We start from the raw sequence: 72,089 nt of genomic DNA on the forward strand, positions 1-72,089 counted from the left end.
AAAAAAAAAGACATCTATACAATAAAATGATTGTACACTTGTGATCTCTATATAAAGTACTTGAAGATTTGACTCGGGATCTTTGTCAAATCCTTAGTTGGATGAGACTTGGACCTCAGCTATCCGAATAAACTCTCTTTTGTGCTTTGCATTATTGAAGGTGGTCTTTGATTCAGGTGTTAACTCCAACCCTTAAATCCCAGTAAATCAAGCAGCTCATTTTCCTACAGCTTGCTAGAGCCTCTGAGATGTTTTATATTCCACTAGGCACCTACCCTGCACTGTCATGCTTTGCCAAGTTTGCAGAGTGGGCAGAGAACAAACATTTAGGGGAAAGAAATCAGGCTCCTTCCCAGGCCCGAAACAAAGAGTGAATACAAGAGCCTCAGTGTCACTGCCCCACCAGACCCTGTTGATATCCAGTGAAACAAAGCTTTGGGCTGGTAGCCTGGGCCCTTTTGCCACATTTCCCAGCACTGCTGCCAACAGGGTGCTTTATTGTCCCGAGAAACACAGTGAGTGGCTGTCATCCTGAGAATTCACCCAGCCTGCTTGCAGAGTGACCTCATGACAGGACACATTGAGGGTTTTTTTTTTTTTTTCAAGATCCCTCCATGTTGGGAGCTTATGTACTTGGTGTTTCCTTTCTGAATTTGGCCTCTAATGCACAGAGCTTATCCCAAAGGGCCGATCCTTTCCATTCAGTCCAAGGAGATAGCACAGCTATGCTTTGCAGAGAAAACCTGGGTCTCCCCAATTGAGAAACAAGTCTTCTAAAAGTTTTTGTGAAGGATTGATGAGAAGAACGTCATAATTCATCCGTTCTAATGCAACAAAATGTATTTTCTGACCCCCCTCCCCGCTCCACTTGGCAACATGTATCACAACTTTTGACTTAAAAAGCTCTCAGCTGTGGGTTTTTTCTTAGAGAAAACATCAGGAAATGCAAATAAGGAACCCAGAGAGGTTAAGTCTCTTTCTAGCACGCAGCTGATCCAGGTTCAATACCAAGATCCACATATGGTTCCTTGGGTATTGCCTAGATGATCCCTTGGTACAAAGCTAAACGGGTGTAATTGGAAAAAATGTTTAGGGAATAGAGCGATAGCTCAGTAGGTAGGTATTTGTCTTGCAGCCAACCCAAATTTGATTCCCAGCATCTGATAGGGTCCCCCCTTGCCAGCAGTAATTTCTGAGCACAGAGCCAGGAGTAACACCTGAGTACTGCCAAGTATGGTCAAAAAAATTTTATGTAAATAAGGAACATGGGTCAGGGGCATATGCCTCATATGCTTTAGGCTCTAAGTTTGAAACCCAGTACTGAATGTCCTCAACACTTCTGGAAGCAGCCCTGGTGGTTAACTGCATCATCAGACCTGAGTATAGAACTCTCTGAGCAATTTGTCTGAGTTTCACTGGGAGTGGCCTCAGGCCCCCTGAGCACTGTTTAAGGGGCCCCCAAAGGGTAGAAGTGATAGTAAGACATTTGCCTTGCAAATGGTCAACCTAGATTCAATCCCCAAAATCCCATATTGTCCCAAGTACTACCAGAAATGATTCCTGAGCAAAGAACCAGGAGTAATCCCTGTAGCCCCGAAAAGGAGCCCCCCCAAATACAAATAAGGAGATATATATATATATATATATATATATATATATATATATATATATGATTATTCTTTGTCTTTAAATCAAGTTTTATTGCTTTGCAATTGGCTTACATCCCTGTAGGATTAGGGGGTACAGCCTCACACCTCTCTGTGGACGGATCTCTTCATACCACCATCAAAAGGATCCCCACTGTTCATTCCTCCGACCCACACCCCTTTCCCTCTAGTAACAGATAACTTTCTTTTGTTGGGTTTTGCCAATTCCTTTTCACTTTTGCTTAGTCATAACTTCCTGACCTAGTTTGCTTCACCTAATCAATTCAGCTTCTATCTATATTACCAATGTTACCAAAGGCAACATTTCATGCCACATGGAATGGCAGAGAAGTCATTCTGCTCGGTCATTCTGCTCTGCACAGCTTCTTTATCTCAAAAACTATCCATGAGCCTTAAATGCCCAACCTGATTCTACAAAACATTATATTTTATTAGGACAATAAAACCATGGTGGAAACCATTCAGTGTAAGAAAATGCTCATAAATAATGCTACCTGCCTAAGAAAAAAAGGTCAAAAATGAAACCACTGGGGCCAAAGACATAGTACAAGGATTAATGCACTTGCTCTGCATATAGTCATCCTTGGTTCATATACCAGATAAGGTCCCCAGAGCACTACCACAAGTGATCCCTAAGTACAGAGCCCAAAGTAAACTCTGAGCAATATCCAGTGTGGCCCCCCAAAATGGAATGAAGCAAAGGTAAAATGTTCCAAAAATTTAACTGTGTGTCTCTGAGGGACATTATTACAGCCATTTTCATTTTGTTCTTTTTTTTTTTTTTTTTTTTTTTTTTTTTTTTGGCCACACCCAGCAGTGCTCAGGGGTTACTCCTGGCTGTGCGCTCAGAAATAGCTCCTGGCAGGCACCGGGGGACCATATGGGACACCGGGATTCGAACCGACCACCTTTGGTCCAGGATTGGCTGCTTGCAAGGCAAACGCCGCTGTGCTATATCTCCGGGCCTCATTTTGTTCTTTATACTTGGTCATGCTGTATCTATATACACTATGTCTAGTATAACCCTTAACTGAAAATGTGTTTTTTTTTAATTTGAGGAACTACTAGTACCTTTAAATACATAGAATTCCTAGGATTTATTATTCTATTATTATAAATCCATTCTTTTATCCAGGTATAAAGGTATTAATTGTAATTGCATCAATTGAGCTGCTATTATATTTAAATATATGTAATTCCTAGGATCTACCCATTTAGAAAAGAATTTTGCCTTATACAAGTAAAAATAAGTCGACTCTCTTATCCAGATATAAAAATATAAATTATAATTGCATTCAATTAGGCTGCTGTTATCCTTAAATATATAGAATTCTAGGATCTATAGATCTAGAGAAGAATCTTGTCTTATATAAGTAAATAAACCCATTCTCTTGGGGCAGAGTGATAGCACAGTGGTAGGGCGTTTGTCTTGCACACAGCTGACCCAGGATGGACCTGGGTTCTATCCCCAGCATCCAATATGGTCCCCCAAGCCAGGAGCAATTTCTGAGCACAGAGCCAGGAGTAACCATCTAGCTTCCCCGGATGTGGCCCAAAAACCAAAAAATAAATAAATAAAAATAAACCCATTCGCTTATCCAGATGAAAAGATATTATGGTGCTGGAGTGATAGCACAAAGGGTAGGGTATTTGCCTTGCATACAGCGCACCAGAGTTCAATCTCTGGCATCCCATATGATCCCTCAGGCCTGCCAGGAGGAATTTCTGACCGTAGAGCAAGGAAGAAACACTGAGAACTGCTGGGTTTGGCCCCAAAACAAAACAAAAATAATGATATGAATTACAAACACAGTAAAATAGATTCTATAGTGCCCCAAACCTCAGACGACTTAAGTGCTGAATTCCCACATAGAATCACCCCATTGGTTATTTGATGGATGGTTTGAGTCAGCACAGGGTGCCAGGCTATGAGCCGCCCAGATGGCATTTTCATGGGATTGTCACTATTTCTCTAGTCACAGCCTCATAATGAACACAAAGAGGTCTCCTCTAGGTCAAGGAGTTCTGGCATCTCTCTCAGAGACCCAGTGTTTATTGACTCCCTTGGCAACAGGCCCTGTTCCCTGTAAGGCTCACAATTGTCCAATTTCATTCCTCCCAAGAGCTACTGACCAGAGCAGGCTGGGAACTTGCTATTCTGTGCTTCTGGAGCGCTTGTTCTTCATCCAACAAATGCTGATGAAAACCTGCTGTGAATCAGACCCTGCTCTGCCTCCTGTTACACAAACATTGTCAGTCCTGTACCTATAAGATACGGGATCCATTATCATCTGTGGTCCAAACTATAAAAAAATATCTTTTTGCAGACCTTCCTCCTCTTTGGAAGCTGCAGTAGGTTGAACTGGAGTTTCCTGGTCAAGGAGATGCTGCGGCACTTTTTTTCTTCTTTTTATTATAACATCATGATTTACCACATTGCTGATAAATGTGTTTGAGGCATTAATGTTCCAATACCAAACCCACCACTAGTGTGACTTTCCCCTCACCAGTCACTCACTCATCGCTTTAGCCTGTCCCCTTACAGGCCTAAAGAAATTTACTTCATAGAAGTTGGTTCAACACAAAGACAAATGGAGTTATCCAACCTTACATCAACACAGGTCAGTTTGAAATCATTCTTCTGTCTCTCCATGGTGTTACTAACTTCAGTAGTTGAGAATTTATTGGGCTGTGGCTAGTGCTAGTTGAATTTTCTGGGTTTCTCTTTAGGCTCCCTGAGCTTGGAAGATATCTATGGAATTTTCCAATCAATTTTGTTGTGATACTACTGAATTGAAACTTCTAGAAAATATGAAGGTGCCCTGCGGCCATAGGCAGCCATAAGGTCTGGGATTTATAGATCTAAAACAAAGTTGATGACTTGGAAGTCACAGAGGTGGGCCATTTCTGTTGGAGGGTGGAGAGTGTGGCATTTGGGCTGTTGTAGAGACTCTGAACCCTTTCTAGAAATCTAGGGCACATTTTTGCCAAAAGTGGGTTTATTTTCATAAGCTTGCCTTGCCTGCTATTGAGTTTTTCTGTGATCTGTGTTCTGCCTGTCAAACTGAATTCACCAGTGGTTCCTTCAGAGGTGGAGGAAATATAGGCTTGGATCCAAAATGACTACAGATAAGTCACCATGTTAGTGCAACACACAAATCCAAGAGGTGGGAAGATGTTTCAAAATTAAAATTTCATGGTTTACTATTTCACATAAACAGGCAAGTACAGAAAGGCCCTCCAGAGTTGAGTAAGGGAGATTTTGTGAGTTACAATTGGCAAGTGTGAAGCTATGTCAGAATAATCAGAAAGTAAATGAAATCTCTGTAGTCCTATGTGATACCTTCTGGCCCCCATCTCCATGGCCTCTGAGGAGGAAAGGGTACTTAAGAAAGAACTTGGGCTGAGGCAGAAGCGATAGTACAGCAGATAGGGCGCTTGCCTTGCATGTAACCGACCTGGGTTCAATCCCCAGCATCCCATATAATTCCCCAGAGCCCACCTCAGTGCAGAGATAGGAGGAACCCCTAAACACCGACAAGTGTGTCCCCCAGCCAAAACAAAAGAAAAGAAAAAATCAAGATACTTGAAGTTAAACGATTTTTAAGTTGGGATCTTGCATTTTAAAAGGATGCATAAAGGAATTCAGACTTGTCAACCCAGTGACACACAATCAGACGATGACATTTTTACAGTTTAATTTATGTTCTTTGCCAGCTAAAAACAAGAGCCATCTGAAGGTAAATGAATAACTAGAAAATTCGTGAAACATGAAACATTTCTAGGCTTGCAACTGGCCTTGCAGTTGGCACCTCGCTTCCCAACCATCACCCAGCTCCCAAAGTCCCAAAGTGAACAAAATAAGAGAAATGAATTTCCCGTCTTCTCCACTGCAAAGTTTCTTTTTTTTGGGGGGGGGGGGGGGAACAGAGAGATAGCACAGCAGTGGGACATTTGCCTTGCATACAGACTACTCAGGAGGGGCCTGTTTCGATTCCTGGTATCCCATATGATTCCCCCGCAGGATCATCATTGCCTGCCAGGGGCAATTTCTGAGTGCAGAAGCCAGGAGGGACCTCTGAGTGGCCACTGGGTGTGGCTCAAAACCCAATAAGTAAATAAATCCCCCAGAAACCTGGATACGCATTCTTCTCCAAGGTACCTGGGTCATTCTCCAAGATAAACCATATGCTGGCACATAAAACATACCTCCATAAAATCAAGAAGATAGAAAGTTTGCAGGCTGACCACAAGACTCTGATATTAGATGTGAACTCCAAAGGGACGCAGAAGAAAAACTTTAACAACTGGAAATAAATAAAATTCCAATAAATTAATTGGTGTGTTAATAAATTAATTGATTAATAAAATGTTAAATTATTGATTGATTTGTTTAATGATTGATTGGTGTTCTATTTATTAATCGATTGATATAATAATTTAATTTCGTGGTTTATTATGTATTGATAAATTAATTTGATGATTGATGTATTGATTGATGAATTAATTCATTTACTAATAAATTGATTGATTGATTGATTGACTGATTAATGAGTTGATTAATAAAGTTTTAAAAAACTAAAAAAGTTTCTTAGCTGGACCATCCCTCAAGACTTGCGAGCGGGGTCTGAGGGGGGACCCCACCCCACCCCACCCCAGGCAGAGATGGGAGAATTGATGTATTGATTGATGAATTAATTCATTTACTAATAAATTGATTGATTAATGAGTTGATTAATAAAGTTTTAAAAAACTAAAAAAGTTTCTTAGCTGGACCATCCCTCAAGACTTGCAAGCGGGGTCTGAGAGGGGACCCCACCCCACCCCACCCCAGGCAGAGATGGGAGAATTGTGCGGGCGCCGCTCATCGGTGCTTTACGGTCCGACCCTCCGGCCCGCGGTCCCCTCTAGAGCGCAGGCGCAGAGCCGTTGACAGCCGCGTTCTCCATCCAGCCCAGCGGTTTGCAGAGCCGCGTCGCCGCCGACGGGCTGCATCGAGCAGGGCTGGGGTGCCCCCCACCCCGCCTGACGCCCCGGCGCCCACCTCCCGCGGCGTGCCCCGTAAGTCGAGGGCCCCGCGGGAGGCAGAACCCCAGCAGCCCCGCAGGGTGATCGCGATGGGAGGGCGCTGATGACAGGCACCCCGGTTTGGGTCTCTTGACAAGTTGGGGTGTCTCCGGGGAAACTGAGGCCCGACGGCGGGAAGGCGGGTCTGGGGTCCGGGTCCTTCTCGAACCCTGCTGCAGGACCGTTGTCCCAGGCTCTGGGCGCTGGAGATCGCGGGGTTGCGGGGGGGCTGTGTGGACCCGTAAAGCTCTGCGCCCCAACGGGTCCCCGATCCCAGGACCTTTGCTTAGCTGGTCTGCTCAGCGACCCTGCAAGATCGGGGCGTCGCTGACCTCGCCCCCACCCCGTCCCCGCGCCGCAGCCCGGAGCCCCCCCTGCCATGGCGCACCGGCCCTCCTGCGCCCAGCCCGCCGGGGCCCCGCTGGTGGTGGTGGTGCACGGCGGCGGGGCCAGCAACATCTCCCGGGACCGGCGGGAGCGCGTGTGCCAGGGCGTGGTGCGGGCCGCCACCGCCGGCTACTGCATCCTCAAGAACGGCGGCAGCGCCGTGGACGCCGTGGAAGGGGCCGTCGTGGTCCTGGAGAACGACCCCGAGTTCAACGCAGGTGGGCGCGGCGAGGATGCGGGGGCGCGGGCGGGAGTTGGGGGAGCATATCCCCCCTGTCTCTCTCCTGTCTCTCTCTCTCTCTCTCTCTCTCCTCTCTCTCTCTCTCTCTCTCTCTCTCTCTCTCTCTCTCTCTCTCTCTCGCTCTCTCTCTCTCTCTCTCTCTCGCTCGCTCTCTCTCTCTCTCTCGCTCTCTCTCTCTCTCCCCTGTCTCTCTCTCCGGTCTCTCTCTTGCTCTCGCTCTCTCTCCTCTCTCTCCCCTCTTTTTCTCCCCTTTCTTCTCTCTCCCTCTTCCTTCTTTCTCACTCTCTCCTCTCTCACTTTTTTCTCTCCCTCTCTTCTTTCTCACTCACTCTCCTCTATGTCACTTTTTCTCTCTTCTCTCTCACTCTCTCCCCTCTCCTCTGTCTCACACTCTCTCTCTCTCCTCTCTCTCTCTCCCCTGTCTCTCTCTCCTGTCTCTCTCTTGCTCTCCTCTCTCTCCCCTCTTTTTCCCCTCTCTTCTCTCTCTTCCTTCTCTTCTTTCTCTCTCACTCTCTCCTCTATCTCACTTTTTTCTCTTCTCTCCCTCTCTTCTTTCTCACTCACTCTCTCCTCTATGTCACTTTTTCTCTCTTCTCTCTCATTCTCTCCCCTCCCTCTCCTCTATCTCACTCTCACTCGCTCTCTCTCTCTCCCTCCCTCTCTCTGTCTCCAAAATAAAAACCACCTTTCTCAGTGTCCCCACCAAGCCCTGCTCATCTCTCTCTCTCTCCTCTCTCTCTCCCTCTCTCTCCCTCTCTCTCACTGTCTCCAAAATAAAAACCACCTTTCTCAGTGTCCCCACCGAGCCCGGCTCATATCTCTCTCTCTCTCTCTCTCTCTCTCTCTCTCTCTCTCTCTCTCTCTCTCTCTCTCTCTCTCTCTCTCTCTCTCTCCTCTCTCTCTCTCTCCTCTCTCTCTCTCCCCCTCCCTCCCTCCCTCCCTCTCTCCCTCTCCCTTCCTCCCTTCCTCCTTTCCTCCCTCCATCCCCCAAAATAAATGCCCCCTTTCTCAGTGTCCATGGCACCCATCAGCTTTGAGGGTATATCTAAGCCACCAGAGAGAAGACTTAATAGGCTGGAGTTTTGCTTCCCACTTTCTTCCCCACCACCACCCTATTCTATTCCCCAGCACTTCCCCTGGATACACTGCTAGGAGTGACCCCAGAGCACTGAGTTAGGAGTAGCCACAGAGCTTTAATGAAATAAAAAGCAGGGGGCTGGATAGATAGCATGGAGGTATGGCATTTGTCTTGCATGCAGAAGGATGGTGGTTCGAATCCCAGCATTCCATATGGTCCCCCCAAGCCTTCCAGGAGCAATTTCTGAGCATAGAGCCAAGAAGTAATTCCTGAGCACTGCTGGATGTGACCCATAAAAAAAAAAAGAAAAGAAAAGAAACTAATAAAAAAGTAAAGATGAAATTGGGGGCCTGGAGAGAGCCAAAGGACTGAAGCAAAGCCTTTATACAATGGTGCCCCAAGTTGATTCCTAAGTACTTAATGGTTCCAGGAGCTCTAAGCTAAGAGTAATTATGCCAGGTGTGACCCATATTTATAAATATACATATATTTCATATACATAATAATTATTTTTACTAGAGTATATACTTGGCATGTAGGAACCTGGCTTCAATCCCTGGCACTCCCTAATCCCCCAAATGCCACTTGGTGCCTGGCATTGTTTGGCATTGTTGATGCCAAAAACAAAAGGAAAAATTTGCCAAACCCCAAGTCACAAACATTTTTGCTTGTGCTGTCTATAAAGTTTCTAATTTTGTTTTTTAGGTCGACCATATATTTAATGTTTTTAAAATGTGGTCTGAGATTATGTGTTCCATTTTGCATAATTGTTCAAGCCTTCGTGATTGCAAAAATCCTTTCTCTTTGGAATTGTCTTTCATCGTTGTCTGAGGGGCCAGAGAGATAGTATGGCAGCTAAGGTGTTTGTCTTGCGTGCAGGCAACCCACTTCAATCCTTGGCACCCCTTAAGGTCCCCAAACACTGTCAGGAGTGAACCCTGAGTGCAGAGCATGAAGTAAGCCCTGAACATGACCCTAAAAAAATGAATTTATATTACTAGGTTTACTTTGTTTTGCTTGAGGTGACACTCAGGGTAACTTCTGGCTTTAGACTCAGGAATTATTCCTGGTGGTTTTCAGGGGACCATATGGGATGTTGGGGATCAAAACTGGGTCAACCATGTGCAAGGCAAGTGCCTACCCAGTATGCAACCTCTGGGCTTATTCCTGTACTCTTGTGTTTCTCTGGACCTTTCACACTGGTGTTCTACTATTTTGATTACTGCTATTTTATATTGTCTTAAAATCTTATAGAAGATGGAGAGATAGTACAGTGGCTAGAGCCACTTGCCTTGTGTGCATTCGACACGGGTTGACTCCCAACATAGTAACACTGAGTCCTACTAAGGGTGATCCCCCTGAGCACAGCCAAGTATGACCCAAAAACAAACCCAAACAAAAATCAGGCAGTCAGAACTTCTAACTATTCTTTGTATTATTTTGGCTATTCCAGTCTCTTTCTTTGTTTTGTTTTGTTTTGTTTTTGTCATCAATATATTGCTAGATTTTGTCTTTGCCATCAATATATTGCTAGATTTTTTTTTACCTATTTCAATACTTTCATGCTACTATAAATGCTTTTTTTTTTTTTTCATTTTTCAGTTGCCACTGTTCATTGCTAGTTTGTGAAAACACAGTTGTTTTGTGGGATGTTTTTATCCACTTATTCAGGGTGTTTCTCTTCTCTGGTGAAGTATCAGAGTCTTTGATACAAGTTTTTTTTCTTATAGTTGATTAATCTTCAGAGTTCTTTGTGCCTTTGGATAACAGCCCATTATTATAACGTTTACAGATCCTTTTCTCCCAGCTTGTGGGTTTATCTGTTTTGTCTCATAAAAATGTCTTTCACAGACAAGGTTTTGGTTTGGCTTGATATGGTTTGGTGTGTGTGTTTAATGAAATCTAGTATAACCATTATTTTTCTTGCTGGCTTTATGTCTGTAGTATTATAGCTAAGAAGCCAAGCCCAAAGTCATCTACATTTTCTTCAGGATTCTCTTTTAAGAGATTAATATTTTGCAAATAGGTCTGAGATCCAGTTTGAGTTATTTTGAGGTATTTTTTGGGGGAGGGGTTCTTTTTGGTTTGGGGGCCAAACCTTGTGACACTAAGGGGTTACTCCTGGCTATGCACTCAGAAATCCCTCCTGGCTTGGGGGACCTATATGGGACACCAGGGGATCAAACCAAAGTCTACCCTGGTGTTGCAAGTCAGCCCTTGAAGAGGTTGACTGATGGAGGGATGGAGGATGAGGCCTTTCTCTTCCAGCTCGGAGCACGTGTCTGCCACCCTGTCTAGCTGATGGTTCTAAGGTGAAACGGTGGGTAAACAGCTCGCAGACAGTCAGGCTTGTGGAAATATTAGCTTTATTCGGAGGACAAGACTGAAGTCCAAAGTCTCAGCCTCAGTTCCAGCCAAAAGCCCCTCGCCTTCCACAGACCCTTGTTTTTATCCCCCAGAATCAGGTACCACCCAATGGGGGACCAGATACCACCCAATGGTGGAAGTAGAATTAGGTACCACCCTAGGGGGGGGCAGAATGCCAGGTCACACCCTAGGGTAGGGCACAATCACCGATCAGGTTAGGGTCAGTAACATAATTATCCCCTAAAATATTTACATATACAACACCCTGGGTCAGCCGCATGCAAGGCAAACTCCCTACCACTGTGCTATCACTCTGGCCCTTGAATTCACTTTTATAGAGGATATAAACCACTCATTTCACCCAGATGGCTCCCACACCGTTTCTGAGGTTGAAGGCAAAATCCCAAGTTGTCAGACAAAGACACCCACCTCTGCTCTTATAGTTTAGGAAATGTCAAGAGTTCTAAACGTAGGGTCGTAGCGATAGCACAGCGGTAGAGCATTTGCCTTGCATGCAGCCTACCCAGGATGGGCCCAGGTCCAATCCCCGGCATTCCATATGGACCCCTGAGCCTGCCAGAAGTGATCTCTAAGCTCAGAGCCACGAGTTACCCCTGAGTGGCATTGGGTATGGCCAAAATAGGAAAAAGAAAAAAGAAATTAAAATCTCAGTACCCTGAATCCTTTGTCAATGATCAGTTAACTAATTTCTATGTGTTTCTGGGCTCTCAGATCCGTTGCATTAATCTATTCATGTATCATTATCTGTCCTCTTGTCCATGACAGAAAAACAGAATGGAATAGAGAGTAGCAAGTGATACTAAAGTCTTATATCATAGCAGCAATCACCAGGCTGAGAATTGGCCTATAGTGGCCTCTAGGACCTTAGGCAGTGATGAGGAGGCCAGAATAAGTAAAACTGAATAAAATATGTTTCATGTTTCTCCTTTGAGTGGCTCAATTCCTTGGGCTATATGTAGCTGAACAATGCTTACATTACCATGACTGTGGATTTTCGAATAGCTCTTACTGTTTTTTAAATATCACCATAAGAGCATATATTTTGTGGGATTTCCATGCTTTTCATCTTTATGAAATTTGTTTGGTTTGGCATGGGTATTGTTTTTTAGGGCCATACCATTGCACTCAGGTTACTCCTGGCTCTACATTCAGAAATCACTCCTGAAGGCTGGAGAGATAACACAGTGGTAGGCCTTTTTCGCCTTGCAAATGGCCAACCCATGGCCAATGGTGGTTTGAATCCCAGCATCCCATATGCTCCTCCATGCCTGCCAGGAGCAATTTCTGAGCAGAGAGCCAGAAATCCCTGAGTGCCGCCAGGTGTGGCCTTCCCCCCCCCAAAAAAAAAGAAGAAAAGAAATCACTCCTGGCAGGCTCGGGGGACCATATGGGATGCCGGGGATAGAACCCAGGTTGGCGGCATGGAAGGCAAACACCCTACCCACTGTGCTATCACTCCAGCCCCTTGTGAAATTTGTGTGTGGCCCAAAATGTGGTTTTTCTTGGCCACTTAAAAAATGAGTATTCTTTAAAAAAAAATGTGAGTGTTCTCTATTAAAAGACAGAAAAATCTTGGGGCTGAAAAGATAGCACAGCAGTAAGGCGTTTGCCTTGCATGCAGAAGGACAGTGGTTCGAATCTCAGCATCCTATGTGGTCCCCCGTGCCTGCCAGGGGCGATTTCTGAGCGTAGAGCAGGAGTAACCCCTGAGCGCTGCCGGGTGTGACCCAAAAACAAAAAGACAGAAAAATCCTATACAGCTCTGAGTTGGTTGGTGATGTTTAGATCTTCATGCTGTTTCTACTAATAACAGAATCAAGAGCCTTTTATGGTAATTGTAATTTGTCTACTCTAATTTCTACTAGTTTTCTTGTTTGGTTTTTATTGAGGTATTGCAGTTTAGCCATAGTTTGGAATCATTATTTTAAGTACCCAGGACACTGCACCAATCCCTCCTGCAGTGTTTGAAGTTCCCTCTGCCCTGTCACCTCTGCCACCTCTCCTTTCCCACCCACCTCTTCCACCACCACTTCCACTAGTCCACCAGCCCCGAACCAGCCTCCAGTTCCCAGTCCTGCTAATCACTTCTCAATGTTCATTTCCATTGGGGTTGCCTAAACCCTTCCTTCATACAGCTGCCTCTGAATGAGATCTCTGGCTTTTTGCTTTTTTCTTCTTTGCTCACTTCACTTAGCATGGCTTCCTCCAGTTCACTAATTTTTTCTGCTTCGTTGTCTAATCCTGGTGTTAATTCTAAGTGTGTGTGTCTTTTTGTTTCAGGCTTTATTTTCTTTTTCATTAAAGTACTCTTTGCTGGGGCCGGCGAGGTGGCGCTAGAGGTAAGGTGTCTGCCTTGCAAGCGCTAGCCAAGGAAAGATCGCAACCACGGTTCCATCCCCCGGCATCCCATATGGTCCCCCCAAGCCAGGGGCAATTTCTGAGCACTTAGCCAGGAGTAACCCCTGAGCATCAAACGGGTGTGGCCCGAAAAAAAAAAAAGTACTCTTTGGTGTTAGGTTACATCTTATTTTACCTGAAACAAAGATCATCCCTGATTCCTTTGTATGTTTCTTTACAACTTGGATTTATGCCCCCCTCCAAAAAAAAAGATTGTCTTACTTGTAAACCTGGGTGGGACTGGCTCAGGATAACCTGAGCTATATTTCCTTACTTTGTTTTTACAGTCCCACCTATGGATGGTTTCTGTACTCAATAAAAACAGTTCTGGGGAGCCAGAGAGATAGCATGGAGGTAGGGTGTTTGCCTTGCATGCTGAAGGACAGTGGTTTGAATCCCAGCATCCCATATAGTCCCCCGAGGCTGCCAGGAGCCATTTCTGAGCATAGAGCCAGGAGTAACCCCTAAACACTGCTGGGTGTGACCCAAAAACAAACAAACAAAAACAAAAACAGCAGCTTGTGGGAGATACAAAGTTGAAGACTGCCAGACTATATGTGTTTCACCTTCAGCCTGATTTGGATCACTTCATGTGGGACCCTGATTCAGATCCATTCACCTGGGGTTGGAAATATGGCACGTGGGGTGATTTTACACTTTGGGTTCTTGTATTTTTTCCTCCAAAATGGAATATACTTATGAGAACTATTTTAACATTTTCCTCTACAAATCTTGTCATGTCATTTCTGAATCTAGTAACTGTATGTTCATTTCTTTTTCTCATTGTGAGCCCTATTTTTCTGTTTTCTGGTAGTGGTTTGGGGTTTTGTTATGTTGTTGTTATAAATAGGGACAAACCAAGCAGAGTTTGGGGCTAAGACAGTTCTAGAAACTCTCAACCCCAAGGTGTAGACTTGATGACTCAATTCTTAAATCTAGTGAGTCTTAATGTGGTGTGATCAGGGATCAAACTCGGCCTCGAGGATGTCAAGGATGGGCTCCCTCCATCCCTGGTGATTTCTTATTAAATATCAGATATTTCTTTTTTGTTTCGTTGTTGTTGTTGTTTTGGCTTTTTTAGGTCACACCTAGTGGCGTGCTCAGGGGTTACTCCTGGCTCTGTGCTCAGAAATCACTCCTGACAGGCTCAGGGACCATATGGGATGCTGGGATTCGAACCAGTGTCCATCCTGTGTTGGCTAAATGCAAGGCAAATGCCTTACCACTGTGCTATCACTCTGGCCCAGCTATCAGATATTTCTTGAATTTACATTGTCAGACACTGGATAAGTGTATAGTCCTTTTACTATTCTTGAACTTTGATCCTTTCTCTCTCTTCCCGCCATATTGGGGGACTTGGACCCAGCAATGCTCAGGGGCTCTGCACTCAGCAATGACCTTTGGCTGTATCAAGGAACCATATGGAGAACCAGGCATCAAACCTGGGTCAGCAGCATGCAAGGCAAATGCCCTACCTGCTGCTATACTATTGTTTGAGCCCTTCCTCTCTCATTTTACACAGAAGCAAAGAGAGATTCATTAAGTTAGAATAATGACACAGTAGACAAAGAGTTAGAGAAAGATGAAGCATATCAAAGCACAAGTTAATGAGGGTATCTAGTGCTCATATTCATGGAAACCTAAAGTTTTTCTCAGTGTTGCCAAGAAGACCTGAAGCTGGAAAAGTAAGTCTTGTGTCAGATCAGAAAGGTCTTATATAAAATAATAATAAATTTTGAAAAATTAAAAAAAAAACATTTAAAGGAGCCAGAGAGAAAGTACAGGATTTAAGGTACTTGTGTTGCATATGGCTGATCCAGCAACACACAATCTCCAGAGCACCATTAGGGCTCACTCCTGAGTAAAGAGCCAGAAATAACCAGATAGACACTGCTGGGCGTGAGTCCAAATTCCCAAATCCTCAAAAATCCCATTTTGTTCAATCCAATTTGTGTTTCTAAAAATGTTCTGAGATCAGAAAGATAACACTGCCAGTAGGGCATTTGCCTTGCATATGGCCAGCCTGGATCTGATCTCCAGCATCCCATAAGGTCCCCCAAACCTGCCAAGAGTAATTTCTGAGCTTTGAGCAAGGAGTAACCCCTGAGCACTGCCAAGTGTGGCCCAAAAATAAAAACAAAAAAATGTTCTTAAAAAAAAAAATAGGGGAGAGCATAAAAACCGGCTAACCTTTGCAAAAGCTGGCTCCCTGTGTGTGACACCAGGTGGGGAAAATCCGCGAAAGTACACCGGCCCAGTGGGGCTCAGCTGTGAAAGACTGTGAGTGTGACCTGTCTATGTCTGTCTACTGTCCTCTTGCGTGAAACTCTTGCGAGTGGGGCAAAAAGAGCCTCCAGAAACCTCGCTCGCCCAGACGCCATTTTCAGGGAGGGACTTCAGAGCATAAAAACCGGCTAACCTTTGCAAAAGCTGGCTCCCTGTGTGTGACACCAGGCGGGGAAAATCCGCGAAAGTACACCGGCCCAGTGGGGCTCAGCTGTGAAAGACTGTGAGTGTGACCTGTCTATGTCTGTCTACTGTCCTCTTGCGTGAAACTCTTGCGAGTGGGGCAAAAAGAGCCTCCAGAAACCTCGCTCGCCCAGACGCCATTTTCAGGGAGGGACTTCAGAGCATAAAAACCGGCTAACCTTTGCAAAAGCTGGCTCCCTGTGTGTGACACCAGGCGGGGAAAATCCGCGAAAGTACACTGGCCCAGTGGGGCTCAGCTGTGAAAGACTGTGAGTGTGACCTGTCTATGTCTGTCTACTGTCCTCTTGCGTGAAACTCTTGCGAGTGGGGCAAAAAGAGGCTCAGAGGAGCACGGCAGCTCCGCTTCGCTACGCGGCCGTGCACTCTTTCTAAGGAAAGAACTCCATTGCAACAAGAAGGAAAAATCACACTAAGAACGGCGCTATATCACAGAAGCAAACATTTCTCTCTGGACTGTCTTCTCTGTTGCATGCTCGGGCCTAAGATTTGACCCAGTGTGAGGCTTCATCCACGGAGGACTCCCCTCCCTTAGAGGCAAGTCAGCCCATCCAGAAAGGGAGGAGCCAGAGGAGTGTGCTGCCTACATCATATAGACAATGAATACCACCACAACACGTAGAAAAACCCACAATACAAGTGTGACAATGGGGAAACAACGCAGGCCAGCATCAGACATAGAGAATGAAGATGACAATTCTGAGGACCAGATAATGACTGAACAACTAATCAACCTCTCAGATAAGGACTTTAGACTAGCAATATGGAAGGTGCTCAACAGACTCCAAGAAACCATGCATCGAGTTGAACAGAACACTAATAAGAACCAAGAAAATATGAAGGCAGAAATGACAAAACTCCAAACTGAAATAACATGTCAACTAACAGGACTGAAAAAGTCAGTAAACGAAGTGAATGACAAAATGGATAAGCTCTGGGACAGGGTATCAGAAGTTGAGAATAGACTTGGTGCTGTGGAAGATGAGATACATAACAATTCCATACAGCAGGAGAGATTGGACAAAAAACTTAAAGCAAATGAGCAGACAATGGAAAAATTAGTCAAAGAATGGGAACAGACGAAAATAGAAGTCTATGATAAGATCAACAGAAACAACTTAAGAATCATTGGAGTCCCAGAGACCCAGGAAGAAAATTTCCAGGAAGAATCAATGGTCAAGAACATCATTAAAGAGAAACTTCCAGAGCTAAAGAATATATGTGATCAAATCCTGCATGCCCGAAGAGTACCAACCAAAAGAGACCCCAGAAAAACCACCCAAAGACACATCCTAGTCACAATGACAAATCCCACAGATAGAGACAGAATTCTGAAAACAGCAATATCAAAAGGGGAAATCATGTTCAAGCAAGCTTCCCTGAGATTTACAGCAGACCTGTCACCAGAAACGCTCAATGCCAGAAAGCAGTGGTGGGATATTGTGACAAGACTGAATGAAATGAATGCTTCACCCAGAATTCTATACCCAGCAAAACTCACTTTCCGGTTTGATGGAAGAATACATGGTTTCACAGACAAAAAAACAGCTCAGAAACTTCACAGACACAAAACCAGTCTTAAGAGAAAAACTGAAAGACCTAATCTAAGACAAGACTACCCAAATGACACACCAAATTTTGAAATAAAGATGGCGTTAAATCCCAGGACAATTCTTTCTCTCAACGTCAATGGACTAAATGCACCAGTTAAGAGACACAGAGTGGCTAAATGGATCAAAAAAAACTCAATCCAACCTTCTGCTGCCTACAAGAAACGCACCTGAATAGTCAGAACAAACATAGACTCAAAATAAAAGGCTGGAGAAAAGTTATCCAAGCAAACAACACCCATAAAAAAGCTGGAGTGGCCATACTAATATCAGATAATGCAAACTTTATACTCAGGAAGGTTGTAAGGGACAAAGACGGACATTTTATATTAATCAAGGGGTACGTAGAGCAGGAAGAATTCACTCTCCTAAACATATATGCACCGAATGAGGGGCCAGCAAAATATTTAATACAACTGTTGACAAATCTGAAAAATAATATCAACAACAACACAATAATTGCTCATGGATTGGCAGGATTAACATCATCAAAATGTCAATACTCCCCAAGGCATTATACAGATTTAATGCCATCCCTCTAAAGATACCCATGACATTCTTCAAAGAAGTGGATCAGACACTCTTGAAATTCATTTGGAACAATAAACACCCTCGAATAGCTAAAGCAATCATTGGGAAAAAGAATATGGGAGGAATTACTTTTCCCAACTTTTAAACTGTACTACAAAGCAACAGTTATCAAAACAGCATGGTATTGGAATAAGGATAGGTCCTCAGATCAGTGGAATAGGCTTGAATACTCAGAAAATGTTCCCCAGACATACAACCATCTAATTTTTGATAAAGGTGCAGGAAATCCTAAATGGAGCAGGGAAAGCCTCTTCTACAAGTGGTGTTGGCACAATTGGATAGCCACTTGCAAAAAATTAAACTTAGACCCCCAGCTAACATCATGTACAAAGGTAAAATCCAAATGGATTAAAGACCTCGATATCAGCCCCAAAACCATAAGATATATAGAACAGCACATAGGCAAAACACTACAGGACATTACAGGCATCTTCAAGGAGGAAACTGCACTCTCCAAGCAAGTGAAAGCAGAGATTAACAGATGGGAATATATTAAGCTGAGAAGCTTCTGCACCTCAAAGGAAATAGTGCCCAGGATACAAGAGCCACCCACTGAGTGGGAGAAACTATTCACCCAATACCCATCAGATAAGGGGCTAATCTCCAAAATATACAAGGCACTGACAGAACTTTACAAGAAAAAAACATCTAACCCCATCAAAAAATGGGGAGAAGAAATGAACAGACACTTTGACAAAGAAGAAATACGCATGGCCAAAAGACACATGAAAAAATGTTCCACATCACTAATCATCAGGGAGATGCAAATCAAAACAACGATGAGATACCACCTCACACCCCAGAGAATGGCACACATCACAAAGAATGAGAATAAACAGTGTTGGCGGGGATGTGGAGAGAAAGGAACTCTTATCCACTGCTGGTGGGAATGCTGTCTAGTTCAACCTTTATGGAAAGCGATATGGAGATTCCTCCAAAAACTGGAAATCGAGCTCCCATATGATCCAGCTATACCACTCCTAGGAATATACCCTAGGAACACAAAAATACAATACAAAAACCCCTTCCTTACACCTATATTCATTGCAGCTCTATTTACCATAGCAAGACTCTGGAAACAACCAAGATGCCCTTCAACAGACGAATGGCTAAAGAAACTGTGGTACATATACACAATGGAATATTATGCAGCTGTCAGGAGAGATGAAGTCATGAAATTTTCCTATACATGGATGTACATGGAATCTATTATGCTGAGTGAAATAAGTCAGAGAGAGAGAGAAAAACGCAGAATGGTCTCACTCATCTATGGGTTTTAAGAAAAATGAAAGACACCCTTGTAATAATAATTTTCAGACACAAAAGAGAAAAGAGCTGGAAGTTCCAGCTCACCTCAGGAAGCTCACCACAAAGAGTGATGAGTTTAGTTAGAGAAATAACTACATTTTGAACTGTCCTAATATTGAGAATGTATGAGGGAAATGTAGAGCCTGTTTAGGGTACAGGTGGGGGTTGGGTGGGGAGGAGGGAGATTTGGGACTTGGGTGATGGGAATGTTGCACTGGTGATGGGTGGTGTTCCTTTTATGACTGAAACCCAAACACAATCATGTATGTAATCAAGGTGTTTAAATAAAAAAAAATTATGCATTAAAAAAAAAAGAATTTATTTCCTTACCATTACTTCTCTCATTTAGAAGAAAAAATTCCTGTGGTGTGAAGTGTGATTATCATCAAGGAGGGAAGAAAAATCTTATCTAATTGAAAACTCTTTGGATTTTAGGGATAAACAGCTTTTATGGTAGTAAAATACCAAAATAAAAAATACCTCTTGGTATTAAATATTGACATCTAGCACCCTGAGAAATAATCACTATGATGTCAAGCTGCTGGATAATAGCTTCTCAGATCCTAGACAGTTTAAAAAAGACATGCTGACAAACAGATGGACACAGGACACTTGTAGAAAAACTTTAAGCTAGATATTTTAGAGGTCTTACCGTAAGATTCATTGTAGTAACTTTCATGTATAATCACAAATAGACATATAATCTATAATTATCATAATGCCTAAACATATAATTATAACAATTGTATGATTTAAATAAATATATTTGTATAATGCTACAGACTATGTTATAAAAATAAACTTATCTTTTGCAGCTATAAAAAAAAAATAGGGGCTGGTGAGGTGGCGCTAGAGGTAAGGTGTCTGCCTTGCAAGCGCTAGCCAAGGAAGGACCACGGTTCTATCCCCCAGTGTCCCATATGGTCCCCCCCAAGCCAGGGGCAATTTCTGAGGACTTAGCCAGGAGTAATCCCTAAGCATCAAGCGAGTGTGGCCGAAAAATCAAAAACAAAAAACAAAAAAACAAAAACAATAATAGGGCTGGAGAGATAGCACAATGGTAGGGTGTTTGCCTTTCACAAAGCTGATCCAGGATGGACAATGGTTCAATCCTGGCATCCCATATGGTCCCCCTGCATGACAAGGCCTGGTCCCCCTGGCTTACTACCCTTTTATCTGCATTGGCAGGATCATTAATTTTTTTAATTATTATTACTTTTGAACTTTGCATTTTAAATCATCTGGTGGCCATGATTAAGAGCCATTTTCAAAAAAAAAAAAAAAAAAAGAAAAGAGAGGCCGGGCGGTGGCGCTGGAGGTAAGGTGCCTGCCTTACCTGCGCTAGCCTAGGAGACGGACCGCGGTTCGATCCCCCGGCGTCCCATATGGTCCCCCAAGCCAGGAGCAACTTCTGAGCGCATAGCCAGGAGTAACCCCTGAGCGTTACCGGGTGTGGCCCAAAAACCAAAAAAAAAAAAAAAAAAGAGCCATTTTCACACAGTTGCAATGCTTGCTAATGTAGTAAATGAGTTAACAGTACAAACTGGAAACAGAGAGGCTGCAGCGTATGTTATGTTAGCAGAAACCCATGACCTATAGGCTGGTTTGGTAGTCAATGACAGGTAAGATTTGGGGACATCTTTTAGGTGTCACCAGGACAACCTAAGACAGACACAAACCCCATAGGCTCCCAGCTCTTCCTGCATAACTCACTCGGTTCTTAAAAACTGGGGAGAGAGGCCTGGAAATAAGAAGATTTCTGTAAGCTGGCCTTGAATATAAAATAAAGTCTCTGTTTAGAGAGACTTGTATCCCTGCTGTGTTGAGTGCAGGAAAAAGTCATCCAGGTCAAACAACCTGTCTAGGTTAATAGTGCCACAAGGGGCCGGGCGGTGGCGCTGGAGGTAAGGTGCCTGCCTTGCCTGCGCTAGCCTAGGACGGACCGCGGTTCGATCCCCCGGCGTCCCATATGGTCCCACAAGAAGCCAGGAGCAACTTCTGAGCGCATAGCCAGGAGTAACCCCTGAGCGTCACAGGGTGTGGCCCAAAAACCAAAAAAAAAAAAATAGTGCCACAAGCATTGCAACCGCTATCTTTGCATACTTCCTGATTTAATGATGCCCTGGGCATTGCTACACTATCTTTACATGCTTCCTGATTTAATGATGCCATGGCATTCCTATGCTATCTTTACATGCTTCCTGATTGAATGATGCATAGGCATTGTAACTGCTATCTTTGCATACATCCAAATCAATGATGTCATGTACCTTATGACTGTTGTCTCTGCATACCATCAAGTTGCTGTAATGTCTAAACTGTATTACTCATATTCTGCTTCCCACCTAAAGTTTACTCTTAAAATCCTTGTCCCTATCTTCAATAAACAAAGTCTATTGCTCTGACAATGCTTCCCTGTGAGTGGTCTGTGGCTCACAGTCTTTCCTCTCTCCCGAGTCTGGCTTGGAGGCCACAAGCTGGAAGAGACCCTTACCTACCCTTGCATCGGCCTCTTTGGGGGACCTGGAGCCAGAACCCTACATGCCAGAAGTGATTTCTGAGTGCAGAGCCAAAAATAACCCCTGAGCTCCACCAGGTGTGACCCAAAAACAAAAAACAAGCAAATAATAATAATAATAATAATAAATTAAAATGTTTCTAGAGAGGGGCTAGAGAGATATTATAGTGGGTAAGGTGCTTGCCTTGCATATGTTCAATCCATGGCACCCCAAACCTACTTGAAGGGATCCAAGAGCACTGAGCCAAGAGTAAGCCCTGAGCACTACCTGGTGCTTCCCCCCCCCCACTTCCACCAAAATGTTTTTAGGCAAAATAATAGCAGATGAACTAATTTGTTAGAGGAAATAAGCCATTTCTTTATTCTTCTTTCTTGGGACTGGAGAGGTAACTGTAGGTAGGGCAGTTGCTTTGCATGTGGCTGATCCAGGTTCAATCTCAGGCATCCTCAATGGGTCCCCTGAGCCCCACCAGGGGTGCAGAACCAGGGTAACCTTTCTGAGAACTTCAAATGTGGCCTAAAAATATAAAATAAAATAAATGCTTCCTTCTTGATTTTCAACTCTGGTATGGGTTGTAGGTTGTGGCTCTGTGTTGAACACGTATGGCGATGTTGAAATGGATGCTAGTATCATGGATGGGAAAGACCTGTCGGCCGGAGCTGTGTCTGCCGTACGCTGCATCGCAAATCCCATCAAACTTGCCAGGCTCGTGATGGAAAAGGTACAAGTGGCTAAAGGTCGTCTTTTCTGCTTTGCTCTGGGGTCTGAACAGGAGGAAACTCAACTTGAGATAACTCTTGTAAAACTATGCAACAGAAGAGAAAGTGTTGTTTTTTTTCTTTTTCCAAAATAAACCAGGATTTTTACTCGGTTAATGGTATAAGATGGTATAATATGACTAATTAGGGACAGTACAGGGTCGTTAGGGTTCGAGTTGATACTCGAAACAGCGCTGAGAGTCAGAGACCGCCTCTGATCATGCAAGATGCAAAAGGGAAGTTTAATCAGCTAGCCAAGGTCCCACCTCATCCAACTAAGGGATTGTTGGCCAGGACCCCGAGCAGGACCTTCAAGCAGTTTATATAGAATTCACAAGCAGTGACAGTACAATTATTTCATTGTATAGATGTCACTTATTTTTCTGGCTCAACTTTGGTTGTCCAGAGATACTCCAATTCAAACCTTGGTTGTCAAGGGATCTTCTGACTCGAACCCTGGCTGTCAAGGGATACTCTGATTCAAACTTTGGTTGTCAAGGGAGCCTTTGTTTGTCAAGGGAGTTTTTATCAGATAGAACATTCCAAGCTCACTCAACTCCCTAGTTCCTTATTCCTGGAGGGCACCAGCTCTGGTTTAATTCTGAATTAACTCTCTATGTCTCAGGAAGAACTACTTGACTGGGGTAAGTGATTGAACCTAGGGGGCCTTGGTCCTTACAGGGTTAAGGCACTTGCCTTGCATGTAGCAAACCCCAGTTTAGTCCCCAGCACCACGTGTATTCTCCCTACGTTCCACCAGGAATGATCCCTGGGCATAATCAGGAGGAAGCCCTGAGTATAAATAAGCCTGGCCTGGCTTCATTCTCTGGCACTACATGTGGTCCCCCAAGTCCCCACCAAGAGTGACTCATAACCACAGAACTATAGGTAATATCTGAACATTGCTGGGTCTGGCCCATGTTGTATTGTTTATTAATGAGTACTAGTGATGAGGATGGATGGGTAGTAAGGCCATTTGCGGCCCAGCCTGGTGCCTGCAGCCCCTATGACCTCTGGTAGTTCTGTAGGTATCAGGGTGATGGCGAAGAAAGGCAGTCAGAGTTAGTTTCAGGAGAAATCCAACTTTATTACAAGGCCCTAACCACCATGTGCATATTCCTCACACGGTCTCTAAGCTAAACAGCCTCTCTGCATCCATCTCCCCTCTGATCTTCTGCATCTCCATCTCCTCCCCTGAGGTAACCCCTTTGTTACCAACCAAGACCCCTCCCAGCTGTGGTAGGGTCTCGCCTTCCAGGTGATAGAGACAGGAAGTTGAGGAGGGGTAACATCTCCACCTTCCTTGTTTTCAATAACCATAACCAAAGAAAATAAGGTGGGGGGGGGGTAATTCTTTTAGGCCAGAGAGATAGAACAGTAGGAAAAGGTACTTGCTTTCTATAAGGCCGACTCAGGTTCGATCCTCACCATAAATGGTCCCCTAAGCACTACCAGGAATGAACAGTAGCACAGAGCCAGAGGTAGGCCATGACCATAGCAAGTTACCCCCAAAAAGCAACAGGAACAACAAAAAAATATTTTCAATTAAGGGGCCGGAGAGATAGCACAGCAGCAGAGTGTGTTTGCCTTGATTGCAGCCAATCCAGGACGGACAGTAGTACAAATCCCAGTATCCCAGATGGTCTCCAATGCTTGCCAGAAGTGATTTCCAAGTGCAGAGCTAGGAGTAACTCCTGAGCACCACTTTTTGAGTGTAACCCAAAACCCAAATTAAAAAAAAAAAAGGATTTTTAATTAAAAAATAAAATCTGGGGCTGAAGCGGTAGCACAACGACAGGGTGTTTGCCTTGCAAGCAACCAACCGGAGATGGACCCGGATTCTATTCCTGGCATCCTATATGGTCCCCCGAGCCTGCCAGGATTGACTTCTGAACATAGAGCCAGGAGTAACCCCTGAGCACTGCTGGGTGTTGCAAAAAAAATAATAATAATTAAAAAATAAAAAATAAAATATAACTGGGGCTGACCTGGGTTTGCTCCCTGGCATCCTATATGGTTCTCCCAAGCACCACCAGGAGTAATTCCTGAGACAGAGCAAGGAGTCATCCCTGAGCACCACCTGATATGACCCAAAAATTTAAAAAAAATAAATAAAATAAAATCTAACCAAGTTTGGGGCAGGAGAGAAAGGACACAAGGCACTTACTAAGTACATTGCTGTCCCAGGTTCAATCCCTGGAACCCCATACTGTTCACTGAACATCGCCAGAAGTGATCTTTGTGCACAGAGCCAAAAGTAAGCACTGAGCACTGATAGGGGTGACCTAAAATATAAAAATAAATTTTTAAACGACAAACACACTAATCATGTTCCTTCCATTTTTTTTTCCTGGCTCCAGACGCCTCATTGCTTCCTAACTGACCAAGGTGCTGCACAATTTGCGGCATCCATGGGGATTCCACGGATTTCGAAAGAACACCTGGTGACAGAGAGAAACTTAAGACACCTGGAAAAAGAGAAAAGGAATCAGAAAGAAGACTGCGAGACGTAAGTCAGCTGTAGCCCACGTTGCTGGAAGTCACCCAAGTATGAAGAAAGTTTGACAGATTTAGATTGTGTAGATTTCTCAAATAAGCCTGCTGTTTGGTTTGTTTTTTATACAAAGTCATTTCACACAGTTTAAATAAGGGAAAAACAGACACCAGAGCTATATGACAGCTGGGAAGGCATTTGTTTTGCATGCAGCCAACCCAGGTTCAATCCCCAGTGGCCAGAGCGATAGCGCGAGCATTTGCCTTTCATGCAGGATCCAGAATGGGCCTCGGTTCGATACCCAGAGTCCCATATGGTCCCCTGAGCCAGGAACAATTTCTGAGCACACAGCCAGGAGTAATCCCTGAGCATCACCGGGTGTGGCCCAAAAACCAGGTTCGATCCCCAGCATCCCATATGGTTCCCAAGTCCCACCAGGAGTGATTCTTTTTGTTTGTTTTTTTTTTGGGGGGGGGGCACACCCGTTGATGCTCAGGGGCTACTCCTGGCTATGCACTCAGAAATCACTCCTGGCTTGGGGGGACCATATGGGACACCACAGAATCAAACCGAGGTCCATACTAGGCTAGCACTTGCAAGGCAGATTCCTTACCTCTAGCACCACCGCTCTGGCCCCCGGAGTGATTCTTGAATGCAAAACCAGGCGTAAGGCCTGAGCACCTCTGGGTGTAGTCAAAAGAAAAAAGAAAAATTTCTCTTTATAATTCTTAAAAATCTTACAAAATTCTTATAAGTCTTTATTTCCCCCATGAATAATATAACACACATCAGGCTAACAGAGTTTCTACTCCAACATAATTTAATAGAATAATGCTTGGTGCAGATGTAAGGTCCAATTGCTGCTTTTCTGTCTGCTTTGATTTGGGGGGGTGGTAAGGGGGCCATATATGGTGATATTCAGGGCTTCTGGCGGTACATGGGGGGGGGGGGGAACCATAGATGATGCCAGGAATCGAACCCAGATTGGTCCTGTACAAGGATAGTGCCCTCCTCACATTCAGGCCCCTTATCTGACTGTTTCTGGATCAGTTTGTTACCTTGATCTAAACAAGTTCTGGCATTTCCCCAAAGAGTCTCTTTAAGCATTCTGAAATCAAGCACAGAAATCAGTTCCAACTTTTAAGAGACTGAATTAATCCTAATAAGTAATTGATTCTAGCATTAATATTAATATTAATCCTAATAATTTGGGGGCTAAAGCAATTACACAGAAGGTAAGGCACTTGCCTTGCATGACCTGGGTTCGATCCCCAGCATCCCAGATGGTCTCCTGATCAATTAATTAAATGAATAATAGTCCTTGGTGGTGGTGGATGATGGTGGATGGATGGTTGGTTGAGGCCTTTCTCAGCCTGCCCGGCACCTGCAGCTTCTTTGGCCTGGCAGGTCTGAGGGGTTCAGGATAACAGGATAACAGTAGATTTTAGGAGACAAGCAGCTTTATTATAAGGCCCTAACCACCATATGCATATCTCACATGGCTTCTTAGCTAACCTTTTAAGCAGCCTCCTTCAGCTGCCCTGCATCTATCCTGTCACCCCTTTCTCTGTGCTGTCTCCTGTTGACACTTTGCTGAATCTCCTCCTAAATCTCTCTTTATCCCTCCCCCAGGCCCCTCTAATCAACCTCCACAGACCCTCCCAATAGTGGGTGGGCCTGACCATCAGGTAAGATTAGCATTTGGCCTGGGGAGGGGTAACATCTGCCCCTTCCTTAAAAAGCAAAAGCAAAATTATCCTTTGTTTTTCCTGACTTCCACCAGCCAAGGGCGGGAACCCTAATATTCCCAAAAGCCAAAAGTCTAAAGTGTAATTAAAATATCAGCCTTTTCCATAAACAGAACTTTTCTGCAAAATACACCTGTAGTTTAAAATTCTTTTTTTTTTGTTTTTGTTTTTGTTTTTGGGCCACACCTGTTTGACGCTCAGGGGTTACTCCTGGCTATGCGCTCAGAAATCGCCCCTGGCTTGGGGGGACCATATGGGATGAACTGCTGTCTGTCCTCCGTGCTAGCGCTTGCAAGGCAGACACCTTACCTCTAGCGCCACCTTCCCGGCCCCTAGTTTAAAATTCTTTTTTTTTTTTTTTTTTTTTTTAGTTTTTGGGTTACACCCAGCTCAGGGGTTACTCAGGGTGCTCAGGGGTTACTCCTGGCTGTCTGCTCAGAAATAGCTCCTGGCAGGCACGGGGGACCATATGGGACACCGGGATTCGAACCAACCACCTTAGGTCCTGGATCGACTGCTTGCAAGGCAAACACCGCTGTGCTATCTCTCCAGCCCCTAGTTTAAAATTCTTAATGCTGGGCCCGGAGAGATAGCACGGCGGCGTTTGCCTTGCAAGCAGCCTATCTAGGACCAAAGGTGGTTGGTTCGAATCCCGGTGTCCCATATGGTCCCCTCTGCCTGCCAGGAGCTGTTTCTGAGCAGACAGCCAGGAGTAGCCCCTGAGCACTGCCGGGAGTGACCCAAAAAAAAAAAAAACAAAAACAAAATAAAATTCTTAATGCTATTTAACCAAGCACTTTTATGCTGAAACATCCTAGTTCCTTTCATTAAACTTCCCTAAACAAAATTACAGGAATGTTTATACAGAAATACAGAAGGGGAAATATTAACCCTCCCAGGGCAAAATGCTAATCTAACCTGATGGTCAGATCAGTCCACTTCTGGGAGGGGTTTATGGAAGGTAACAAAGGGGTTACCTGAGGGGTGAAAGAGCCTCAGCAGAGAGAGATTCTGCAAGAAGCCTCAGAAGAAAGAGGCAAGATGGAGAGATGAGAGACGGTTGCATGTGGAGAGAGGCTGGTTAGCTTAGAAGCCACACATGGTGGCTAGGGCCTTGTAATAAAACCTTGTCCCCTAAAACTTCATGACTGCTGTGGGTAATTTTCTCGCCGTTATCTTGAACCTTCAGACCCGCCAGGCCAAAGAAGCTGCAGGTGCGCTGGGCAGGCCAAGAAAGGCTCCCCTATCCACTCCATAACCATCAAGGACTCTATAATTAATATTTAATTCAACAGTCTCCCAAGCCTTCCAGGAGTAATTTCTCAGTGCAGAGCCATAAGTAACCCCTGAGCACTTGCCCAGTGTGCCCCAAAAAAAATTAAAAAAAAAAATAAGAGCTTGAATTAATCCTATATATTGTGAGTTAATGATTTTCTTGTTGCATATTTCCAAATCCCAAATAAAAATCCCCTTACCTAAAGCCATATTTGAAAAAAATCCAATTTGAATGTGGTCTGGGAGTTTAGAAACCAATAGAATCTGTTAGCTCAAGGTAGGCCTTTTTAGGTTTGAACTGTTTTTCTGGAAGGTGGATTAGGATATTACTTAGGGAGCTTTTTCCAAATAAACATATCCTAGATCTCTTTCCTCAAAACTACTAGAGAAGCCAGGCAGATGAATTGAAGGGAATCTCTGGGAATTCTGATGTTCCCACTGCTAAGAATCTATTTTTGCTCTATTGATCACACATCTGTAGCTGCTTGTCATCTTACTGACTGTACCGTGGTGTCTGTAAGTGAGAGTTCCTAAAATAGGATTGGGAGCTCTTTCAGATGGTCTGTGTATGTTTGTGTGTTTGTTCCTAAATGTGTTTTACAAAATTCCAACAACACACATTTCTATAAGCCATATTTTTGCTTTTTCGAAACAAGCCAGCAGAAGCCAGAGATATAGCACAGCGGTAGGGTATTTGCCTTGCACACAGCAGACCCATGACGGACCTGATTTCCAGTATCCCTTATGGTCCCCTAAGCCTGCCAGGGGTGATTTCTGAGTGCAGAGTCAGGAGTAGCCCCTGAGTGACGCTGAGTGTGATCCAAAAACCAAAAAATAAATAAATAAATAAAAAAGAAACAAGTCAACAGGGTTTCCACCCCGGCCCTGCACTTTTTTTTAATTAATTACTTTATTTAAACACTGTGATTAAAAAGTTGTTCATGATTGAGTTTCAGGCATACAGTGTATACTACCCTCACCAGTGCATGGTACCCCCTACTAATGTCCCCAGTTTCCTTCTCACCCTTCCCCTTGTCTGACTCTGGAGCAAACATTTCCTTCTCTCCCTCTCTCCCTCTCTCTCTCTTTCCCTCTCTTCTCTCTCTCTCTCTTCTCTCTCTTCTCTCTCTCTCTCTCTCTCTCTCTCTCTCTCCCCTCTCTGCATGTCTGTGTCTTTTTTTATATATACTGTGGTTTGCAATATTGTTACTGAAAGGGCATCATGCCTATCACTTTCCCTCCTTTCAACGCCCACATCTTGTCCATAGTGATCATTTCCAATTCTCATTGCCATAGTGGTCCCTTGTCTGCCCTAACTTCTGAAGATCCTGCACTGTTAGAAAACCCTCATCTTGCAGATACATAAGACAGCTGGTCTGCTACAGATATGTGGGCACCTCGGAGCGGGGCACAGGTCCCGAGGCCCTCAGTCGCCGACACTCTTGCGACAATCATTCAGCCCTCTGGAGAAGCACCTCTCCACAGCTCTTGTTCTGTGTATTGGATACCAAGGCCACCTTTAGTGTCTAAAGGCTTGTGGATTGGGCCGCTGCTGATACAAGAAGTGGACCCTGCTTCAGAACATGAGGAAGAACTGAATGGCCAAAGGACTTCGGTAAGTGAAAAAGATACCAGCTTGTCAAATCATTCCATCTTCTCAGTAGCAAACAAATGTTCATTTTTCTTTCCTTTACGATGGACTAAAATTGAAACTTGGAGATGTCCCTGAATTAGTGCAGTATCCACATATCCACAAGACATGAAAATAGATTCCTCTCATTTTCACATTCAAATAAACTACATTTGAAGAAAAATGTAAAAGCCATAACAAGCTTAGCCCACCATAGCCAAATATTGTTTCAATGTACATTCTGTTTGGGTTTTGTATTTTTTTGTTTTGGGGCCACACCTTGCAGTACTCGGTAGTTTCTCTTGCTCTGCATTCAGTAATCACTCCTGGCAGACTCAGGGGACCATATGGGATGCCGGGAATCGAACCTGGGTTCGTCCAGCAGCATACAAGGCAAACCCCAACCACTGTGCTATCACTCCAGCCCCCTGGTTTCTGTTCTTGAGCCATACTCAGCTGTGCTGAAGGCTTACTCCTGACTCTGTGCTCAGGGATCTCGCCTGGCAGGGCTGACTTGCCAAGCAAGTTTCTTACCCGCTGAATTATTTCTTCATCCCAATCATTTTTATTTAAAATGGGGACCCTTGGAGCGATAGCACAGTGGTAGGGTGTTTGCCTTGCACGTGGCCAACACAGGATGAACCTTGGTTCGATTCCCGGCATCCCTGAATGCTGCCGATGTGACCCCAAAAATAAATAAAATGGGGCCATGGAGCAATAGCACAGCAGGTGGGGTGTTTGCCTAGCACCCAGCCAACCCAGGTTCAATCCCCAGCATCCCATCTTGTCCCCTGAGCATGCCAGGAAAAACTTCTGAGCATAGAGCCAGGAGTAAACCCTGAGTGCCACTGGGTGTGGCCCAAAAAAACAAAATAAATACAAAATATAATTGGGGGCAGAGTGATAGGCACAGCGAGTAGGCATTTGCCTTGCACACAGCTGACCTTGGTTCAATCCCCAGCATCCTATCTGGTTCCTTGAGCCCGCCAGGAGTAATTTCAGAACACAGTCAAGTAGCCCCTGAGCACTGCTAAGTGTGGCCCAAACATCAAAAGACTAAAATAAAAAATTATGATCATTAATAATAATTCATGTTTGACTCTATTATAAGAAATCATTTTGCATATTTTAGAAAAAACATTGAAATTTTGACTGCAAATATTTGGTTTGAGTTTCTAGTAACATACTACATACTTTTAAACATACTAACTTTTTTTACTCCCTAGATTATTGAAAAGGAATGAAAGTCAAGCATTTCATAGAAAAAGAATGCACTTTAACAACTCACAAAAGAAAAGCCAAAAGGGAAGAAAGAAGTTAAAAAGAAAAAATACTGTTCAAAGAAACAATCTGCTTGCATTTTTTTTTAAAGTAAAACATCAGTTTTCTTCCAGAACACATGCATAAAGTGGATAAATAAGACAGTGCAAATTCTTCATTCAGTGAAGATTAATCTCTGAAAATTAGGAGACAGAGAGTTAATACAAGGGCTAATGCACTTGCCTTGCATTCTGCCAGCCTCACTTCAATCTCCTGATACTCCATCTCATCAATGAGCACAAAGCCAGGAATGACTTCTAAATACCACTGGATGTGGCCCCAACCCCCTTCTCAGGAAAAAGAAAGAAAATTGGTAATATTACTTTTCATCAAATTATCAACTTGAACCAGTGCACATGAGTCCCCTGCAGTACCATGTTGTTTATCAAAGGAAGATTTCGTGGCTGATGAAGAAAAATCGCTCAAACAAGGAGGATATGTGCAGTTACTAGAATGGAGGAACAGACTGTTGAAACCAGAAAGCAAAAGCCATATAATGCCTCAAAGTAATATATTACTATTGAAAGACCGGTATTTTGAAATCTTTTTTCGTAAAATTCTCAGTTCAACCAGAATGCACTTTGGTCAGAACATATGTTGGTCAACCGACATTATAGTTATTGTTGCATACATCCTGTGAAGAAAATAAAGGTCCAAATCAATGAGCCTTTAATTGGATTCACAGCTGCTTTGTGTTAAGGGAAGAATTGGAAAAGCTCTTCAGTCTTAGGCATCATTATAAAAGGCTCTTCTAGGCAAGACTGTGATATTGAAGCTTGCATGGTTGGTAAAGCCAAAATTGGGTAACCAGAGTTTGACCAAATTTCCAGCTGTTTCTCTGGACATTCACCGCTTACAGTTTGAATCTGTATCCAGCCTTGGGCTGAGCCAACAGCGATGCTGCTATGGAACTATCAAGAGGCAAGATTTGCCTAGTGATGGACCAGCTAGAGAAAACAAAAAAAAATTAGTTGAATTCTGATAAGAGCTCAATGAAGACCTTAGAAAGAGCACATCATGAAATGAAGTTTGAATTTGCACTACTCCCTACAGTAATTTTAGATGACATTATCTCATTGATAAGCTTGAAGAGAGTCATAGAAAAACTTAACTTTGGCTCTTACCCATTTAAAAGGACTGCTGGTATTTTAAGTGTAGAAAAGAAAACCTAAAAGGTAAAATGTGCAAGAATAAAGGCAACAAAATTGGGGCCAGAGAGATAATACAGTGGATAAGGCACCTGCCTTGCTCGCAGCTGATCCAGGTTTATTTCCCAGGACCAAATATGGTTGGAATCACCAGATATGGACCCTGGCCCAGAGCTAAGAGTGAATTCTGTGTATAGCTGAGTGTTGCCAAAATAAAAAAAAAATTCCATATGCAACCACTCTTCAAGTCAGCTTCAATGGAGGTTGTTTTGTTGTTGTTATTCATTTTGAATAAGAATGAAGTATCAGGGTCCAAGCGATAGCACAGCAGTAAGGCCTTTGCCTTGCATGTGGCCAGCCCAGGACGGACTTGGGTTTGATTCCTTGCATCCCATATGGTCCCAAAGCTTGCCAGGAGCGATTTCTGAGTGCAGAGTCAGGAGTAATTCCTGAGTGCCACTGGGTGTGGCCACAAAACTAAATAAATAAATAAGTAAATAAAAAAGTTAAAAAAAAATATTTGAAGTGAGAATTGAACAAAATTCAACAACCAACATACTGCTATTTTTCGGGAGGGAAAGAAGGTGTGCTACCAGAATGGAAATCTGAAAGAACTTTGTATATTCTGCACAGATCCAAATACTGTTTAAGAGATGAGGGGAAATGAATTGTAATAAATGATTGTAAATCATTTGATCAGATTAAAATGCTTAGTACTATCTTCTGTGATAACAGTTTATGTAGTTCTATCTATAGAGGCACTTGAGTGTGGTGATGGAAAAATTCCCATTCTTTTACAAAGGCGTGTGTGTGTGTGTGTGTGTGTGTGTGTGTGTGTGTGTGTGTGTGTGTGTGTTTATATTTGTCTTTTGGAGGGGCACATCCAGCAGCACTCGGGTTACTTACTCCTTGGCTCTGTGCTCAAAAATTACTCCTGACAGGCTTGGGGACCATATGGAATGCCAGGGATCAAACCCAGGTCAGCTACATTTAAAGTAAATGCCCTATGTACTGTGCTATTGCTCTTGTCTCAAATGTGGTGGTTTGGTTTGGTTTGGCTTGGTTTGATTTGGGGGGCCATACCTAGTGGTATTCAAGGGTTACTCCTGGCTCTGCACTCAGAAACAGCTCCTGGCAGATTTGGGGACCATCTGGGGTGCAGGGATAGAACCTGAATCAACTGTGTGCATGACAAAGGCCCTACGTGCTATGCTATCACTCCAGCCCCAGACAAATGTGTTTCTTATTCTTTTTCTTTTTTGGTTTTTGGGCCACACCCATTTGATGCTCAGGGGTTACTCCTGGCTATGCGCTCAGAAATCGCCCCTGGCTTGGGGGGACCATGGGGGATTGAACCGAGGTCCATCCTACCACTTGCAAAGCAGACACCTTACCTCTAGCGCCACCTTCCCAGCCCCCAAATGTGTTTTCTTAACACAGCAATCATTCTGTGGACTCCTGCCTCAGCTGAATGAAGCATTGCCAAAATATAATTAATTTAAAAATTGCCAAGAGTGGGGCTGGAGCAATAGCATAGTAGTAGGGTGTTTGCCTTGCACATGGTCGAACCAGAATGGACCCGGGTTTGAGCCCCAGCATCCCATATGATCCCAAAAGCCTGCCAGGAGTGATTTCTGAACACAGAGCCAGGAATTACTCCTGAGTGCCGCTGTGTGGCCCAAAATCAAATAACCAAAAAAAAAAAAAAAAAAAAAAGTAATTGCCAAGAGCAACATTGAAAAATGGCTATTTTGCCTTGTTTTGTGTTTTTGACATCTTGTCTCAAAATTGCATGCAGTCAGGCCCGGAGAGATAGCACAGTGGTGTTTGCCTTGCAAGCAGCCAATCCAGGACCAAAGGTGGTTGGTTCGAATCCCGGTGTCCCATATGGTCCCCCGTGCCTGCCAGGAGCTATTTCTGAGCAGACAGCCAGGAGTAACCCCTGAGCATCGCCGGGTGGGGCCCAAAAACTAAAAAAAAAAAATAAAAAAAATTGCATGCAGTCAACTGAGGTTCGATTCCCAGCACCCCATGTGGTCTGTCTCCCAAGCATTAATGATTCCTGAGTGCACAAACAGGAAGAATAACCCCCTGAGTATCACAGGGTATGGCCCCGTAAATACGAAAACAAGGGGCTAGAGTGGTAACACAGCAGTAGGACATTTGCTTTACATGCTGTCTACCTGGAACTGAACCAGGTTCAATCCCCAAAATTCTATATGGTTCCCTATGCCTGCCAGGAGCGATTTCTGAGCCCAGAGCCAGGAGTAACCCCTGAGCACCACCAGTTGTGGTTAAAAAAAAAAAAAAAAAAGAATATGATCGGTGCTTCCTGAAGGAAAATGAGTTATGTGAAATCAAGCTATAATCATTTACGAGGGCCAAAGAGAGAATTTGCAAGAAGCCAACCCTGGTTCCATCCAAATTTCCCAAATACAGCCAATCCAGGACAGATCTAGTTTGATCCCTGGCATCCCAGATGTTCTCCCAGCCTGCCAGAATTGAGTTGAGCGCAGAACCAGGAGTAATTTCTGAGTGCCTCCAGGTGTGGCCCAAAAACAAAACAAAACAAAAAATTCCCAAATATTGCTCAGACTGACTCCTGAACACAAAACCAGGCATAGCCCCTGCACACCCATGGATGTGGGCCCAAAGACAAAGGGGAAATTTCCAGGAGTTGGGTGTGTCTAGGTGGCAAGTTTCTCACTCCCACGCCAGCCTGTGAGGGGTCGGGGTGATCCCAGACATCATGAGATTGTCTCCTGGGAGAGTCAGTTCTGACAGAACAACACTCAGCTTTACCGTCTGTTTCAGGACACTCATCCTGGGGACAGGAGAGAACATGAGAACATGCTTTTAACGTGACTGAGCAGCAGTCTGTGAGCTGGCCTAAAGGATTGCAGCAATGACTGCAATTTTGTTCGCTGTTCACTGCCTATCAATGACTGTGACCATTTTGTATTTGTTTGTGGGTCATTCTCATCCTTGAATTTACCTTTTTTTGTCAATTTTCCCTCCAGTTGTTTTTAATCTTCTTACCAGTCTCTTCTTATGCTATTATATTTTAGAGAAGGCACACTATGGAGATGCTCAGAGATTACTCCTGTCTCTGCACTCAGAAATCATTCCTGGTAGTGCTTGGGTGGAGGTGGAGGAGACCATAGGAGATACCAGGGACCGAACCCAGATCAACCACATACAAGCCCTGACCTGCTGGACTATTGCTCCAACCCCTGTTATCTTTTTATATTTTAATGAGTCCAGACTTGCTGTTTTTTAATCTTAGTTTTCCTTTGCTTTTTATACTACTATTTTTTTTTTTGGTGTTGTAGGCCACACCCAGCAGTGTTCAGGGGTTACTCCTGGCTCTGCCCTCAGAAATCACTCCTGGCAAGCTCAGGGGACCACATGGAATGCTGGAAACCTAACTTTGGTCCATCCGGGTCAGCTGCTTGCAAGGCAAATGCCCTGCTGCTGTGCTATTGCTCCAGCCCCAATTTCCATTTCTCTTTGTCTTTTGATTTAATTTCTTTCTTTTTGTTGTTGTTGTTGATTTTTTTTTGGGGGGGTCACACCCAGCAGTGCTTAATGGTTACTCCTGGCTTTACGCTCAGAAATCGCCCCTGGCAGGCACAGGGGACCATACAGGATGCCGGGATTTGAATTACCATCCTTCTGCATGAAAGGCAAATGCCTTACCTCCATGCTATCTCTCCCGACCCTTGATTTAATTTCTTTGGGGACCACACCAACTTGCTCAGGGTTTTTTTTTCTTGCTCTACGCTCAGTCCTGGGAGACTAAGGGTTGACTGCATGAAAACAAAGTCTTAAACTGCTGTACTGTCACTCTGAACTCTACTTAATGGTGCTTTTGGCATGAGAGTTTGGGGGGGGGGGGGTTCCCTAAGTAAATACAGTTTCTCTCATCCTGATTAGTTTGAGACTAGAAACATACAAAGTACTGTCATCACAACATATTACCATCACCTGAATTTTCCTGAATTTTGTTTGCTTTGCAAACAAATGGAACTAAGAAATATTAGGGAGGAAAAAAGGGCTTCTGCCATGACTGGCACATGCCGAGCAGCTTGTTTGTCTTGCGTGCGGAATTGACATCAAGAGATTTTGGACTTTTGGACTTTTGGAGATTTTTGGACTCCTCGGCAGCTGGTGATCATTGATCCCGGCACCCCCCCAAAAAAAAGAAATATTAGGGAGGGGTTGGATATTTTGGGGGTTTAGGTCATAACTTGGGAGTTATTCCTGGCTCTGTATTCAGAAATCACTCCTGGCAGGCTCAGGGGGACCATATAGGATGCTTGGATCAAACCCAGGTTGGCCACATGAAAGTTGAATATCCTAACCACTGTGCGTCTCTCCGGCCCCTAGGAAACATTTTGTTGAACAATGCAAGATAGGGTTCCTGTTATATTTGAAGTAGAATGCTCCATTCTTTCCCTAAGCCCATGAATGTTCATTCTTCTCTCATAAGCTCCTTGTACAGTGCATAAACAGGCTTGCATGATCCATCAGTGTGGCCACACTGAATGTATGAGGACATGCCCATGTCAGTTGCTCCAGAATGTTCCTCACGTTTTCCATTTCCCGCGCCTCCCATAACCACTTCCCTGACTAGTAACACCAAAGCTGCAGAACTTTTTGTTGCCCATTGTTTTTGTTTGTTTGTTTTGGGGCCACACCCAGTGGTGCTCAGGGGTTACTTCCTGGCTCTGTGCTCAGGAATCACTCCTGGTGGGTTCAAAAATCATATGGGATGCAGAAAAAAAAAGAAAAAGAAAAAAATCATATGGGATGCCAGGGATCGAACCTGGGACTGCTGTGTGCAAGGCTAATACCCTACCCACTGTGCTATTGCTCTGACCCTGAATTGCCTGGGTTTGTTTTTGTTGGGTTTTTTTTTTTAGGGGGGAGGTGTTTTTTGTTTGTTGGTTTGGTTTGGTTTTGGGGCCACACCCGGTGATGCTCAGGGATTACTCCTGGCTCTGTGCTTAGAAATCGCTACATATGGGGGACCATATGGGACGCCGGGGAATCAAACTTCAGTCCATCCTAGGTCAGCCGCATGCAAGGCAGATGCCATACCACTGCGCTGCTGCTTTGGCTCCATGAATTGCCTGCTTTTGAACTTAATTCCAATGTAGTCTTACAAGAACCAGACACACGAGAGGGAAGGCACTTACTTTCCTTGCGTGTGATTGTAACCACCGTGATTCTGGTTCAAATCTCAGGCACCACATCATGGTCCCACAGAATATTGAACCAGAAATAACCCTTGAAGACTACTGGGTGTAACCCAACACCCTCCCTGTTGCCCCCCAAAATAAATAACTGCAATCATGTAGTATGCAGGTGGGGAAAGGCTTCTTTAATTTCTGAGTTTCATTTGCTCTGCAGTAATTCCTTCTGGTACCACTTCACAAATCCATCCCTAACCTTTGTGGCCACCCAGGCTGTTTTTAGTTTGCTGTTACTGCAAATAGAATAACCAGTAAACATCGTCAGGTTGGGTTTCATTTGTGGTGTTCCTGTCTCCATTCATGTAAGCAGATAATTATGGAATCAACTTTAGTAGAACCTGCCAAAGAGTTTGCCTAAAAGTGTGGGGGGGGGATGGATGTTGGTGCCAGTTTACATTTCTGGCAGGTCAGAAAGTGCATTCCAATTACCTCAAGAGTTCAGCTTTTGATGTACCTTTTTTTTCGTGTCTTTTTAGCTTACAGCTATGCTGGGTGTGTGTGTGTGTGTGTGTAATGAAGCGAATGATCATCACATTTACCAATTACCTCATATAGCAACACATCTTGGCTCTGGCATCCTCCCTTCTCACTTAGAATTGCCCAGAAGGGGCCGGAGCAACAGCACAGTGGAGAGGGCCTGGGTTTTATTCTCAGCATCCCATATGGTCCCCTAAGCCTGCCAGGAGTTATTTCTGAGCACAGAGCCAGGAGTAACCCCCTGAGCACCACCACCAATGGGTGTGGCCCAAAACCCAAAAATAAAAGTAAAGAATTGCCTGGAAGTAAGATGACCACATGGTTTATGGGACTTTATTTAAGAGTGAAAGGACAGGGCCATAGTGATTGTACAGTGGTAGGGCTTTTGCCTTGCACACAGTCAACCAGGATGGGCCTGGGTTTGATACCCAGCATCCCATATGGTCCCCTGAGCCTGCCAGGAGTTATTTCTGAGCGCAGAGCCAGGAGTAAACCCTGAGCACTATCGGGTGTGGCCCAAAAACAAAATTAAAAAAAAAAAAAAGAGTGAAAGGGTACTGCTAATTAAATCAGGACAAGGAACTAAGCAATAATACAGCAGGTATTTGCTGTGTTATACATATATTACATTATACATACATTATACATATATACATATATGTGTATTATACATACATTATAATACAGCATTTGCCTGGCACATGGCCAATCCAAGCTCAATCCCCGGCATTCCCTATGTTCCCCTGTGTAACCCCACCTCTCAATCTTCTTGTAACCTGACCTACAAGAAAGAGCCTCCCATTTCTGGGAGGGGTCTTGGGAGGTAACTAAAGGCTTTTGGCCAGAAGGGCAAAGGGATTTTGCCTGGATGGAGAATGGAGAGAAGGAAGCAGGAGGAGAGATGGCTGATGGAAGCTATGACGCAGGGCAAGCTGACAAGACCATGCTTAAATAGGTTTAAGATTATAGGCCACACATGTTGGCCAGGGCAAATAAAGCTGATATTTCTTGGAACCTCTGTAGATGATTTACTTGCCGCTACCTGAAAGAGCAGACCCGCCTGGAATGAAAACACGTGGTCTGGGCTGGAGGAGAAAGTCCCCCATCACCATCCACCTCCATCCAAGCCCATCCAAAGGGCCATCTTTAGTTACTTAATTCAACACCCCTGTGCACTGCCAGGAGAAATTCCTGAGGACAGAGCCAGGAGTGAGCCCCATGCATGTACCAAAAAACAAAACAACAACAGCAAACCAGGACAGCCAGCACAAATATGGTCTGTCTGTGGTGGCCAGAAGCGATCACAGCAGTTGATCACTCTGACCTCCAGCCACTCTGATTGAACCCTGTAATCACAGCGGCTCCCAGTAAGGGTTCATGGACTTTGCAAGCATGTTCTGGCTTTGGGAACATTTTTCTCTAGCAGTCTGCATGTTTTGATCTGTGTAAACAGTCCTTCTCCCCTCTTGTTACTATAGTCGCCTTCACTCTCACAACTATCTGGTAAAACCTGGAAGTTTCTCATTGATGTATTCTCCTTGATTCAAATGCAGCCTTCACTGAAAGAAGGGGCATTTTCCACTTGGGTACTTCTTTCATAGTCCCAGCATTTAAATTCTGACATTTGAGAGGTTCTGGTTTATGTGTCGTCCCTCATTTTATAGATGGGAATAGGAGATGCATTTAGAGAGTGACTCCTAAATTATAATGTTGAAATTGGTGGATTTAGAATTGGGCACATTGATGAAATTGAGGTAAAGTGGTATCCAGCAAGCTGATGCATTTAGAATAAGAAGGAAGTGGGACCAGAAAGATAGTTCAGCAGGGAAGGTGCTTGCTTTGCACGGCCGACCTGAATTCAATCCCCACCATCCCTGAGCACCACCAGGAGTGATTCCTGACAACAGACTCAGGAATAACCCCTGAGCACTGCCAGGTGTGGCCAAAAATGCAAAGAAAATAAGCAAACAGGCCACCTCCCCAAGTAGGAACATTGGAATCAAAGTATGTCCCATTGGCCAGTGGGAGTTTAATTTAGGTGGCACTAAACGACAGTGTTACTTGCATGAGGATTTGTTATCTTCAGCCTGTGACTTTTTTTTTTTTTTTGGTTTGTTTTTTTGGGCCACACCCAGCATTGCTCAGGGGTTACTCCTGGCTGTCTGCTCAGAAATAGCTTCTGGTAGGCACGGGGACCATATGGGACACTGGGATTCAAACCAACCACCTTTGGTCCTGGATCGGCTGCTTGCAAGGCAAACGCCACTGTGCTTACTCTTTTAGTTTTACTCTTTTACTTTTTTAGTTGTTTTTTTTTTTTCAGCCTGTGACTTTCTTTCTGTTTGTTTTTGGCAGAAACTTTGGAACCGTGGGCGCCGTCGCCTTAGACAGCAAAGGAAACGTGGCTTATGCCACCTCCACGGGGGGCACCATTAATAAAATGATGGGTCGAGTTGGGGACACACCCTGCATAGGTAAGCATCATTGACATAGCCTTTCTTCATTTCCCTCGTCTTGGTGATAACCTCAGAACTGAGGAGAGCAACAGTTGGGTTGGCAGGAATTTTTTTATGTCCTTTTTTATTGTCTCATTGTCTTGGTTAACCTAATTACTTGTAGTATTAACAGTTTCTGCTCTTGAGACACAAAGTTCCTGTCACCACTACCAAAATGCTTCAGACCCTCCATTACTAGTCTCTTCCCTTGTCACTTTGTCCCCTCCCAACCAGATATCTTCAGTGATTTGACTAAATCAAAACCAAAAATACAGGGCTTTTGCCTTGCTGGCACTCAACCCGGCTTCAATCCCCATCCTCCCATATGGTCCCTGAGACTGTCTGGAGTGATTTTTGAGGACAGAGCCAAGAGTAAGCTCCGAATACTGCCAGATGTGGCCCAAAAACCAACACACACACACACACACACACACACACACACACACACACACACACCTACATACAACTAAATTGGCTTTGCCTGGCAAAAGAAACTTGGGCTAAAATAAAAAATACCTGGCTAAATGGGAGAAAAAAGTCTGCATGCCATATATCAGATAAAGAACTACATTCCAAGATATAGAAAGCACAACATTCTAGAACTAAAACAACCAAAACCTAAAGATATATATAAACCACCACAAAAAATGTGGGCTGGAGAGGTAGTACTTGCCTTGCAAGCAAAAGACCCAGGTTTTATCCCCAATACCCCATAGGGTCCCTCCATACCCCACCAGGAATGACCCCACCAGGAATGATCCTTGTACATCCACAAAAATAACAGCAAGGACTTTAGAGATAGCATGGTGGCAGGGTGTTTGCCTTGCATGCAGAAGGACGGCGGTTCGAATCCCGGCATCCCATATGGTCCCCTGAGCCTGCCAGGAGCGATTTCTGAGTGTAGAGCCAGGGGTAACTCCCAAGAGCTGCTGGGTGTGACCCAAAAACCAAAATAAATAAATAATTGCAATCACTGTCACTATGTACCTTAAATATAACTGTGAATGGCTTGCAATTCACATTGGTCTCAATAAAGATTATATATAAAAAAATAGCAATGAGAGGACCAGGGAGATAACTCAAAAGGGTGGAAGTTCTTGCTTTACATGCAGAAAGCCCAGGTTTAACATAGTAACTAGAAGGGAAAAAAGGGAATGGAGTGATAGCATAGTGATAGGGTGTTTGCCTTGCATGTGGCTGACCCAGGATGGACAGTGGTTCGATCCCCAGCATCCATATGGTCCCCCGAGCCAGGAGCGATTTCTGAGCACAGAGCCAGGAGTAACCCCTGAACGTCACTAAGTGTGGCCCAAAAAAAACAAAAAAGAAAAGAAAAAAAGGGAGAGGAGAGATAGAAAGACAGAAAAGAAAAGTTTCTGCCATAGAGACAAACTGGGCATGGCTATCGGGTGGCAACGAACAGGAGAGTAACTGTAGAAAATGGTGGTGGGAAATGTACAGTGGTTAAAGGGATGAGTGTTGGGACATTGTAGGATGGAAACTCAACTAAAAAATAAAAAGCCCAGTTTTGATTATCACCCCACATGCTAGAAAAAAACACCTAGAGAGATCTGAGAGTAACCACCAGATACCCCCAGGCACCACCACAAGTATGCACACACCCCCAAACCAAAGCTGAATATTTAAGTTTCCAATGGCTGGATGCAAATATCCAGAAACTGACATGATCTACGACATTGCCATCTCACCCCAGAGATGTTCTTTTGGTGCTCAGGGGTGACTCCTGACTCTGTGCTCAGAAATCACTCCTGGCAGGCTCGGGGAACCGATTGGAATGCCAGGGATCTAACCCAGGTTGGCCACATACAAGGCAAACACCCTATCCACTCTGCTATCCCTCTGGCCCCAAACCGGAGATGTTCTGGGCATGAACGTTGAAGCCTCATTCCCAGGGGTGGTGCTGACTTGGAGCGAGTGGGCTCCATCCCATTCAGGAGAGGGTATTCTCCTGGTGCAGCTGAGCCCCTTCAGACCACAGCCTCCTAGTGCTGATTATTCCCCTGTAAGTTCTAGAGGACCACTGAGTCGTTAGCTGCTAATTCTTAGCCCCGTTTAGGACCTACTTACAGAGCACTATAGTGGCTGGCATCATACAGAGGCTTGAATTGCTTCTTTTTTTTTTTTTTTTGGTTTTTGGGCCATACCCGGCGGTGCTCAGGGGTCACTCCTGGCTGTCTGCTCAGAAATAGCTCCTGGCAGGCACGGGGGACCATATGGGACACCGGGATTGGAACCAACCACCTTTGGTCCTGGATCGGCTGCTTGCAAGGCAAACGCCACTGTGCTATCTCTCCGGGCCCTTGAATTGCTTCTTATCACTGCCCAGTTAGAATAGATCCCCTGTTTTGAGCAGGATCTGGAGGTTATGCAGACAATGACATTGGAGCCATTTCAACAACGGGGCATGGTGAAAGCATCCTGAGAGTGAATCTGGCGCGCCTCACCCTTTTCTTCGTGGAACAAGGTACGGACACAGCACATTGGTACCAGCAGGAAGCATGTTTAGGTGGAACCCCCTTTTAAAATTGCTGGAGAAGTAGCTGAAACCCATTTTTTATTTTATTTTATTGTTGGAGTGAAATGTTTTACTTTATATTTTCCCTCTTATTGGTTTTGTCACTAATTTGTAATTGTATCACTAGAGAAGTTCAGAATACTTTTTTAATTCATGTTTTGTTTGTTTGTTTGGGGGGGGGTCACACTCGGAGCCTCTCAGTGGTTACTCCTGGCTCTACACGCAAGAATAGCTCACAGCAGTGCTCGGAGGACCATATGAGATGCCAGGAGTTGAACCCAGGGTGTCCATGTGCAAGGCAAATGCCCTGCCCACTGAACTATCACTCTAGCCCCTAATTCATATCTTATTCTTGATTTAAACACCGTGGTTACAAGTTTGTTCATAATTCAGCTAGGTTTGTTATTTTATAGTATGAAAGTTGTTCATGTTTAAGTTTCAGTCATACAATGCACACCACCCTTCACCAGTTTCCTGCATATTTCCTGCCACCAAAGTCCCCAGTTTCCTTCCCACCCTCCCCACTGCCTGCCAGTAGAGCAGACACTTTCCTCTCTGTCTGTCTCTCTGTCATCTCTGTGTGTGTCTGTCTGTCTCTGTCTCTCTGTTTTTCCTCTGTCTCTGTGTCTGTTTCTTGTCTTTCTCCTTTGTGACTTGCAATATTATTACTGCAGGCCTATCATGCACATATCCCTTTATCTCCTTTCAGCCCCCAGTTCTTGTCCTGAGTGACCCTTCTTGTTGGATCCAAATATTGCTTCCCTCCCCCGCCCACATACACACACACACACACACACACACACACACACACACCATGAAAACTTTCTCTTCCTCCTTTCTGGAAAAGTGGATTTGCAGCGTCACCAGCTGCCTTTCATATCTCGGCCACAGAGTGGCAGTAGAGACAGGCTGCTCCTGCGTAGGCGAAAATGGGCTCTGGGCTTGGTGCTAGGAGAGCCTTGGACAGGGCCTTCTCCTGCTCTGACCTTTCACTTGGAACTTGGCTACACCTTTTGTGCAGGTGCTTTAATGGTCTGTTTCACTCTGGCTATCTTCTCTTGTTTGTATTTCCTCTCATTTATAGATATATATATACATATATATACATATATACATATATATATTTTAGTATATACTAAATATATATATATATATATATATGTTTATAGAAACCGGAGTGATAGCACAGTGGTAGGACATTTGCCTTATATGAGGCCAACACAGGATGAACTCAGTTTGATCCCCGGCATCCCTTAGGTCCCCCGACCTGCCAGGAGCGATTTCTGAGCTCAGAGACAGAGCACCGCTGGGTATGGCCCAAATAAATAAATATATGTTTATATATTTATAAATAAATGTTTTATATATCTTATATTTTATATGTATTTATATATTATATATTCTATATGACTAATATGACTATGTAAGTAATATATTCTGTATTTGTGTTTGTGTTTATATATGTTTGCATGTTTATATATGTATGTATAAAAATTTGTCATGAATATGTGTGTCATTTCTTGTTCTCAGGGAAGTCCCTGGAGGAAGCCGCAACGACATCCCTGGATTATATGAAGTCCAGGCTCAGCGGCCTGGGTGGTGTTATCTTGGTGAACAAAAGCGGCGACTGGGTGGTAAAGTGGACTTCAGCATCCATGCCCTGGGCTGCGGTGAAGAATGGCAAGCTGCACTGTGGCATTGACCTTGAGGACACCAGAACCACTGACCTGAAAATCTCTTGAGGACCATCTCCTAGGGTTGCTCGCCTGGTGTGGGGGTTTGGCCTTTAAGCAATTAGATCTAGAAATGGAAGAAAAACATGTCTGGCAGTCGTTTTGTTGCCTTGATCACTAAATATCAGGATGTGGGATTGAGAGGTAGATGCAGAAGAAGAGGAATGAAGAGAGGAATATCCAGGTTTTAAGGGGGGGGGCAAAATAAGGAGTCAGAGTGATAGCACAGAGGGGAGGGCATTTACTTTGCACTCGGATGACCAGGGTTTGATCCCCTGCATCCCATAGGGTTCCCCACCACCACCACCACCACCACCACCCAGCCTACCCGAAGTAATTTCTGAGCGCTGAGCCCCTGAGCATTGCCAGGTGTGGCCCAAAAACAAAAAAAGCTAAAAATAAGACGCATGAGAATGACCAGCTGCCAGTAGAGGGCGCTGCCTGCAGTTGTTTGGTGGAGGAAGTGCCTGGAACTGTAGCAGGGAGGAGGGCTGTATGTAGCCTGCAAAAGAGGGAGGAGGGTTAGGGTGCAAAAATGACCAGAATGGGGGGCTGCTCGGTCACAGGTATGCAGGACCCAGATGGGAAAAAAGAGGAGCTGGATAATAGATGTGAGAAAGGCAGGAGCCGAAGCACTGAGCAGAGAGACCCTTGCCCCACTCCCCCATCACTGAGGTTTATCCTGAGCCCAAAGACCAACAGGTCAGAGACGAGCTCGGTTTTTCCAAGACCTTCAGACCCACACACATGTCCAGACCCTCTAGGAACGCCCCCCAGCTCCCTAAATGGAACATGAAGTCACACTGAGGGTTTTAATCCACTCCCTGTGGTTCCCCCATGGGCCAACCTCCACCTATCAAATACCCTCTGGATCTTCACGCCTTCCAACAGACAGAACCTTGCAGAGGTGACTGAGGACTTAATGCCTTCCTAGACTATCCAGTGCTGTTGGTCCCTCTCCACACCAGCCCAATTTTGGGGTCTAGGGGTGTACTATGGCGAGCATAGTAAAGGAATTTGTTTCCCAGGTGGAGAAAATGTTGATTCTGCTCATTTCTCTTCATACTGGAAATATTCCTACTGTGACTTGTCTGTCACATTCTCCTTAACCCTTCAGACCCTACCTGCTCTTTACAAAGAAACTGCTTTTCTTGCTTCCAAGTGCCACTAATAAAGTATATTTTGAAAGAAGAACAGTGTGGCTCAGAGTCACTGCTGATCATGGTAGCCCTGGGCCTGCCAGTTGAGATTGGAACCCACATTTTAAGAGAGTTGGGAGGGCAGGAGCCTTTTGGTTCTATGGCCATCATGGTGGGTGTCCAAGAGTTTTTCCAAAGAGATGAGCCTTTTTTATGTGCGTGGGGAAAGGAAGAAATAAAAACTTGTGAGCAAGTGTTAGGGACATGGAGAGTCCCAGGCCAGAGAACTATATTTGCACTCACATTTTTCAATCTGACATCAGTTACTTTGAAAATAAAGGAAAGTTGGGACCGGAGAGATAGCATGGAGGTAAGATGTTTGCCTTTCATGCAGTAGGTTGGTGGTTCAAATCCCGGCATCCCATATGGTCCCCCGAGCCTGCCAGGAGCGATTTCTGAGCATAGAGCCAGAAGTAACCCCTGAGTGCTGCCGAGTGTGACCCAAAAACCAAATAAATAAATAAGTAAATGAATGAATGAATGAATGAATGAATGGAAAAAGACTGAGTTTGATGGATCCTTTGGCCAGTACCGCAGCCTTGCAATATTTTGGGGTTGGTTTGGGGGTAGTTTGGTTTTGTTTTTGTCTTTTGAGTCACATCTAGTGTTCAGAGCCCTGCACTCAGGAATAACTCCTGGCAGTGTTCCAGATACCATATAGGATACCAGGGATTGAACTTAGATCAGCCATGTGCAAGGCTTCCCACTTCCCACTGTGCTATCTCTCAGGCCCCCAACTTTTCACTTTGTCAGCAATCACCCAAGAGAGTTGCCCAGCTCAACTCCTGGCCCTGGGTCCTCCCTGAACCCACCATGGCAGCCATACTGAGCTAGGAGGAAAGAGTTGGTGTGGGGAGACCAAGCCACTATAAAACATGCTTCATTGTCCCTTTGACCTGGAGGGTCCTGGGCAAGAGAACTTGAATTCACACGTGTTTTTTTTTATATCTGACGTCAGTCAGCTACTGTGAAAATAAAGGAAAGGAAAGAGAAAAATCTGGGTTTGGTAGATCCTTTGGCCAAAGAGAAAAACTGTGTCTCAGGGCCCAAAAGGAAGTTTACATGCCAAAGGTCTTGGAAGCTTTCATCTGTAGCATCTCAGAACTCAGTCCTGTAAACTCCACAGAACAGGGCCTTCATGAGGGCCAGCCTTCAGGTCCCTCTCTTTGGTGTGCAGAGGCTGGGCCCTCACACAGCCTTTAGCTTGACCTGCCTAGGCCACATTTCCACAACACCAGATTGGTAGTGTAGGCCCAGCCCAAGTGCCTCAAACTCAACTCAATTGCTCAGTTGCCTCTTTCAAGGCCCAAGAGTCCATCACATCCTTCAGTGCTGGGATTAAGTCTTCAACAGAGCAACACAGGAGGGACACAAAACAGTTATATTTGGGTTGAAAACAGACCTGAGGCCTGAGGAGCGCTCGGGAGAGCACAAAGAAAGGGAGAGTGGTTGGAAATTCAAGTTTTCACTCTTCAGTTCTGCCCCTTCCCCAAAGGAAGTGACTAGTCATCAACGTTGACCGGAAGTGGCAGACCTCCAGCCAGCAGCTGGTTTGTCAGCTGCTTTGTGAAAACAGAAGGTATTTTATATCTTTGTTCTCGGGTCTATAAGTCGTTGCTACTAGCTGCAGGATGCCAAGTGTGATGGTTCACTGACCCAGGAGCTCACATGGTGTTAGAACAACCTGTCCAAGAAATCTGAAACAGAGGGGGAAAATGTTCCTGTTTCTAGTCTTTCTTTTCATCTATTCTAATGTATTTGAATTAAGAATTTTCACAAAGAAAAGAAAAAGGAGTGCCAGAAAGCATAATTGCTTTGTATAAGGCTGCCCTGGGTTTGATCCTCAGCATCCCACAGGGTCCCCCCCAGCACCACTAGGAGTGGTGTCCTGAGTGCCGTCAGGAGTGAGCCCAGGTGTGACCCAAAAACAAAACAAACAGGACGAAATGCCTCATAGAACACATCAAAATTTGTCAGTTCTCTGACTCTAGATAGAACAACCAAAATCGACCCACAGCACCTACTGCCTGATGCTTGGGGCCAAAGGGAGGGCAATCAGGCAGCCAGCCAGGAAAACTGAGAAATAGAAACTTGGCCCAAACTCACCTAAATAAATGGTAAAATTACAAGGAGCCTAATTGGACCTGAAGAAAAAAGCAACAACTGCCCTAGCAAGTAAGAAATCCTAGGAAAGACTCGTTGGGCTATTGGCCAATAAATTTTGTATTCCCATAATTTTTTCAGTGTGTTCCTGACTACCATAAGGATTATATCTCCCCACCTAACCCTCGTTTCACTTACCCTGGTCTTCAGGTAACCAAGATAAGTTGACCACAGGGATGCAAACTGTACTAAAGTCAAGTGTCAGTTGTTGTATTGCCCGGTGTTGTGAATCTCTCTCATTATCTGATTTATAAATCCAGTGTTACCTTAGGTATAAAAGATTGGAATAAAAAACAACCTTCTTGAGACCGAAGAGATAGCATGGAAGTAAGGCGTTTGCCTTGCATGCAGAAGGATGGTGGTTCGAGTCCCAGCATCCCATATGGTCCCTCGAGCCTGCCAGGAGCGATTTCTGAGTGTAGAGCCAGGAGTAATCCCTGAATGCTGCCAGGTGTGACCCAAAAAACAAAAAACAAAAACAAAAAAACCTTCTTGGCCATTCCAGGTCTTCTCTGAGAAGTCTGAAAAGCTATCCCTGAGATTAACCAGGGAAGAAAGGGGCTGCTGGACAAAGAAAGTGGAGGACAGAGAGATAGCTCAAAGGGCTGGATCACGTGATTTGTATCCAGGAGTCCCAAATATGATCATTTCATGATCCCCCTAAACAACGCAAGGAATGATCCCAGAGCACCATGTTGAATATAATTCCAAAAGGAGCAGTTTAACAAAAGTAAATTGAGAACTGCCTCATTCCTGTCCATTCCCCTCTCATCAAAGATGGCGTGTTGGGGACCCCCGGGTGTTCAATCCTCTCTGCCTCACATGCCACTTCTGCCATCAGCCTTCATCTTGTACCAAAGCATGTCTGCAACTTAGGGTGAGCACAAAAGTTCCCATCTACCCTTCAACCCCTACCCTGAGCTACCCAACTCAGAAACTCAGGTAGGCATATGGCTCCAGAGAGATAGTATAGTGTATTGTATTTATTGTATTTAGTCAACCCAGGTTTGATCCCTGGCATCCCATATGGTCCTCCAAGCCTTCCAGGAAGTGATTCCTGATCACCATCAGGTATGGCCCCAAAACAAAATAATAATAATAATTAATTCAGATATCTGCACCCATGTAGGTATGATCCAGAAAAGGAATTGAAGGTCAGAGGCAAAAGCAGATCAAGCAAAGGGACACAGTGAAGGTTTGGGGGCATAGTTAAGAGTGAGTGTCCATCAGTGGCTTCATCCCAAGAACAAACACACCCCAGGGGCCACCAGGATACACTGTATTACTCACTCACACCCTTAATGTCAGCACAGAATAAAGCTTTGTCTCTGTGACAAGCAGAAAGTGTGCATGATGCATAAAAGGCACCAGAGAAGCTAAAATTTCCATTGAGGACACCCATACCACTTTGCAGAGCTAGGTCACTCTTGGCAACCCTACCCACAGCCAGGGGCCTTCACTGCCAAAAGCCTAGGGTGGGTGGCTAAGTGGTTCTCCTGCCGGGTAGTAATTCTTTTTTTCCCCTTTGGTTTTGGTGCCACATCCAGAGGTTCTCAGGGGTTTCTTCCTGGCTTGGGGATCATATGAGATGCTGGAGATTGAAACCAGGCTGGCTATATGCAAGGCAAATGCCCTCCCTACCATGCTATAACTCCAGCCCGAAGGGTAGTGATTTTAGTTCCATGTTTTTAAGTCATGATTTTTCAATAAAAGGGGAATATATAAGCCTAGAGCCTTCATATAGCAGGTAGGTGCTTGCATACAAGTAACCTGTATTCAATCCCTGGCATCCTGGATGGTCTCCTGAGCACCACCAGAAGTGATTCCTGAGTGCAGAGCCAGAAGAAACCCCTGAGCATTGTCTCACAGGGGATTTGGACCACACCTGGCTATACTAGCTTTGCTCTCAGGAATAACTCTTGGATACAAGACAAGTGCTGAACTCCTGTACTATTTCTTTATAAAGGGGTTATTGACTTAGTTTCTCTTCCTGGTATTTTATTATTACTATATAGAAACATTAGATTATTATATATTTATCATGTCTTGAAGATTTACCAATTTTTTCTTTTTTTCTTTTTTTTTTTTTTTTTTTGGTTTTTTTTTGGGCCACACCCGGCGGTGCTCAGAGGTTACTCCTGGCTGTCTGCTCAGAAATAGCTCCTGGCAGGCACAGGGGACCATATGGGACACCGGGATTCGAACCAACCACCTTTGGTCCTGGATCGGCTGCTTGCAAGGCAAACACCACTGTACTATCTCTCCGGGCCCTCTTTTTTTTTTCTTTTCTTTTTTCTTTTTGGTCTTTGGGACACACTCAGTGACTCTCAGGGGTTACTTCTGGCGATGTGCTCAGAAATCGCTCCTGGCTTGAGAAAACATAAGGGATGCTTGGGGATCAAATTGCGGTCCTTCCTAGGTTAGCGCGTGCAAGGCAAATGCCCTACCGCTTGCACCCAAGATTTACCAAAATTTTCTATCTTAACACTTTTTGATGGAATCAATAGGGTTTTAAATAAATAATATCAGATAGTGATTCTTTCGCCTCTTTCTTTTTGACTCCCAATTGTCATGTGGACATCCCTGTCTTATTTCTGGTATTAGAGGAAATTTAAAAGAACTTTTATCATTGAGAATAATGTTAACTAATGACTTTTACCATATCTTGTCTTTCTTCTTCTTCTTCTTCTTTTTCTTCTTCTTCTTTCTTCTTCTTCTTCTTCTTTCTTCTTTCTTCTTCTTCTTCCTTCTTTCTTCTTCTTCTTCTCCTTTTCTTCTTCTTCTTCTTTTCTTCTTCTTCTTCTTCTTCTTTTCTTCTTCTTCTTCTTCTTCTTCTTCTTCTTCTTCTTCTTCTTCTTCTTCTTCTTCTTCTTCTTCTTCTTCTTCTTCTTCTTCTTCTTCTTCTTCTTCTTCTTCTTCTTCTTCTTCTTCTTCTTCTTCTTCTTCTTGTTTTTGGTTTTTGGGCCACACCTGGCTGTCCTCAGGGGTTACTCCTGGCTATCTGCTCAGAAATAGCTCCTGGTAGGCATGGGGTAGTTTGAATCCCAGCATCCCATATGGTCCCCTGAGCCTGCCAGGAGTGATTTCTGAGCATAGAGCCAGAAGTAACCCCTGAGTACTGCCAGGTATGACCCAAAATTCAAAAAAAAAAAAAAAAGAAATTGGAAAAAATTTAATGACTCAAGTACAAAACAAAAAGCTGAAAAATGTAATGTCTTGGGTCCAGAGTGATAACACAGCAGGTAGGGTATTTTTCTTGTACGTGGCTGACCCAGGTTTGATCCCCAGCATCCATGTGGTTCCCAGAACCGGCCGGTAATAAGTTCTGACTCAGAGTCAAGAGTAACCCCTGAGCACTACATAGTGTGACCCAAAAACAAAACAAATCAAAAAAAGAAAGAAAAAGAAATGAAATGAAATGTATCTTATCATACAGTGAGTGAATCCTACCAGTGACCTTCACTTACTTAGCCTTATGTGCTACTGAGAACTTAAAACAGTGAGGCCAGAGTGACAGTACAGCAGGAAAGACACTTGCCTTCCACACAGCCAACCCAGAATCTAATATGGTTCCCCAAGCACAACCAGGAGTAACTCCTGAATGCAGAGCCAGGAGGAACCCCTGTCCACCACTAAAAAAAAATTTTAGGGGCCAGAACAATAACAGAGCAGTAGGGCATTTGCCTGGCACACAGCTGACCCAGGATGGACTTTGGTTCGATCCCCAGCGTCCCATATGGTCCCCCAAGCCAGGAGGTATGTCTGAGCACATAGCCAGGAGTAACTAACCCCTGAGTGTCACTGGGTGACAAACAAACAAACAAAACAAAATAAAACAAATAATTTTTTTTTGGTTTGGGGGTCACACCCGGCAGCGCTAAGGAGTTACTCCTGGCTCTATGCTCAGAAATCGCTCCTGGCAGTCTCAGGAGACCCTATGGGATGCCGGGATTCAAACCACCGAATTTCTGCATGCAAGGCAAACGCTTTACCTCCATGCTATCTCTCCGGCCCCAAATAATTTTTTAGAGGTTTCTTTTTTCCATATCAAACATCCACCAACATCCCGAGTTCTATGCATCCCTGACCACAGTTGTTCAAACCCTGCCCTTGGCCTGTTAACTGGCCTCTCCTGCTGACAACTCTCTCAATAGTGCTCAAGGAGGAGGGTGGGGCCAGGGGCCCAGTTGGATTCAGGGACAGCCTCATGGGAGACATAACATTTGGCCCCAGTCCACAGTACTGGGCTTGGGAACAGGAGCTGGCTTGGGTCTGGAAAGGGAAATAGGGGCCCTGCCAAAAGCTCAGGCCCCACCCAGAAGTTTGGCAGAGCTGGGCCGGCACAAGGGGAGCAGGTTGGCCCTGTGCAGTCTCCAGGAAAGGCCTCGCCCACGGCCTGGCCCCTGGGAGCCTCCCCCACCGCCTCTTCCCAGCAAGCTGACCTCCCCTCTCCCTTGTCCTTCCTTGCCCACTTCACCTCACCTTTCCCAGGGCCCCCCAGACCGCAAGTAAGCAAAAATTGGCCCCTAGAACCTCTTGGGCAAAGTCCAGTTTCAGGAGTGTTTACCAATGAGTATAAGTGGATGCCACAGTGCCAGGCACCCAGGGATAGGTGCCCGGTGGTGGGAGGATAGCACAGAAGGGAGGGCGTTTGCTTTATACACAGCTGGCGTTGGGTTCGATCCCCAATATCCCTAAGGGTCCCCAGAGCACCGGCAGGATTCCTGAGTGCAGAGCCAGGAGCAACTCCTGAGAGCCGCTGGGTGTGGCAAAAAATAATAATAAAATAAAACCAAAGCTGTGGATTTTCTGGCCTTCCAAAATGACAGTGCCAGTCCCTGGGGCTCTGCATGACTCCCCCCCCACCACCACCACCATGTGACCCAACACCTCACATCTTTAATCTTTAATCTTGTGAAAAGTTTGGGTGCCCAGGGAGGTCAAGCCTCAGCTCTACTCCCTGCTCCCTTCCCCACCCCCAGGGCCAGCTCAGTCTGGCTCAGCCCATGTGGGCTGCATGCTTTCCCGGTGACCTCACCCCAATCCGAATCAGGCCCAATCTCGGGGGCCTCCATCTCCCCTTATCTCCGGCTCTGACTGATATCACACCCTGGACACCTCATGACTTCAACACGCTGCTCAGCTGCCTCTGGGCCCTTTCTCAGCAGCAGAAATTCCAGCCCGGCTGCAGGGCCCCGTCCCCCCCACTTCCACCCCCGCTGCTGACTCCAAGCCCCCACACACACACATATTCAGCCTAGGGGGGCCCAGACCCAACCCAAATTGGATGCTCAGGCACAGAGCCGGCAGGGCGGGTCCTGGCAGGACAGTCTCTGGTCTCTGGTCCTGTCTGCTGGGCTGCTGGTGGAATTGGCCAAGTGAAAACTCGCCTTCCCGGCTGCCTTCCCTGCCTTGGGGCTTCCTTAGGTCAGAAGGGAAAGTTCCAACCCAGCTTTCTGTTTCAGGCACTGGGGACCCCCGAGGCTCTGCAGAGGGGTGCCCATTGTTCCTGGGTGGGGCAGTGCATACAGGCCCTGCCTGTCTGTGCTCAGAGCTCTGGTGAGGACATTGAGAGTGAAGGATGGGGGATCTCTGACTCAGGCTGGGGTCTGCTCCAGACCAAAGGGCCTCCTCCTGGCTTTGAAGTGATGTGCTTTGCACCACAGGCTTGTGGCATCCGGGCTTCCAGAAGAGCCTCTTAGGGGAAGCGGACTACGCTCAAGTCTGCAGACAGAAGAATGCAGAACCCACCCTTGGCCCTCCCAGAGCCCTTGGGACGAGTGAGGTCAACCTCTGGAGCTCACTGTGCTGATGGTGTCAGACCTCTCCCCTTCCTGGGCTGCTGACCAAGGCCCCACTAAACCAGCTCCTCCTAGGAGCACCCCACAGCCCAGAGTCCCCACAGAGACACCCAGATTCTACTGGAATGCCTTTCCCCCTGTGAATGTACCGCAAGGGAGTCAGGACCCAGAGAACAAGAACAGCTGGTGAGGTCCTGGGTTCAATTCCCAATACCACATATGGTCCCTGAATCCTGAGCACAGACTCGGGAAGTGAGGCCTGAGCACCTCTGTATGTGACCCTAAAACAAAAATAGATTTGCCCCACTTCTTGGAATATACCTCCAAGAACTCAAAAACAAAATAGAGATAATATATTTGCACCCCCATGTTCCTTGCAGCACGATGGCCAAAATCTGAAACAACCCAAGTATCCAATAATAGATAAGTGGGTAAAAAAAAAAAAAAAAAAAAAAAACAATGGTACGACTACATAATGGAATATTACTCAGCCATAGAAAAGATAAAGTGAAGCAATTTGCTGCTATGTGGAGGGACCTGGAGAGTATAGTGCTGAGTGAAGTTGGCCAAGAGGAAGAGAGACCAACACAGAATGATATTTTATATGGGAAATATAAGTAGTAGAATCACCAATACCCAAAGACAATGGAAACAAAGAACGTAAGAAACTGATATTCAGGGCCCGGAGAGATAGCACAGCGGTGTTTGCCTTGCAAGCAGCCCATCCAGGACCTAAGGTGGGTGGTTCGAATCCCGGTGTCCCATATGGTCCCCCGTGCCTGCCAGGAGCTATTTCTGAGCAGACAGCCAGGAGTAACCCCTGAGCACCGCCGGGTGTGGCCCAAAAACAAAAAAAAAAAAAAAAGAAACTGATATTCAGTAGGAAACCTGCCACCTTAAAGGTATTGGGGGATAAGACAGGAGTTTAGTGGGAGGGATGGTTATAAGAAAGATTCAATCAGGAGGAGGAAGATTGGGTGCTGAAAGTTAGTAGCTGGTAAAGTGTCATGTATGAATCCCTGTCAGCAACTATACTGCAAACCACAGTGCAAAAATGCATATACCCCCCCCAAAATGTGCCTCTCTAGAAGCAGACTAGTGGAAGGCAAATAGGGACCAACTAGGGGGGACACTGGTAGAGGGAAGTGGACACTGGTTAAGGGATTGGTGTTGACGCATTGTATGTCGGAAACCCAATCTTGGATAACTTTGTGGTTTTACAATGATTATATTAAAAATAAAATTTTAAAATGTGTTTGGGGGCTGGAGAGATAGCACAGCAGTAGGGTGTTTGCCTTGCACGCAGCCAATTCAGAACGAATGGTGGTTCAAAGCCTGGCAACCCATATGGTACCCTGAGCCTGCCAAGAGCCATTTTTGAGCACAGAGCAGGAGTAACCCAAGTGCCGCTGGGTGTGACCCAAAAACCAAAAAGTAAATTAAAAAAATTTTAAATATGTGTTTGTTTTTTTTGAATTTGGGTTCCCACCTGATGATGCTCAAGGGTTATTCCTGGCTCTGCACTCAGCAATCTGTGTGCGCTCCTGACTCAAGATGCTCAGGATGCTGAGGATTGAACTTGGGCATGCCACATGCAAAGCAAGTGCCTTTCCCTCTGTGTTAATGCTCCAGCCCTAACAAATCTTTTCAATAAAGGGAGTCGGGCCTGGTCTCTAGTTAAAGTGGTGATGGGCCAACCCGGCATGTGTGAGGCCCAGAGCTCAAACCTGGCCATGTGTGCCTCTGAGCACCACCAGGAGTGGCTGTACTGACCCGTAAAAAACACAGGCCCTTCCAGGATCTGGGCTCTCAGAAACATCATCTCAGGTTCAGGGGAGCTGGGTGGTTTGGCTTGGTTTGGTTTGGTTTCTAAAGGCAGGGGTGTGGAAAGGGAACTGTAGGCCAGATAAATTTGAGGACCTCTGGCATAACTGTCAGAGAGAGAGAGGAGAGAGGAGAGAGAGAGAGAGAGAGAGAGAGAGAGAGAGAGAGAGAGAGAGAGAGAGAGAGAGAGAGAGAGAGAGAGAGAGAGAGAGAGAGAGAGGGTACAGATAATGACAGGCAAGTGGAGGTCTGGCCCACTCCAGGAGCCCATAAACCTTCCCTGCCCCTGTGTAATCTCAGCTCAGGCTGTGACATATCTCGGCACTTCGCCGCACTGGAGCTTATAACGTCAAGTCTAGTTTCATGTGGCAAAGCCCTATGGGGCCCCCATACCAGCCTGGCTTTTCTTTCATCCCAAATTTTGGGAGGAATTTTGTTGTTGGAAAAACCAATCCACTCTATTCAGGATAATTCTTTCTTGCTGGTGTTTGCCACACATTGGATGGAAGCACGTTTGGATTGAAGCATCCTTTGGGTTTTCGTGGGTGGTTTTTTTAGTTTGTTTGTTTGGGGGCCACACCCAGCAGTGCTCAAGGGTTACTCCTGGTTCTGTGCTCAGAAATCTCTCCTGGGAGGCTCGGGGGACCATATGGGATGCCCGGATTCGAACCACCTTCTGTCCTGGGTCGGCTGCTTGCAAGGCAAATGCCTTACCGCTGTGCTATCTCTATCGCCCCTTAAAGCATCCATTGGATTGGTCTCTTACCCTATCTGTTCTCCACCCCCTGGATGTGGTCTTTAGGTTTCTAATAAAGCCCACGGATGTCAGGAAATTGCTATGGTTTTGGTTTTTTCCTTAACTGAGCTTTCTGCTTGCTGGTATCAGTACTAGGAGCAGAAGGCTTGCGTGTGAAAGTTCCTGAACCTATTTTATCTCCTTAATCGTCTGTGGATTATTTCCTGTGTCGACATTTGCTTCCAGATCCATGTTCCCCTTCCACGCCCACTCTCTCTAAATTCCCTGGGATCAGAGTCTGAGGCTTCCACTCCATTTTGTGTTGTTGTTTTCAGGTTTTGTGTTCTATTTGGGGGCTACTCCCAGTGGTGCTCCGACATACTCCTGGTTCAGAGATTACTCCTGGCCGGATTCAGAGGACACTATGGGGTTCCTGGGGTTTCTCTGCAAGCCAGGCCCCCCTCTTTTCCTCTGGGCTAGCTAGCTTTCGGTACCTTTCTCTCCCAAGTTTTCCTATATAACCCTATGCAACCAAAATATACTATCAAAAATCATCAGGAAAGAATTTATTTCCAAGGGCACGCCATGCTGTGATTATGGGCCATGAGACAGCACTGGTCTCATGTGTATGATGTCCTGGGTTTGATTCTGGAACTGCCAAAAAATAATAATGTGGGGACTGGAACTGTAGCACAGCAGATAGAACATTTGCAGCTGGCATGGGTTCGATCCCTAACATCCCATATTGTTCCCCGAGCCCACCAGGAGTGATTTCTCAGCAAAGAGCCAGAAGCAACCCCAGAGAGCCCCAAAACCTAAAATAATAATAATTGTAAAAGGGGGAGGTCCCTGAGCCACCCCAACAAAGGGGCCAGGAAGAGACTTGGGGGGAAAAGGCTCACAATGTAAAAGGACTCACTGAAGAGGACAGAAGACATGAAAGAAGCAGGACATAAGATGCAAAAGGGGGTCCATAAAGAAGGAGATTAGGAAGTTGAGCTGGGCCTTACCCTGGGTTTGGACCCTCCCGTGTCTGCTTGCTAACTAGAAGGCAGAAAGAACTTTGTGAAGCCTGTTTCCTTCATCCTGTGTGTAAGGTGGAAGACAGTAGAGCCGAGAGCTATACAGGAGTGATTCCTGAGCACAGAGACAGAGCAACCAAAGCTATAAGGGGGATTGGAGCAAAAAGAGAACTTGCCTTGCCTACACCTGGCTCAGGGTCGATCCGTGACTCCTTTTACTGTCCCCAAACCCACTAGGAATGAGTGCAGTAAGCTCTGAGTACTGCTAGGTGTGGCCACCAAGCTAAGAATTAATGGCTCTGGGCTCAAGGAAACAGATGGGTTGATGGGGATTGAAACCAAGTCAGCTGCATACAGGCACTATGTCTCTTTTGTTTTTTGTTTTGTTTGGGGGGGTTACACCCAGCTGTGCTCAGGGACCATGGGAGGTGTTGGGAATCAAACCCAGGTCAGCCACATACAAAGCAAGTGTCCTACTCACTGTACTATCTCTCTTGCTTCATTTTTTTGTGGGGGAGGGACATATCTGGCAATGCTGAGATTGCTCTGCACTCAGGAATTACTTCTGGTGGTGCTTGGGGAACTATATGGGATGCCAGGGACCAAACCCAAGTTGACTGTGTGCAAGGCAAACACTACCTACTGTACTACCACTCCAGCCTCTCTGGCTCAATTGTTTTGGTTTTTTGGGGGGTTTTTTTTTGTTTGTTTGTTTGTTTTTGGGCCACACCTGTTTGATGCTCAGGGGTTACTCCTGGCTAAGTGCTCAGAAATTGCCCCTGGCTTGAGGGGACCATATGGGACACCGGGGGATCAAACCACGGTCCTTCCTTGGCTAGCGCTTGCAAGGCAAACACCTTACCTCTAGCACCACCTTGCCAGCCCCATTATTATTTTTTTGTGGGGTCACACCCGGCATCGCTCAGGGGTTACTCCTGGCTCTATGCTCAGAAATTGCTCCTGGCAGGCTCGGGGGACCATATGGGATGCCGGGATTCGAACCGATAACCTTCTGCTTGAAAGGCAAACGTCTTACCCTCCATGCTATCTCTCCAGCCCCAATTTTTTAATTAATGTTTTAAAAAGCCAAAAGTCAGAGTGATATAGCACAGAGGGTAGAACATTTTGCCTTGGGGCTGGAGAGATAGCACAGCGGGTGTTTGCCTTGCAAGCTGCCGATCCAGAACCTAAGGTGGTTGGTTCGAATCCCAGCGTCCCATATGGTCCTCCGAGCCTGCTAGGGGCTATTTCTGAGCAGATAGCCAGGAGTAACCCCTGAGCACTGCAAGGTGTGGCCCAAAACAAACAAACAAACAAACAAAAGAACATTTTGCCTTTTACACAACTGACCCAAGTTCGATCCTCAATATCTCATATGGTCCCCCACTCCAGTCTACCAGAAGTAACTTCTGAACTCAGAAGCAGGAGTAATGCCAAATGTGACCCAGAAAAAAAATATTAAACAAACAAAAATAAACCAACACATAAACAGATCTCTCTGGGGGCTGTGAGCCAGATAGTTGAACATTGGATCCCCAATAACTGGGGAGGGCCCTTCATGACCTGGGACACTTGTCTGTAAAGAGATGCCCCAGTCAACACCCAGTGACAGAAGTTCAAATAGGAAGGAATCTGAGACACTATCTCACTCACTAGGAAGGAATCTGGGTGTGGGGACCAGAGGGAAAACCGTGTGAGACAAGTGAGGGGGTGGATAATGAGGGGCAAGCCACGATGGACCAGGGGGCAATGGGGACAGGCCTCATCTTGTGTGGTCCGGAAGAGATTGTAGAACTTAATTGAGTCCTATGAGAAGCCAAGAACAGGGCGACCAACTGGTTTATTTCTTTATTTTTGTGTCTTTCTGGGGGCCACACCCAGCAGTGTTAGGATATGGGGAAGCCTTCCAAGCCACACCTAGTGGTTCTAGGGGGACCAGGCAGAGCTAAGATTGTGTTCAGGGTCTGACATATGCTAGGTCTGCATTCTGCACCCCCTCTTTTTTGGGGGGCATACTCATTAGTATTCAGAGCCTTACTCCTGGCTGTGGTACTCAAGGACACAGTGAACCATTTGGGGTAACAGGGATTGAACCCAGGGGTTGGTCATGTGCAAAGCAAGTACTCTTCCCATTGTACTTGGGCCCCACATTCTTCCCCCTTGAGCTTCCTCCCTAGCCCTGGTTTACACATTCTTCACTTGTATGTTGGACAACGCCTTTGGGGGCCATTCCTGGCTTGGTATTTGGGGGTCATTCCCAAGGTGCTTGTATTATCATGTAGTATTGGGGTATTCTGCATACAGATCATGAGCTCAGTTCATTGAACTATCTTTCTAGCCCTGGCATACAATTTTTTTTTTTTTTTTTTTTTTTTTGGATTTGGAGGTTTTGGTTGGGTTTGGTTTGGTTTTTGAAGGCTATACTGGTGGTGCTCAGGGGTTACTCCTGGCAAGTTTGAGGTAACCAATATTCCAGGGATCAAATCCAAGTTGGCCATATGCAAAGCAAACACCTTACCTGCAGTACTATCTCTCAGACCCTATAATGTACAGTTTTAAAGGTCACTCTAAAGGTGCTTCTGAGAAAGGGTTTCAGAGGGTTATGGTCTCCCTAACCTTGGATATGAGCTTCAGATGAACCAGAGCCCCTCCCCCTCCAGTACCTGCACAGCTACTGAGTACTAACCCACAATCCAGGGGCCTGAGATCTTTTCTCCAGGATAGAGGGTGAGGTCAAGGTTCCCCAGAGTCATCCCACCCAGGGGGAGCTTGAAGACTGCTACAGAGAATCCCCTGCACATACAATCTGCTTCCACAAGTGAGCCCCAGATCTCTCCTGAGCTTTTCCCCAGGGTGGTATATGGGGGGTTCACAGGCCTGTGCACAACCACCACAGAGGAAATTCCTCCCAAGCTGTGCATTTGCTGTGAGAAGTTCTGGAAACATAAACTGAGCTGTATTTCCTCTGTTTTTATCTGTTTTCCCAGGCTTGGCTCTGGTGACCTTGGAGGAGGGCAGTAGTGGACACACACACCCCGGGGGAAATGGGATCCAGCCTTCTCTGGGGCAGATGTCACCATCTTCAGATCAGTAGAAAGACCTTCAGGTCCTAGTTTTGTATAAAATCTGGGCCACCAGAGCACCCCAGGCTAGAAAAGGAGTTCTGGGGAGATGAAGAGAAAATGTGTGAGTGTTTGGTCCAGCTGAAAGTGTGCATACACATGTGCTCGCACGCGCGCGCGAGCACACACACACACACACACACACACACAACACAGGTGTAGTTGCAAAGGTGAACATGCAAAGAACTCAGGTGGTAGCATGTCCACTTCCCTGAAAATCTCCCAGAAGCCCAAGCTAAGCTGAGATCCTTTGCTCCAGAGTTGGTCCTGTCACCTCCCATCTATGCTGCTGGTGGCTTAGCCTTTTCCTTGGCCCAAAAGTGAATTCCAGTGACTTTTACTGCAGTCCTCTGACTCAGCTAGTCACTCTCGTTCACGAGAGTGGAGAATCTTCTCTAGCTCCCTTAGTTTCACATTCAGGTCCTGCCTGTCAATCCTGTGAGTCACACAACCCAGGAATCCAACTAAGATGTAAAGGTCAAAGCCCAAGCCCAGGAGATGGCTTGAGAAGTTGGACACATGCTTCTCATGGAAAAGCCTCAGATTAGAACCCCAGCACTGCAAGGTTTACCAAGCATTAGTGAGTGTGGTCTTGTAAGGAAAAAAAACTGTAGATATTGATTGATATTAAATGAAAGATCAATTATGAGAGATGTAATTGATAGATTATAGACATATAAATGAATGGATGGTTGGATGAATGGATTAGATATTAGATGGATTAGATATTAGATATTTGGGTGGGTTTGTGGGTGAGTGGTTAGATGGATGGATGGGTGGGTGGGTGGGTAGATAGGGTGGATGGGTAGGTGGATGGATGAGTAGGTGGATGGATGGGTGAGTGGGTGGATAGGTAGTTGAATGAATGGAAGGATGGATGATGGATGAATGAAAAAATGAATGAATTGGCAAATGAACAAATGGATGATGGTTGGATGGATTGAGATAGATCACTGATAGATGATAGAGATAAATGATACATTTAGAGATAGAGATAGGGATAAAATGCTCCTTCAGTCCTTGTGTCAGTGTTGCACACATGTGTTGTTCTGGGTACATGATACCTGAGCACATGTCACCTGTATCTCCCCTCTTGAAATGGGCTTTCATACTTTCACTCTGGGATATGTACTGGGGCTCTCTTTATCTTTGGAAAAGTCCATGCTCTCTCTTAAGCAAATTATTCTCTCTTTCTCTCTTCCCCTCCATTTCTCAGTACCTCTAAATGAAATCTGTTTTCACTTCAAATAGAAAAAGAAAAAAATAGAGGGGTCAGAGAGATAGCATAGAGGTAGGGCATTTGCCTTGCATGCAGCCAATCCAGGACAGACTGTGGTTCAAATCCCAGCATCCCATATGGTCCCCATATGGCCTGCCAGAAACGATTTCTGAGCACAGAGCCAGGAGTAGCCCTTGAACGCTGCTGGGTGTGAAAAAGAAAGAAAGAAAGAAAGAAAGAAAGAAAGAAAGAAAGAAAGAAAGAAAGAAAGAAAGAAAGAAAGAAAGAAAGAAAGAAAGAAAGAAAGAAAGAAAGAAAGAAAGAAAGAAAGAAAGAAAGAAAGATAAGAAAGAAAGAAAGAAAGAAAGAAAGAAAGAAAGAAAGAAAGAAAGAAAGAAAGAAAGAAAGAAAGAAAGAAAGAAAGAAAGAAAGAAGAAAGAAAGAAAGAAAGAAAGAAAGAAAGAAAGAAAGAAAGAAAGAAAGAAAGAAAGATAGAAAGAAAGAAAGAAAGAAAGAAAGAAAGAAAGAAAGAAAGAAAGAAAGAAAGACAGAGAGAAAGAAAGAGAGAAAGAAAGAGAGAAAGAAAGAGAGAAAGAGAGAAAGAAAGAGAGAAAGAAAGAGAGAAAGAAAGAGAGAAAGAAAGAAGAGAAAGAAAGAAAGAAAGAAAGAAAGAAAGAAAGAAAGAAAGAAAGAAAGAAAGAAAGAAAGAAAGAAAGAAAGAAAGAAAGAAAGAAAGAAAGAAAGAAAGAAAGAAAGAAAGAAAGAAAGAAAGAAAGAAAGAAAGAAAGAAAGAAAGAAAGAAAGAAAGAAAGAAAGAAAAGCAATAGAGATGATGGATGGAGATAATCAATAGAGCCCATAAACACAGTCCCCATGTTCGACTAGGCCAGCTTCATAGACTCACTCTTTTCTCAAGCAAGATGGAAACCAAGCCTTGAAATATTATAGCTATACTGGCCTATAAAGAAGAAAACTGACCATCTCGAGAGGAGAGAGTGGGCCAAGCTCCTACCCCTGCCAAAGTCATGCTTGCTGCCTCCACCACCCAGAATTGCTGTTTCCCCCAATGGCCCTGCCTCATCACTGGCCCTCAGGATTCCCTGTGGGGATACCGATCTGACTACACTCCAGGTATGCCAGTTGCTGGATTGATAACACCAAGGCTTTTTTTGAGTGAGATTGGGCACCATCCCTGTATCTTCTTTCTTCTGGGAAAGTCTAGCAGCTATAACTATACCCACAAACATAGTTGCCATGTTCGAACTGGGCCTTCTTCCATGAGTCCCTGCAGCTGAGTATATATGCCTAAAATTCATAGTATTATGACTTTTAATTTTTTAGACAACTTAATTTGTTCTATGCTGTCATCCCTAAAGAAACACCTCAATATAACAACAAGAGCTTACTAAACCGTCTGCCATTGTATTAATAACTTCATTGGTGATACAATAATTTTCACAAATAAACTTGCTACACCACATTTTTCTTTTCTTCTTTTTTTTTTTGTTTGTTTGTTTGTTGTTTTGGGGATACACCCGGTGATGCTCAGGGGTTATTTCTGACTATGTGCTCAGAAATCACTCCTGGCTTGGGGGACCATATGGGATGCCGGGAAGCGAACCCAGGTCATTCCTGGGTCAGCCGCATGCAAGGCAAATGCCTTACCTCTGTGCTATCGTTCCAGCTTCTCTTTCTTTTTTCTCTTCCCTTCCATTTTATTTTGTTTTTCTTTTTTTTTTTCCAAAATCTTTGTTTTCACTTATCTAGAAACATGTATTATGATCAACTATGTAGTGTATTTTTTAAAATAAAACAATAGATGATAGAGATAGAAAACTGATAGCTAGGTGATTGATAGACTGATAACAGCTAATGGATAGATCATGCCTAAGAGGTGGGAAGATTTAGCAATATATAAATGATAGATGTAAAGATGTGAATGGATGATTAGAAGTAGATTATTGATAGATCATATATAGATCATTGATAGCTAGAGGAGATAGATAGATAGATGATAGATAGATAGATAGATAGATAGATAGATAGATAGATAGATAGATAGATAGATAGATAGATAGATAGATAGATGGATGGATGGATGGATGGATAGATAGATAATAAAATTACAGATGATGATGGGTCATTCTAGTTTATCCTATAAAACACCTGGAGTTGAGGACCCTCCTTCTTCCCATATGAACCAAGAGTGAGATGATGCTTGCAGAAGACAAGCCTTGGGGGCTCAAGACGCCCTGAGAGAAACACCACTTACACCCAACTAAGACTCACCCAAGATGGCTCAAGCCCTACAATGTATTGAGTGAAGCAGCAGGAGAACGTGGCCCCCAGTCCTATCCTCATTAGCTCCCCAAAACTGTAACAGGGACCAGAGCAGGACAACTAGGTCTCCGATGGGGCCCAGCCAGGCCCTGGAGCATCTAGTGGGAACCTGCTCAGGGCAGGGCAGGTGGGAGAAGGTGAGTGTTGGTGACTCACAATGGAACAAAGAAGGTGCAAAACACAAAGCAAGAAAGCCCGCCCACCTCCATCCTGCCATTTGCCTCCAAGTTCAACTGGGCTGCCCAAATCCCAAATCCACCGTGAGGTGGAGGAAACCAGTTTCTACCTTGGCAAAACAGGGACTTGACTTCTTCAACTGGGCGAACCACACCTTTGAGGGAGCTTAGTTTTAAGCCAAGAACCTGCTGGTGCTGCCAGGCCCAGCTCCCAGCCCCACCCCGCCCTCAACCCCCCAAGATTCAGCACCCCTCCACCTCACCCCATCCAGGGCTCAAACCCTCTGCAGGCCCAAGCCTGCCCCGGCCCTCCCTGAAACTTGGGCTCAGGCTCCAAAACCACTGAAAGCCAGGTCACTGGGCGTTCGCTGGGGGATACTGAAGTGTCCCCACTTAACTATACTCTCCCAGCACCAGCCTACTGACCCCTCTGATCACCCCCCCCCCAACATGCCCACTACTGCCTGCATCTACTCACTGAAGACAGTAGGCATTGCAAAAATGACCAAGGCCTCACTCTCCACCCCCATAGTAAGTCAGAATAACTAGCTGGCAACCACAGCCCCCAACCTTCTCATTCTCCCGCCTCCCCGGTGCTGACTTTTATGCCAGCACCACCTGATAGCCAGGTGCATAGGCAATGCATGGGCTTGGGTTCAGCATTGCAGACTGGCAAAATCTAGACAGCTTTTTTTTTTCAGAAAGTTCCACCAAGAGTAGAAGGAAGCCTGCAAGTTGACCTATGATCTATGAATTAATACAGGTGTCAGTCAAGAAGGTGTTGGAAACTTCCAGCAGATGGCATCCTGCAAAGGGTTGTTCTACAGCAGGAAGATTAACTCATGCATCGCCCTGAGCCAACATTTGGAAAGAGAGTCAAGATTTAAGGGCAAGTTAGCAAGGCTGGTGCAGATATCAAGAGATATGCTGTTATGAGCTGGGCTCTCTCTGACACGCACCCTCTACCCTTTCTCTGATCTGCTCTGTACCCAGGCCGCCAACTCCAACTCCAAAGAAACACAGAACTGAGCCCAATAGGCCAAGGACACATCTCAGTACTTCCTTACATGTATGAGATGGTCTGTGTTTGATGCCTGGCACAGGAGAAAAATAAAACAAGCCCAGGGCTGATGAGGTAGTACAGGGGTTAAGGTACATGTCTTGGGTGTGATCAATTTCTCTGATTCAAGCCCCAGTGTCAAATGGTCCAGAGTATTGCCAGGTACAATCCTGGAGACCCTACCAGGTGGGGTTCTAGAAGCACTTCAAGCATCACTGGGATGGAACCCCAAAACAGGCTGATCCAAACAGCACCACACCCTTGGGGTCCTCACATTGACTTTCTGCCCTGATTGGCCAAAAATTACAAAAATGTGGGGCCAAAACAAAGGCACAGCTGGGAGGGCATTTGCCTTGCATGGGGTTAACTGGGCTAACCCAGGTTCAATCCCTGGCATTTCATATAGTCCTCCAACTGTCAGGATTAATTTCTGAGTGCAGAACCAGGAGTAACCCCTGAATGCTACCAGGTATGGCCCAAAGACCTAAAATAAAAATCACAAAAACAAGCCCTGAAGACTTCCTAAACACCACTTTGTTTTTTTATTAAAAACCCAGAAAGGGGCCGGAACGATAAGGCAGTGGTATGAAGTTTGCCTTGCATGCAGATGGTCTTCAGTTTGATCCCCAGTGTCCCATATGGTCCCCCAATCCAGGAGCAATTTCTGAGCACATAGCCAGGAGCAACCCCTGAGTGTCAGAGACTCTGACATACAGCTCAGCAATAGAACACTTGTCTTGTATTTATGAGTCCTGGGTCCAATCCCCCACACACATCATCAACAAAAGACAAACCAAAATCTGGGTCAACTGAGTACAGGTGTTTCCCAATGGAAGGTTCTGGAAAACTCTGGAAAGCTCTGGCTGGGACAATGGAGAAGCTTAGGTCTTTCCTCCCTCGGGCCCCTCCCAGCCTTTTCTGCTGGTGGCTGTGTTCTGCTAAGCTCACAGCTGTGAGATGGGACAGTTGGACGTGAGGAACTGGATGTTCCTCCTCCCGAATGTGCCAAGCACCTTGAAACACTCACACTTCTCACAATTAGTATAATGTGGGCAATAAATTTTGTCTTGGTTTAATTATTCTGATCCCAAGAATAGCTGACATATTTAGCTCAGATGATCTAATCTTTATTGCATCTACTTGTTAACTCTATCACAGCTAGCTTGAATTATGGTAAAGGCAGATGAAATCATGTTTCTAATCTAGAAAAAAAAAAAACTCCTTAATGAGGGTCTCCAGTTCTACTTCTCAGATTTGAGAACCAAACTAGGGTGACAATTGCTGCTGCTGTTGTTGTTGTTGTTGTTGTTGTTTGTGGGTCCCACTCAGCAATGCTCAGGCATTACTCCTGGCTCTGCACTCAAGAATCACTCCTGGCAGTGCTTGGGAGACCATCTGTATGCCAGGCATCAAACCAAGATTGTTTGCATGCAAGGCAAGTACTCTACATGCTATACTAATCACTGGCTAGTAATGACAATTTTTCAGACCCTCTAAAACCACACAGGCCCTAGGTTGTAGCTGATCAGCCAGAAGAGATAAAACTTCTAGAAACTACAAGGCACCCTCCTGAAAGGGCCCTGGGTCCAGGAAGGAGTCAAGCCCAGGAACCATGGAGGCAAAAACAGAACAAGCCAAACCCACCAGGGGAAATCTGTTCGCTTTGGAATCTTTCCTGTGCCAGCACAGAGCCAGAACACCAGGCAGAGAAAAAAGGTCAAGGCTGACCATTTGTCCCAGGAGCTGACCTCATGATTGTAGCCTGTAGCCTGACCAGCCCCCCCCTCCGGTGGCCCAGCTGGATGGATAAGATCAGAAAGGTCCACCCATGCTTCTAACCTGTTTTTGAGAGCCAGGCTGGGACTTGTAGTGGGCCTGATGCCAGTACAAGCTGTGCACTGACTTCCTGCTTTCTGAGATACACTAGGCCCTGAACCCACCGGGTAAGCATCTGACCTCAGTCTACACTCCTGGCACAGGGGCTTGGAGGCTGCTGCTGGCCCAGTTCCTTCCCACCCACCACTGCCTCCAGACCTCTGATGGGCAGATTCAGGCAGATTTCTTTCACCTGCCTGACATCTGTGCATACTCGATTAAGGCATCCAAAAGCCCAAGTGAGGCTTCCGGATTCTTCTAAACCCTCCCACCCCTGCTGCTCTCTTCCAAGCACATAGTGCTCATTCCCTCCCAGGTCATGCTCTACAGCTATTCCCCCAGCTGGGGCCCAGCCCTGACCTTGGAGTTCCAACCACCCCAGGTCACAGCCCTCCCAGAACCGGAAGCAGTCTGAGCTAGTGAATGGTTCAGGCTGGAGGGGCAAGAGATAGGAGCCATCCCATTTCACTACCACAACCCCACAGTGCTAATGAGTAAAGGATTTGTCTTTTTATTTATATATATATATATATATATATATATATATATATATATATATATATATATATATATAAATTTGGTTTTGGGGCCATACCCGGTAGCACTCAGGGGTTACTCCTGGCTCTGTGCTCAGAAATCGCTCTCACCAGGCTTGAAGGACCATATGGGATACCTGTGATTGAACCCTGGTCCATCCCAGTTGGCCGCATACCAGGCAAATGCCCTCCTGCTGTGCTATTGCTCCAACCCCAAAAGATTTGTCTTCTTGTACACATTTCTTTGTGCACCAGTGCAGCCTCTGAGAAACCAGGATTCCCAGCCCTCACTATGTTCTAAAATAGGGCTGAGGGGGCCAGAGCAATAGCACAGCGATAGGGCATTTGCCTTGCATGCGGCGGACCCAGAGTGGACCTCGGTTCGACCCCCAGTGTCCCATATGGACCCCCCAAGCCAGGAGCAATTTCTGAGCATCACCAGATATGACCCAAAAAAAAAAAAAATAAATAAATAAAATAAAATAGGGTTGAGGGTTCTGTCTTGGATCTGAAATTGATGGGATTGGAGGCTTTGAAGAGTACGTGTTACAGTCTAAGAGGAAGGAGCTCTCTCTGTAAGCCCCCACAGGGAAGAGAAATGCTCCCCCTTGCCAAGCAAGTCTTGCCAAGGACCCCCCCCCCCCCAATGATTGGGACAAAGACCTGTATTGAGATGCTTGTTAGACAGGGAGAGCCTCAATGATACAAAATTAGAAGTTAACTATAAGAAAAATACAAATACAGGCCCGGAGAGATAACACAGCGGCGTTTGCCTTGCAAGCAGCCGATCCAGGACCAAAGGTGGTTGGTTCGAATCCCGGTGTCCCATATGGTCCCCCGTGCCTGCCAGGAGCTATTTCTGAGCAGACAGCCAGGAGTAACCCCTGAGCACCGTGGGGTGTGACCAAAAAACCAAAAAAAAAAAAAAAAAAGAGAGAGAGAGAAATACAAATACAAAAAAGTATATGAATACATGCTAGTGAATAACCAGTGGGTCAAAGAAGAAACTGAAATTTTTCAAATAAGGGACAGAGAGATAGTACAGCAGATAAGGCACTTGTCTTGCAAGCTTCTGACTAGGTTCAGTCCCTGGGGTTCCCTATGGTCCCCTGAGCCTACCAGGAGTAATTTCTGAGTTTAGTCAGAAGTAACCCCTGAGCACCACCAGGGTGGTGCTCCAAATATATTTTTGATTTTCTCAAAAATGAGAAATATATCAAATACAAATGGAATGGGGGCTGGAGTGATAACACAACTGGGAGGGTGTTTACCTTGCACGTGGCAGACCCGGGTTCAATCCCTGGCATCCCACATGGTACCCCAAGCCTGCCAGGAATAATTTCTGAGAGCAGAGCTGAGTGCTGCTGCATGTGGCCCAAAAACAAAAGAAAAGAAAAGAAATGGAATGGAATGACACATAAACAATTGGGAGGGGGGTTGGGTCACGCCTGGCAGCACTCAGGGGTTACTCCTGGCTTTACGCTCAGAAATTACCCCTGGCAGACACAGGGAACCACATGGGATGCCGGGATTCGAACCACCATCCTTCTGCATGAAAGGCAAACGCCTTACCTTCATGCTATCTCTCCGGCCTCGACACATAATCAATTTTAAGAAATAAGTCCCTATTACTAATGACCAATCTCAAGAACAAGAAATATCTCAAATAAACAATTAAACCTTACACCTCAATAAACTAGAAAAAAAGAGGGTTTGGAGAGATAACACAGGGGTTAGAGAACTTGTCTTGCATGTGGCCAACCCAGGTTTGATGAGATCAGAAAGGTCCACCCATGCTGACAACCCATATGATCTCCCTAGAGCAGCCAGAAATGATCCCTGAACCCAGAACCAAAAGTCCTGAAGACTAATGTGAGTGGCCCCAAAACCTAACAGAAAAAGAATAAACAAAGCCCAAAGTTAGTAAAAATGATTTGACTGTAAGTAAATACACTGGCAAATGTATCACTGAAAGAAGATGAAAGAGAGAACTCAAAACAGATATAGGAAACTGGTCAATGGTACCACAGAATCATAAGGAACTGTTCTACATTTAGCCAGCTCCATAGACTTACTCTATTCTCAAAAGAGACGTATACCAAGCAGTAAAAAATCATAGGTACAACAGCCTCATAGCTGTAAAAAGCAATTTTGGGATGGGGAGGGCAGGCCTTGTCCCCACCCTGCTGAAGCTTCCCTAGCTACACCCACACCCACAACTTTACCATTCAACCATAGAGCTCTGCAGAGACACCAAACTGACCAAAACTCCAGACATGCCTGTATTTAGGCTGACATCACCAGGACTTTTCTGGAGTGAGTAAGGGCACCCACCTCCTGCCATTTTGTACTTCCGGAAGTCCTGGCACCTGAAACCACATCCCACAAAAGTCACAATATCAACCACAGAGGTTGGAATTCCTGAGACCTCACAACTGCACACATGCCTATGCAAGAACTCTACATTTTTTCAATACTGTCATCCTTCTAGGAACACACCAAATTAGACATAGTATATATGGATTCAAAGTCACCTAATATTCAGAAACAAAACAAATAACAGAAAATCAATCAGCAGCAAATCACTTAGCGAAGCTTCTGACATGATTAATGACCTCATTGAAAGATACATTAATTTTCACAAATGTTTTTATTGCTGTACTTAAGCCCTACTGCCCTACCGCTGTGCTATCACTCTGGCCCCTTATTACTATATTTTTTAAATAATTTGATTATCATTCACTATAAACAAATAATACAATATATATTATTTCATGTCTGCCAAGGGGGTAGGTTTGGAAATGGGTGGGAATTTGAAGACAATGAGGTTGGGAATTTTACATTGGTTTTGGGATTGATCTTGGGATAAATGTATTATGAACAACTATGTAATAGATGGTCTTGAGGGCCCGGAGAGATAGCACAGTGGCGTTTGCCTTGCAAGCAGCGGATCCAGGACCAAAGGTGGTTGGTTCAAATCCCGGTGTCCCATATGGTCCCCCGTGCCTGCCAGGAGCTATTTCTGAGCAGACAGCCAGGAGTAACCCCTGAGCACCGCCGGGTGTGGCCCCAAAAAAAAAAAAGAAAAGAAAAGAAAGGCAAACGCTCTACCTCCATGCTATCTCTCCGGCCCACAAAAAAAAAAAAAAAAAATATATATATATATATATATATATTTGCCGGGCTGTGGCGCTGGAGGTAAGGTGCCTGCCTTGCCTGCGCTAGCCTAGGACGGACCGCGGTTCGATCCCCTGGCGTCCCATATGGTCCCCCAAGAAGCCAGGAGCAACTTCTGAGCGCATAGCCAGGAGTGACCCCTGAGCGTCACAGGGTGTGGCCCAAAAACCAAAAAAAAAAAAAAAAAAAAAATAGATGGTCTTGAAATAAAGCAATTAAAATAAATAAGTGAACATTTAAAAAAGAAAAGGTCTGAACAATTAATGTTAGCAAATAGAAAAAAACTAAAAAAATAAATGAATGAATAACTATAAAATAGAACATCTGCACAAATGAGTAACAAGATTCAACAGTAATCAAAAACCTTTCAACAAACAAAAGTCTAGTACTAATTTGCTCCACTGACAGATTCTGCCAAATATTCAAAGACCAATTAATTCAAATCCTGTCAGACTCTTCCAAAAAATACCAGAGGAGGGAACTCTTCCAAAATCATTTAATGAGACCATCATTACAGCAAAACCAGACAAAGAATTCCAAAGTCCAAAAGAAAATCACATGCCAATGTCCCTCATGAAAATTGATGCAAAGATTTACAAGAAAACATTAGCAGACTAAAAACAGAAGTACGTTAAGAAAACTTATACACCATAATCAATTAGAATGTATCACAGAATTGAGAATGTTTTGATATAACAAGTCAGAGCATAGCAACAGGACAAAAATCTTATATTGGTTTCAATACATTCAGAAAAGGAATTTCACAAAATCCAACATACATTTATGATCTTTTTACATGGTCAACAAAGCAATGAAGGGAAGATATCTCAATATAAGAAAGACAAGATATGGGCCCGAAGAGATAGCACAGCGGTGTTTGCCTTGCAAGCAGCCAATCCAGGACCAAAGGTGGTTGGTTCAAATCCCGGTGTCCCATATGGTCCCCCGTGCCTGCCAGGAGCTATTTCTGAGCAGACAGCCAGCAGTAACCCCTGAGCAATGCCGGGTGTGGCCCAAAAACCAAAAACCAAAAAAAAAAAAAAAAAAGACAAGATATGGGGCCCGGAGAGATAGCACAGCAGCAGCGTTTGCCTTGCAAGCAGCCAATCCAGGACCGAAGGTGGTTGGTTCAAATCCCGGCATCCCATATGGTCCCCCATGCCTACCAGGAGCTATTTCTGAGCAGATAGCCAGGAGTAACCCCTGAGCACAGCCAGGTGTGGCCCA

General features: G+C 45.0%; 1 protein-coding gene and 1 pseudogene across 1 annotated transcript; both read left to right on the plus strand.

The window, feature by feature from the left end:
- Nucleotides 1-7,108: 7,108 nt before the first annotated feature.
- Nucleotides 7,109-44,697, plus strand: ASRGL1 (asparaginase and isoaspartyl peptidase 1). The gene is made up of 6 exons (XM_049779752.1): nucleotides 7,109-7,339; nucleotides 22,319-22,461; nucleotides 24,859-25,007; nucleotides 40,204-40,322; nucleotides 42,718-42,828; nucleotides 44,410-44,697. The coding sequence occupies exons 1-6, from the start codon at nucleotides 7,114-7,116 to the stop codon at nucleotides 44,619-44,621; spliced, it is 960 nt and encodes a 319-aa protein (XP_049635709.1). The 5' UTR covers nucleotides 7,109-7,113; the 3' UTR covers nucleotides 44,622-44,697.
- LOC126019456 (uncharacterized) lies at nucleotides 36,163-36,307 on the plus strand (annotated as a pseudogene).
- Nucleotides 44,698-72,089: the final 27,392 nt, after the last annotated feature.

This window comes from Suncus etruscus, chromosome 9, assembly GCF_024139225.1.
Source record: "Suncus etruscus isolate mSunEtr1 chromosome 9, mSunEtr1.pri.cur, whole genome shotgun sequence".
In the NCBI taxonomy this organism is placed as follows: domain Eukaryota; kingdom Metazoa; phylum Chordata; class Mammalia; order Eulipotyphla; family Soricidae; genus Suncus; species Suncus etruscus.

Bases quoted from the DNA above. Each gene is read 5' to 3' on its own strand.
- ASRGL1 (XM_049779752.1), top strand. From the start codon at position 7,114: ATGGCGCACCGGCCCTCCTGCGCCCAGCCCGCCGGGGCCCCGCTGGTG. The intron at 22,462-24,858 runs GTACAAGTGGCT...TCCTGGCTCCAG, and splicing joins CCAGGCTCGTGATGGAAAAG to ACGCCTCATTGCTTCCTAAC. The intron at 42,829-44,409 runs GTACGGACACAG...TCTTGTTCTCAG, and splicing joins CCTTTTCTTCGTGGAACAAG to GGAAGTCCCTGGAGGAAGCC.